This window comes from Phyllobates terribilis, unplaced genomic scaffold (assembly GCF_046119375.1).
Source record: "Phyllobates terribilis strain yellow unplaced genomic scaffold, ASM4611937v1 Scaffold_3__8_contigs__length_932513732, whole genome shotgun sequence".
Lineage (NCBI taxonomy): Eukaryota > Metazoa > Chordata > Amphibia > Anura > Dendrobatidae > Phyllobates > Phyllobates terribilis.
In genome coordinates this window covers 607,086,229-607,158,317 of record NW_027362763.1, presented here as the reverse complement: position 1 = coordinate 607,158,317, position 72,089 = coordinate 607,086,229, and positions in this window count along the sequence as shown.

Genomic DNA, 72,089 nt, shown 5'->3' with positions numbered 1-72,089 from the left:
ACAACTAGGGTTAGCGTCAGGACAACTAGGGTTAGCGTCAGGACAACTAGGGTTAGCGTCAGGACAACTAGGGTTAGCGTCAGAACAACTAGGGTTAGCGTCAGGACAACTAGGGTTAGCGTCACGACAACTAGGGTTAGCGTCAGGACCACTAGGGTTAGCGTCAGGACAACTAGGGTTAGCGTCACGACAACTAGGGTTAGCGTCACGACAACTAGGGTTAGCGTCAGGACAACTAGGGTTAGCGTCAGGACAACTAGGGTTAGCGTCAGGACAACTAGGGTTAGCATCAGGACAACTAGGGTTAGCGTCAGGACAACTAGGGTTAGCGTCAGGACAACTAGGGTTAGCGTCAGGACAACTAGGGTTAGCGTCAGAACAACTAGGGTTAGCGTCAGGACAACTAGGGTTAGCATCAGGACAACTAAGGTTAGCGTCAGAACAACTAGAGTTAGAGTCAGGACAACTAGGGTTAGCGTCAGGACAACTAGGGTTAGCGTCACAACTAGGGTTAGCGTCAGGACAACTAGGGTTAGCGTCACGACAACTAGGGTTAGCGTCAGGACAACTAGGGTTAGCGTCAGGACAACTAGGGTTAGCGTCACGACAACTAGGGTTAGCGTCAGGACAACTAGGGTTAGCGTCACGACAACTAGTGTTAGCGTCAGGACAACTAGGGTTAGCGTCACGACAACTAGGGTTAGCGTCAGGACAACTAGGGTTAGCATCAGGACAACTAGGGTTAGCGTCAGGACAACTAGGGTTAGCGTCACGACAACTAGGGTTAGCGTCAGGACAACTAGGGTTAGCGTCACGACAACTAGGGTTAGCGTCAGAACAACTAGGGTTAGCGTCAGGACAACTAGGGTTAGCGTCACGACAACTAGGGTTAGCGTCAGGACAACTAGGGTTAGCGTCAGGACAACTAGGGTTCGCGTCAGGACAACTAGGGTTCGCGTCAGGACAACTAGGGTTAGCGTCAGGACAACTAGGGTTAGCGTCAGGACAACTAGGGTTAGCGTCACGACAACTAGGGTTAGCGTCAGGACAACTAGGGTTAGCATCAGGACAACTAGGGTTAGCGTCGGGACAACTAGGGTTAGCGTCGGGACAACTAGGGTTAGCGTCAGGACAACTAGGGATAGCATCAGGACAACTAGGGTTAGCGTCAGGACAACTAGGGTTAGCGTCGGGACAACTAGGGTTAGCGTCAGGACAACTAGGGTTAGCGTCGGGACAACTAGGGTTAGCGTCAGGACAACTAGGGTTAGCGTCACGACAACTAGGGTTAGCGTCAGGACAACTAGGGTTAGCGTCACGACAACTAGGGTTAGCGTCACGACAACTAGGGTTAGCGTCAGGACAACTAGGGTTAGCGTCAGGACAACTAGGGTTAGCGTCAGGACAACTAGGGTTAGCGTCAGAACAACTAGGGTTAGCGTCAGGACAACTAGGGTTAGCATCAGGACAACTAGGGTTAGCGTCAGGACAACTAGAGTTAGAGTCAGGACAACGAGGGTTAGCGTCAGGACAACTAGGGTTAGCGTCAGGACAACTAGGGTTAGCGTCAGGACAACTAGGGTTAGCGTCAGGACAAGTAGGGTTAGCGTCAGGACAACTAGGGTTAGCGTCACGACAACTAGGGTTAGCGTCAGGACAACTAGGGTTAGCGTCAGGACAACTAGGTTTAGCGTCAGGACAACTAGGGTTAGCGTCAGGACAACTAGGGTTAGCGTCAGGACAACTAGGGTTAGCGTCAGGACAACTAGGGTTAGCGTCAGGACAACTAGGTTTAGCGTCAGGACAACTAGGGTTAGCGTCAGGACAACTAGGGTTAGCGTCAGGACAACTAGGGTGAGCGTCACGACAACTAGGGTTAGCGTCGGGACAACTAGGGTTAGCGTCAGGACAACTAGGGTTAGCGTCAGGACAACTAGGGTTAGCGTCACGACAACTAGGGTTAGCGTCAGGACAACTAGTGTTAGGGTCAGGACAACTAGGGTTAGCGTCAGGACAACTAGGGTTAGCGTCACGACAACTAGGGTTAGCGTCAGGACAACTAGGGTTAGCGTCAGGACAACTAGGGTTAGCGTCACGACAACTAGGGTTAGCGTCCCGACAACTAAGGTTAGCGTCAGGACAACTAGGGTTAGCGTCAGGACAACTAGGGTTAGCGTCAGGACAACTAGGGTTAGCGTCAGGACAAGTAGGGTTAGCGTCAGGACAACTAGGGTTAGCGTCACGACAACTAGGGTTAGCGTCAGGACAACTAGGGTTAGCGTCAGGACAACTAGGTTTAGCGTCAGGACAACTAGGGTTAGCGTCAGGACAACTAGGGTTAGCGTCAGGACAACTAGGGTGAGCGTCACGACAACTAGGGTTAGCAACGGGACAACTAGGGTTAGCGTCAGGACAACTAGGGTTAGCGTCAGGACAACTAGGGTTAGCGTCACGACAACTAGGGTTAGCGTCAGGACAACTAGGGTTAGGGTCAGGACAACTAGGGTTAGCGTCAGGACAACTAGGGTTAGCGTCACGACAACTAGGGTTAGCGTCAGGACAACTAGGGTTAGCGTCAGGACAACTAGGGTTAGCGTCACGACAACTAGGGTTAGCGTCAGGACAACTAGGGTTAGCGTCACGACAACTAGGGTTAGCGTCACGACAACTAGGGTTAGCGTCAGGACAACTAGGGTTAGCGTCCCGACAACTAGGGTTAGCGTCAGGACAACTAGGGTTAGCGTCAGGACAACTAGGGTTAGCGTCAGAACAACTAGGGTTAGCGTCAGGACAACTAGGGTTAGCATCAGGACAACTAGGGTTAGCGTCAGGATAACTAGAGTTAGAGTCAGGACAACTAGGGTTAGCGTCAGGACAACTAGGGTTAGCGTCAGGACAACTAGGGTTAGCGTCAGGACAACTAGGGTTAGCGTCAGGACAAGTAGGGTTAGCGTCAGGACAACTAGGTTTAGCGTCACGACAACTAGGGTTAGCGTCAGGACAACTAGGGTTAGCGTCAGGACAACTAGGGTTAGCGTCACGACAACTAGGGTTAGCGTCAGGACAACTAGGGTTAGGGTCAGGACAACTAGGGTTAGCGTCAGGACAACTAGGGTTAGCGTCACGACAACTAGGGTTAGCGTCAGGACAACTAGGGTTAGCGTCAGGACAACTAGGGTTAGCGTCACGACAACTAGGGTTATCGTCCCGACAACTAAGGTTAGCGTCAGGACAACTAGGGTTAGCGTCAGGACAACTAGGGTTAGCGTCAGAACAACTAGGGTTAGCGTCAGGACAACTAGGGTTAGCATCAGGACAACTAGGGTTAGCGTCAGGACAACTAGAGTTAGAGTCAGGACAACTAGGGTTAGCGTCAGGACAACTAGGGTTAGCATCAGGACAACTAGGGTTAGCGTCAGGACAACTAGGGTTAGCGTGAGGACGAGTAGGGTTAGCGTCAGTACAACTAGGGTTAGCGTCACGACAACTAGGGTTAGCGTCACGACAACTAGGGTTAGCATCAGGACAACTAGGGTTAGCGTCAGGACAACTAGGGTTAGCGTCACAACTAGGGTTAGCGTCAGGACAACTAGGGTTAGCGTCACGACAACTAGGGTTAGAGTCAGGACAACTAGGGTTAGCGTCAGGACAACTAGGGTTAGCGTCACGACAACTAGGGTTAGCGTCAGGACAACTAGGGTTAGCGTCAGGACAACTAGGGTTCGCGTCAGGACAACTAGGGTTAGCGTCAGGACAACTAGGTTTAGCGTCAGGACAACTAGGGTTAGCGTCAGGACAACTAGGGTTAGCGTCACGACAACTAGGGTTAGCGTCAGGACAACTAGGTTTAGCGTCAGGACAAGTAGGGTTAGCGTCAGCACAACTAGGGTTAGCGTCAGGACAACTAGGGTTAGCGTCACGACAACTAGGGTTAGCGTCAGGACCACTAGGGTTAGCGTCAGGACAACTAGGGTTAGCGTCACGACAACTAGGGTTAGCGTCACGACAACTAGGGTTAGCGTCAGGACAACTAGGGTTAGCGTCAGGACAACTAGGGTTAGCATCAGGACAACTAAGGTTAGCGTCAGAACAACTAGAGTTAGAGTCAGGACAACTAGGGTTAGCGTCAGGACAACTAGGGTTAGCGTCACAACTAGGGTTAGCGTCAGGACAACTAGGGTTAGCGTCACGACAACTAGGGTTAGCGTCAGGACAACTAGGGTTAGCGTCAGGACAACTAGGGTTAGCGTCACGACAACTAGGGTTAGCGTCAGGACAACTAGGGTTAGCGTCATGACAACTAGGGTTAGCGTCAGGACAACTAGGGTTAGCGTCACGACAACTAGGGTTAGCGTCAGGACAACTAGGGTTAGCATCAGGACAACTAGGGTTAGCGTCACGACAACTAGGGTTAGCGTCACGACAACTAGGGTTAGCGTCACGACAACTAGGGTTAGCGTCACGACAACTAGGGTTAGCGTCAGAACAACTAGGGTTAGCGTCAGGACAACTAGGGTTAGCGTCACGACAACTAGGGTTAGCGTCAGGACAACTAGGGTTAGCGTCAGGACAACTAGGGTTCGCGTCAGGACAACTAGGGTTAGCGTCAGGACAACTAGGTTTAGCGTCAGGACAACTAGGGTTAGCGTCAGGACAACTAGGGTTAGCGTCACGACAACTAGGGTTAGCGTCAGGACAACTAGGGTTAGCATCAGGACAACTAGGGTTAGCGTCGGGACAACTAGGGTTAGCGTCGGGACAACTAGGGTTAGCGTCAGGACAACTAGGGTTAGCGTCAGGACAACTAGGGTTAGCGTCAGGACAACTAGGGTTAGCGTCGGGACAACTAGGGTTAGCGTCGGGACAACTAGGGTTAGCGTCAGGACAACTAGGGTTAGCGTCAGGACAACTAGGGTTAGCGTCACGACAACTAGGGTTAGCGTCAGGACAACTAGGGTTAGCGTCACGACAACTAGGGTTAGCGTCACGACAACTAGGGTTAGCGTCAGGACAACTAGGGTTAGCGTCCCGACAACTAGGGTTAGCGTCAGGACAACTAGGGTTAGCGTCAGGACAACTAGGGTTAGCGTCAGAACAACTAGGGTTAGCGTCAGGACAACTAGGGTTAGCATCAGGACAACTAGGGTTAGCGTCAGGACAACTAGAGTTAGAGTCAGGACAACTAGGGTTAGCGTCAGGACAACTAGGGTTAGCGTCAGGACAACTAGGGTTAGCGTCAGGACAACTAGGGTTAGCGTCAGGACAACTAGGGTTAGCGTCAGGACAAGTAGGGTTAGCGTCAGGACAACTAGGGTTAGCGTCACGACAACTAGGGTTAGCGTCAGGACAACTAGGGTTAGCGTCAGGACAACTAGGTTTAGCGTCAGGACAACTAGGGTTAGCGTCAGGACAACTAGGGTTAGCGTCAGGACAACTAGGGTTAGCGTCAGGACAACTAGGGTGAGCGTCACGACAACTAGGGTTAGCGTCGGGACAACTAGGGTTAGCGTCAGGACAACTAGGGTTAGCGTCAGGACAACTAGGGTTAGCGTCAGGACAACTAGGGTTAGGGTCAGGACAACTAGGGTTAGCGTCAGGACAACTAGGGTTAGCGTCACGACAACTAGGGTTAGCGTCAGGACAACTAGGGTTAGCTTCAGGACAACTAGGGTTAGCGTCACGACAACTAGGGTTAGCGTCCCGACAACTAAGGTTAGCGTCAGGACAACTAGGGTTAGCGTCAGGACAACTAGGGTTAGCGTCAGAACAACTAGGGTTAGCGTCAGGACAACTAGGGTTAGCATCAGGACAACTAGGGTTAGCGTCAGGACAACTAGAGTTAGAGTCAGGACAACTAGGGTTAGCGTCAGCACAACTAGGGTTAGCATCAGGACAACTAGGGTTAGCGTCAGGACAACTAGGGTTAGCGTGAGGACAAGTAGGGTTAGCGTCAGTACAACTAGGGTTAGCGTCAGGACAACTAGGGTTAGCATCAGGACAACTAGGGTTAGCGTCAGGACAACTAGGGTTAGCGTCACAACTAGGGTTAGCGTCAGGACAACTAGGGTTAGCGTCACGACAACTAGGGTTAGCGTCAGGACAACTAGGGTTAGCGTCACGACAACTAGGGTTAGCGTCAGGACAACTAGGGTTAGCGTCATGACAACTAGGGTTAGCGTCAGGACAACTAGGGTTAGCGTCACGACAACTAGGGTTAGCGTCAGGACAACTAGGGTTAGCATCAGGACAACTAGGGTTAGCGTCAGGACAACTAGGGTTAGCGTCACGACAACTAGGGTTAGCGTCAGGACAACTAGGGTTAGCGTCACGACAACTAGGGTTAGCGTCAGAACAACTAGGGTTAGCGTCAGGACAACTAGGGTTAGCGTCACGACAACTAGGGTTAGCGTCAGGACAACTAGGGTTAGCGTCAGGACAACTAGGGTTCGCGTCAGGACAACTAGGGTTAGCGTCAGGACTACTAGGTTTAGCGTCAGGACAACTAGGGTTAGCGTCAGGACAACTAGGGTTAGCGTCACGACAACTAGGGTTAGCGTCAGGACAACTAGGGTTAGCATCAGGACAACTAGGGTTAGCGTCGGGACAACTAGGGTTAGCGTCGGGACAACTAGGGTTAGCGTCAGGACAACTAGGGTTAGCGTCAGGACAACTAGGGTTAGCGTCAGGACAACTAGGGTTAGCGTCGGGACAACTAGGGTTAGCGTAGGGACAACTAGGGTTAGCGTCAGGACAACTAGGGTTAGCGTCAGGACAACTAGGGTTAGCGTCAGGACAACTAGGGTTAGCGTCAGGACAACTAGGGTTAGCGTCACGACAACTAGGGTTAGCGTCAGGACAACTAGGGTTAGCGTCACGACAACTAGGGTTAGCGTCACGACAACTAGGGTTAGCGTTAGGACATCTAGGGTTAGCGTCCCGACAACTAGGGTTAGCGTCAGGACAACTAGGGTTAGCGTCAGGACAACTAGGGTTAGCGTCAGAACAACTAGGGTTAGCGTCAGGACAACTAGGGTTAGCATCAGGACAACTAGGGTTAGCGTCAGGACAACTAGAGTTAGAGTCAGGACAACTAGGGTTAGCGTCAGGACAACTAGGGTTAGCGTCAGGACAACTAGGGTTAGCGTCAGGACAAGTAGGGTTAGCGTCAGGACAACTAGGGTTAGCATCAGGACAACTAGGGTTAGCATCAGGACAACTAGGGTTAGCGTCGGGACAACTAGGGTTAGCGTCAGGACAACTAGGGTTAGCGTCAGGACAACTAGGGTTAGCGTCAGGACAACTAGGGTTAGCGTCGGGACAACTAGGGTTAGCGTAGGGACAACTAGGGTTAGCGTCAGGACAACTAGGGTTAGCGTCAGGACAACTAGGGTTAGCGTCAGGACAACTAGGGTTAGCGTCAGGACAACTAGGGTTAGCGTCACGACAACTAGGGTTAGCGTCAGGACAACTAGGGTTAGCGTCACGACAACTAGGGTTAGAGTTAGGACAACTAGGGTTAGCGTCCCGACAACTAGGGTTAGCGTCAGGACAACTAGGGTTAGCGTCAGGACAACTAGGGTTAGCGTCAGAACAACTAGGGTTAGCGTCAGGACAACTAGGGTTAGCATCAGGACAACTAGGGTTAGCGTCAGGACAACTAGGGTTAGCGTCAGGACAAGTAGGGTTAGCGTCAGGACAAGTAGGGTTAGCGTCACGACAACTAGGGTTAGCGTCAGGACAACTAGGGTTAGCGTCACGACAACTAGGGTTAGCGTCAGGACAACTAGGGTTAGCATCAGGACAACTAGGGTTAGCGTCAGGACAACTAGGGTTAGCGTCACAACTAGGGTTAGCGTCAGGACAACTAGGGTTAGCGTCACGACAACTAGGGTTAGCGTCAGGACAACTAGGGTTAGCGTCACGACAACTAGGGTTAGCGTCAGGACAACTAGGGTTAGCGTCACGACAACTAGGGTTAGCGTCAGGACAACTAGGGTTAGCATCAGGACAACTAGGGTTAGCGTCAGGACAACTAGGGTTAGCGTCACGACAACTAGGGTTAGCGTCAGGACAACTAGGGTTAGCGTCACGACAACTAGGGTTAGCGTCAGAACAACTAGGGTTAGCATCAGGACAACTAGGGTTAGCGTCACGACAACTAGGGTTAGCGTCAGGACAACTAGGGTTAGCGTCAGGACAACTAGGGTTCGCGTCAGGACAACTAGGGTTAGCGTCAGGACAACTAGGTTTAGCGTCAGGACAACTAGGGTTAGCGTCAGGACAACTAGGGTTAGCGTCACGACAACTAGGGTTAGCGTCAGGACAACTAGGGTTAGCATCAGGACAACTAGGGTTAGCGTCGGGACAACTAGGGTTAGCGTCGGGACAACTAGGGTTAGCGTCAGGACAACTAGGGTTAGCGTCAGGACAACTAGGGTTAGCATCAGGACAACTAGGGTTAGCATCAGGACAACTAGGGTTAGCGTCGGGACAACTAGGGTTAGCGTCAGGACAACTAGGGTTAGCGTCAGGACAACTAGGGTTAGCGTCACGACAACTAGGGTTAGCGTCAGGACAACTAGGGTTAGCGTCACGACAACTAGGGTTAGCGTCAGGACAACTAGGGTTAGCGTCACGACAACTAGGGTTAGCGTCAGGACAACTAGGGTTAGCGTCAGGACAACTAGGGTTAGCGTCAGGACAACTAGGGTTAGCGTCACGACAACTAGGGTTAGCGTCAGGACAACTAGGGTTAGCGTCAGGACAACTAGGGTTAGCGTCACGACAACTAGGGTTAGCGTCACGACAACTAGGGTTAGCGTCAGGACAACTAGGGTTAGCGTCAGGACAACTAGGGTTAGCGTCAGGACAACTAGGGTTAGCGTCAGGACAACTAGGGTTAGCGTCAGGACAACTAGGGTTAGCGTCAGGACAACTAGGGTTAGCGTCAGGACAACTAGGGTTAGCGTCAGAACAACTAGGGTTAGCGTCAGGACAACTAGGGTTAGCATCAGGACAACTAGGGTTAGCGTCAGAACAACTAGAGTTAGAGTCAGGACAACTAGGGTTAGCGTCAGGACAACTAGGGTTAGCGTCACGACAACTAGGGTTAGCGTCAGGACAACTAGGGTTAGCGTCAGGACAACTAGGGTTAGCGTCACGACAACTAGGGTTAGCGTCAGGACAACTAGGGTTAGCGTCACGACAACTAGGGTTAGCGTCAGGACAACTAGGGTTAGCGTCACGACAACTAGGGTTAGCGTCAGGACAACTAGGGTTAGCGTCAGGACAACTAGGGTTAGCGTCAGGACAACTAGGGTTAGCGTCACGACAACTAGGGTTAGCGTCAGGACAACTAGGGTTAGCGTCAGGACAACTAGGGTTAGCGTCACGACAACTAGGGTTAGCGTCAGGACAACTAGGGTTAGCGTCAGGACAACTAGGGTTAGCGTCACGACAACTAGGGTTAGCGTCAGGACAACTAGGGTTAGCGTCAGGACAACTAGGGTTCGCGTCAGGACAACTAGGGTTAGCGTTAGGAAAACTAGGTTTAGCGTCAGGACAACTAGGGTTAGCGTCAGGACAACTAGGGTTAGCGTCAGGACAGCTAGGGTTAGCGTCACGACAACTAGGGTTAGCGTCAGGACAACTAGGGTTAGCATCAGGACAACTAGGGTTAGCGTCGGGACAACTAGGGTTAGCGTCGGGACAACTAGGGTTAGCGTCAGGACAACTAGGGTTAGCGTCAGGACAACTAGGGTTAGCGTCAGGACAACTAGGGTTAGCGTCGGGACAACTAGGGTTAGCGTCAGGACAACTAGGGTTAGCGTTAGGACAACTAGGGTTAGCGTCAGGACAACTAGGGTTAGCGTCAGGACAACTAGGGTTAGCGTCACGACAACTAGGGTTAGCGTCAGGACAACAAGGGTTAGCGTCACGACAACTAGGGTTAGCGTCACGACAACTAGGGTTAGCGTCAGGACAACTAGGGTTAGCGTCCCGACAACTAGGGTTAGCGTCAGGACAACTAGGGTTAGCGTCAGGACAACTAGGGTTAGCGTCAGAACAACTAGGGTTAGCGTCAGGACAACTAGGGTTAGCATCAGGACAACTAGGGTTAGCGTCAGGACAACTAGAGTTAGAGTCAGGACAACTAGGGTTAGCGTCAGGACAACTAGGGTTAGCGTCAGGACAACTAGGGTTAGCGTCAGGACAACTAGGGTTAGCATCAGGACAAGTAGGGTTAGCGTCAGGACAACTAGGGTTAGCGTCACGACAACTAGGGTTAGCGTCAGGACAACTAGGTTTAGCATCAGGACAACTAGGGTTAGCGTCAGGACAACTAGGGTTAGCGTCAGGACAACTAGGGTTAGCGTCAGGACAACTAGGGTTAGCGTCACGACAACTAGGGTTAGCGTCACGACAACTAGGGTTAGCGTCACGAAAACTAGGGTTAGCGTCAGGACAACTAGGGTTAGCGTCAGGACAACTAGGGTTAGCGTCAGGACAACTAGGGTTAGCGTCCCGACAACTAGGGTTAGCGTCAGGACAACTAGGGTTAGCGTCAGGACAACTAGGGTTAGCGTCAGAACAACTAGGGTTAGCGTCAGGACAACTAGGGTTAGCATCAGGACAACTAGGGTTAGCGTCAGGACAACTAGAGTTAGAGTCAGGACAACTAGGGTTAGCGTCAGGACAACTAGGGTTAGCGTCAGGACAACTAGGGTTAGCGTCAGGACAACTAGGGTTAGCGTCGGGACAACTAGGGTTAGCGTCAGGACAACTAGGGTTAGCGTCGGGACAACTAGGGTTAGCGTCAGGACAACTAGGGTTAGCGTCAGGACAACTAGGGTTAGCGTCAGGACAACTAGGGTTAGCGTCACGACAACTAGGGTTAGCGTCACGACAACTAGGGTTAGCGTCACGACAACTAGGGTTAGCGTCACGACAACTAGGGTTAGCGTTAGGACAACTAGGGTTAGCGTCCCGACAACTAGGGTTAGCGTCAGGACAACTAGGGTTAGCGTCAGGACAACTAGGGTTAGCATCAGGACAACTAGGGTTAGCGTCAGGACAACTAGAGTTAGAGTCAGGACAACTAGGGTTAGCGTCAGGACAACTAGGGTTAGCGTCAGGACAACTAGGGTTAGCATCAGGACAAGTAGGGTTAGCGTCAGGACAACTAGGGTTAGCGTCACGACAACTAGGGTTAGCGTCAGGACAACTAGGTTTAGCGTCAGGACAACTAGGGTTAGCGTCAGGACAACTAGAATTTGCGTCAGGACAACTAGGGTTAGCGTCACGACAACTAGGGTTAGCGTCACGACAACTAGGGTTAGCGTCACGACAACTAGGGTTAGCGTCAGGACAACTAGGGTTAGCGTCAGGACAACTAGGGTTAGCGTCAGGACAACTAGGGTTAGCGTCCCGACAACTAGGGTTAGCGTCAGGACAACTAGGGTTAGCGTCAGGACAACTAGGGTTAGCGTCAGAACAACTAGGGTTAGCGTCAGGACAACTAGGGTTAGCGTCAGGACAACTAGGGTTAGCGTCAGGACAACTAGAGTTAGAGTCAGGACAACTAGGGTTAGCGTCAGGACAACTAGGGTTAGCGTCAGGACAACTAGGGTTAGCGTCAGGACAAGTAGGGTTAGCGTCAGGACAACTAGGGTTAGCGTCACGACAACTAGGGTTAGCGTCAGGACAACTAGGGTTAGCGTCAGGACAACTAGGGTTAGCGTCAGGACAACTAGGGTTAGCGTCAGGACAACTAGGGATAGCGTCAGGACAACTAGGGTTAGCGTCAGGACAACTAGGGTTTTCGTCAGGACAACTAGGGTTAGCGTCAGGACAACTAGGGTTAGCGTCAGGACAACTAGGGTTAGCGTCACGACAACTAGGGTTAGCGTCCCGACAACTAGGGTTAGCGTCAGGACAACTAGGGTTAGCATCAGGACAACTAGGGTTAGCGTCAGAACAACTAGGGTTAGCATCAGGACAACTAGGGTTAGCATCAGGACAACTAGGGTTAGCGTCAGGACAACTAGAGTTAGAGTCAGGACAACTAGGGTTAGCGTCAGGACAACTAGGGTTAGCATCAGGACAACTAGGGTTAGCGTCAGGACAACTAGGGTTAGCGTGAGGACAAGTAGGGTTAGCGTCAGTACAACTAGGGTTAGCGTCACGACAACTAGGGTTAGCGTCAGGACAACTAGGGTTAGCATCAGGACAACTAGGGTTAGCGTCAGGACAACTAGGGTTAGCGTCACAACTAGGGTTAGCGTCAGGACAACTAGGGTTAGCGTCACGACAACTAGGGTTAGCGTCAGGACAACTAGGGTTAGCGTCAGGACAACTAGAGTTAGCGTCACGACAACTACGGTTAGCGTCAGGACAACTAGGGTTAGCGTCACGACAACTAGGGTTAGCGTCAGGACAACTAGGGTTAGCGTCAGGACAACTAGGGTTAGCGTCAGGACAACTAGGGTTAGCGTCGGGACAACTAGGGTTAGCGTCGGGACAACTAGGGTTAGCGTCGGGACAACTAGGGTTAGCGTCAGGACAACTAGGGTTAGCGTCAGGACAACTAGGGTTAGCGTCACGACAACTAGGGTTAGCGTCACGACAACTAGGGTTAGCGTCACGACAACTAGGGTTAGCGTCAGGACAACTAGGGTTAGCGTCGGGACAACTAGGGTTAGCGTCGGGACAACTAGGGTTAGCGTCAGGACAACTAGGGTTAGCGTCAGGACAACTAGGGTTAGCGTCAGGACAAGTAGGGTTAGCGTCAGGACAACTAGGGTTAGCGTCAGGACAACTAGGGTTAGCATCAGGACAACTAGGGTTAGCGTCAGGACAACTAGAGTTAGAGTCAGGACAACTAGGGTTAGCGTCAGGACAACTAGGGTTAGCGTCAGGACAACTAGGGTTAGCGTGAGGACAAGTAGGGTTAGCGTCAGTACAACTAGGGTTAGCGTCACGACAACTAGGGTTAGCGTCAGGACAACTAGGGTTAGCATCAGGACAACTAGGGTTAGCGTCAGGACAACTAGGGTTAGCGTCACAACTAGGGTTAGCGTCAGGACAACTAGGGTTAGCGTCACGACAACTAGGGTTAGCGTCAGGACAACTAGGGTTAGCGTCAGGACAACTAGAGTTAGAGTCAGGACAACTAGGGTTAGCGTCAGGACAACTAGGGTTAGCATCAGGACAACTAGGGTTAGCGTCAGGACAACTAGGGTTAGCGTGAGGACAAGTAGGGTTAGCGTCAGTACAACTAGGGTTAGCGTCACGACAACTAGGGTTAGCGTCAGGACAACTAGGGTTAGCATCAGGACAACTAGGGTTAGCGTCAGGACAACTAGGGTTAGCGTCACAACTAGGGTTAGCGTCAGGACAACTAGGGTTAGCGTCACGACAACTAGGGTTAGCGTCAGGACAACTAGGGTTAGCGTCAGGACAACTAGAGTTAGCGTCACGACAACTACGGTTAGCGTCAGGACAACTAGGGTTAGCGTCACGACAACTAGGGTTAGCGTCAGGACAACTAGGGTTAGCGTCAGGACAACTAGGGTTAGCGTCAGGACAACTAGGGTTAGCGTCGGGACAACTAGGGTTAGCGTCGGGACAACTAGGGTTAGCGTCAGGACAACTAGGGTTAGCGTCAGGACAACTAGGGTTAGCGTCAGGACAACTAGGGTTAGCGTCACGACAACTAGGGTTAGCGTCACGACAACTAGGGTTAGCGTCACGACAACTAGGGTTAGCGTCAGGACAACTAGGGTTAGCGTCGGGACAACTAGGGTTAGCGTCGGGACAACTAGGGTTAGCGTCAGGACAACTAGGGTTAGCGTCAGGACAACTAGGGTTAGCGTCAGGACAAGTAGGGTTAGCGTCAGGACAACTAGGGTTAGCGTCAGGACAACTAGGGTTAGCATCAGGACAACTAGGGTTAGCGTCAGGACAACTAGAGTTAGAGTCAGGACAACTAGGGTTAGCGTCAGGACAACTAGGGTTAGCGTCAGGACAACTAGGGTTAGCGTGAGGACAAGTAGGGTTAGCGTCAGTACAACTAGGGTTAGCGTCACGACAACTAGGGTTAGCGTCAGGACAACTAGGGTTAGCATCAGGACAACTAGGGTTAGCGTCAGGACAACTAGGGTTAGCGTCACAACTAGGGTTAGCGTCAGGACAACTAGGGTTAGCGTCACGACAACTAGGGTTAGCGTCAGGACAACTAGGGTTAGCGTCAGGACAACTAGGGTTAGCGTCACGACAACTAGGGTTAGCGTCAGGACAACTAGGGTTAGCGTCACGACAACTAGGGTTAGCGTCAGGACAACTAGGGTTAGCGTCACGACAACTAGGGTTAGCGTCAGGACAACTAGGGTTAGGGTCAGGACAACTAGGGTTAGCGTCACGACAACTAGGGTTAGCGTCAGGACAACTAGGGTTAGCGTCAGGACAACTAGGGTTAGCGTCAGGACAACTAGGGTTAGCGTCACGACAACTAGGGTTAGCGTCCCGACAACTAGGGTTAGCGTCAGGACAACTAGGGTTAGCGTCAGGACAACTAGGGTCATCGTCAGAACAACTAGGGTTAGCGTCAGGACAACTAGGGTTAGCATCAGGACAACTAGGGTTAGCGTCAGGACAACTAGAGTTAGAGTCAGGACAACTAGGGTTAGCGTCAGGACAACTAGGGTTAGCGTCGGGACAACTAGGGTTAGCGTCAGGACAACTAGGGTTAGCGTCACGACAACTAGGGTTAGCGTCACGACAACTAGGGTTAGCGTCACGACAACTAGGGTTAGCGTCACGACAACTAGGGTTAGCGTTAGGACAACTAGGGTTAGCGTCCCGACAACTAGGGTTAGCGTCAGGACAACTAGGGTTAGCGTCAGGACAACTAGGGTTAGCGTCAGAACAACTAGGGTTAGCGTCAGTACAACTAGGGTTAGCATCAGGACAACTAGGGTTAGCGTCAGGACAACTAGAGTTAGAGTCAGGACAACTAGGGTTAGCGTCAGGACAACTAGGGTTAGCGTCAGGACAACTAGGGTTAGCGTCAGGACAAGTAGGGTTAGCGTCAGGACAACTAGGGTTAGCGTCACGACAACTAGGGTTAGCGTCAGGACAACTAGGTTTAGCGTCAGGACAACTAGGGTTAGCGTCAGGACAACTAGGGTTAGCGTCAGGACAACTAGGGTTAGCGTCACGACAACTAGGGTTAGCGTCACGACAACTAGGGTTAGCGTCACGACAACTAGGGTTAGCGTCACGACAACTAGGGTTAGCGTCAGGACAACTAGGGTTAGCGTCAGGACAACTAGGGTTAGCGTCAGGACAACTAGGGTTAGCGTCCCGACAACTAGGGTTAGCGTCAGGACAACTAGGGTTAGCGTCAGGACAACTAGGGTTAGCGTCAGAACAACTAGGGTTAGCGTCAGGACAACTAGGGTTAGCGTCAGGACAACTAGGGTTAGCGTCAGGACAACTAGAGTTAGAGTCAGGACAACTAGGGTTAGCGTCAGGACAACTAGGGTTAGCGTCAGGACAACTAGGGTTAGCGTCAGGACAAGTAGGGTTAGCGTCAGGACAACTAGGGTTAGCGTCACGACAACTAGGGTTAGCGTCAGGACAACTAGGGTTAGCGTCAGGACAACTAGGGTTAGCGTCAGGACAACTAGGGTTAGCGTCAGGACAACTAGGGATAGCGTCAGGACAACTAGGGTTAGCGTCAGGACAACTAGGGTTTTCGTCAGGACAACTAGGGTTAGCGTCAGGACAACTAGGGTTAGCGTCAGGACAACTAGGGTTAGCGTCACGACAACTAGGGTTAGCGTCCCGACAACTAGGGTTAGCGTCAGGACAACTAGGGTTAGCGTCAGGACAACTAGGGTTAGCGTCAGAACAACTAGGGTTAGCGTCAGGACAACTAGGGTTAGCATCAGGACAACTAGGGTTAGCGTCAGGACAACTAGAGTTAGAGTCAGGACAACTAGGGTTAGCGTCAGGACAACTAGGGTTAGCATCAGGACAACTAGGGTTAGCGTCAGGACAACTAGGGTTAGCGTGAGGACAAGTAGGGTTAGCGTCAGTACAACTAGGGTTAGCGTCACGACAACTAGGGTTAGCGTCAGGACAACTAGGGTTAGCATCAGGACAACTAGGGTTAGCGTCAGGACAACTAGGGTTAGCGTCACAACTAGGGTTAGCGTCGGGACAACTAGGGTTAGCGTCGGGACAACTAGGGTTAGCGTCAGGACAACTAGGGTTAGCGTCAGGACAACTAGGGTTAGCGTCAGGACAACTAGGGTTAGCGTCACGACAACTAGGGTTAGCGTCACGACAACTAGGGTTAGCGTCACGACAACTAGGGTTAGCGTCAGGACAACTAGGGTTAGCGTCGGGACAACTAGGGTTAGCGTCGGGACAACTAGGGTTAGCGTCAGGACAACTAGGGTTAGCGTCAGGACAACTAGGGTTAGCGTCAGGACAAGTAGGGTTAGCGTCAGGACAACTAGGGTTAGCGTCAGGACAACTAGGGTTAGCATCAGGACAACTAGGGTTAGCGTCAGGACAACTAGAGTTAGAGTCAGGACAACTAGGGTTAGCGTCAGGACAACTAGGGTTAGCGTCAGGACAACTAGGGTTAGCGTGAGGACAAGTAGGGTTAGCGTCAGTACAACTAGGGTTAGCGTCACGACAACTAGGGTTAGCGTCAGGACAACTAGGGTTAGCATCAGGACAACTAGGGTTAGCGTCAGGACAACTAGGGTTAGCGTCACAACTAGGGTTAGCGTCAGGACAACTAGGGTTAGCGTCACGACAACTAGGGTTAGCGTCAGGACAACTAGGGTTAGCGTCAGGACAACTAGGGTTAGCGTCACGACAACTAGGGTTAGCGTCAGGACAACTAGGGTTAGCGTCACGACAACTAGGGTTAGCGTCAGGACAACTAGGGTTAGCGTCACGACAACTAGGGTTAGCGTCAGGACAACTAGGGTTAGGGTCAGGACAACTAGGGTTAGCGTCACGACAACTAGGGTTAGCGTCAGGACAACTAGGGTTAGCGTCAGGACAACTAGGGTTAGCGTCAGGACAACTAGGGTTAGCGTCACGACAACTAGGGTTAGCGTCCCGACAACTAGGGTTAGCGTCAGGACAACTAGGGTTAGCGTCAGGACAACTAGGGTCATCGTCAGAACAACTAGGGTTAGCGTCAGGACAACTAGGGTTAGCATCAGGACAACTAGGGTTAGCGTCAGGACAACTAGAGTTAGAGTCAGGACAACTAGGGTTAGCGTCAGGACAACTAGGGTTAGCATCAGGACAACTAGGGTTAGCGTCAGGACAACTAGGGTTAGCGTGAGGACAAGTAGGGTTAGCGTCAGTACAACTAGGGTTAGCGTCACGACAACTAGGGTTAGCGTCAGGACAACTAGGGTTAGCATCAGGACAACTAGGGTTAGCGTCAGGACAACTAGGGTTAGCGTCACAACTAGGGTTAGCATCAGGACAACTAGGGTTAGCGTCACGACAACTAGGGTTAGCGTCAGGACAACTAGGGTTAGCGTCACGACAACTAGGGTTAGCGTCAGGACAACTAGGGTTAGCGTCACGACAACTAGGGTTAGCGTCAGGACAACTAGGGTTAGCGTCACGACAACTAGGGTTAGCGTCAGGACAACTAGGGTTAGCATCAGGACAACTAGGTTTAGCGTCAGGACAACTAGGGTTAGCGTCACGACAACTAGGGTTAGCGTCAGGACAACTAGGGTTAGCGTCGGGACAACTAGGGTTAGCGTCAGGACAACTAGGGTTAGCGTCAGGACAACTAGGGTTAGCGTCAGGACAACTAGGGTTAGCGTCACGACAACTAGGGTTAGCGTCAGGACAACTAGGGTTAGCGTCGGGACAACTAGGGTTAGCGTCGGGACAACTAGGTTTAGCGTCAGGACAACTAGGGTTAGCGTCAGGACAACTAGGGTTAGCGTCAGGACAACTAGGGATAGCGTCAGGACAACTAGGGTTAGCGTCAGGACAACTAGGGTTAGCGTCACGACAACTAGGGTTAGCGTCAGGACAACTAGGGTTAGCGTCAGGACAACTAGGGTTAGCGTCAGGACAACTAGGGTTAGCGTCGGGACAACTAGGGTTAGCGTCAGGACAACTAGGGTTAGCGTCAGGACAACTAGGGTTAGCGTCAGGACAACTAGGGTTAGCGTCAGAACAACTAGGGTTAGCGTCAGGACAACTAGGGTTAGCGTCAGGACAACTAGGGTTAGCGTCAGGACAACTAGGGTTAGCGTCAGGACAACTAGAGTTAGAGTCAGGACAACTAGGGTTAGCGTCAGGACAACTAGGGTTAGCGTCAGGACAAGTAGGGTTAGCGTCAGGACAACTAGGGTTAGCGTCAGGACAACTAGGGTTAGCGTCACGACAACTAGGGTTAGCGTCAGGACAACTAGGGTTAGCATCAGGACAACTAGGGTTAGCGTCAGGACAACTAGGGTTAGCGTCAGGACAACTAGGGATAGCGTCAGGACAACTAGGGTTAGCGTCAGGACAACTAGGGTTAGCATCAGGACAACTAGGGTTAGCGTCAGGACAACTAGGGTTAGCGTCACGACAACTAGGGTTAGCGTCAGGACAACTAGGGTTAGCGTCGGGACAACTAGGGTTAGCGTCAGGACAACTAGGGTTAGCGTCAGGACAACTAGGGTTAGCGTCAGGACAACTAGGGTTAGCGTCACGACAACTAGGGTCAGCGTCAGGACAACTAGGGTTAGCGTCAGGACAACTAGGGTTAGCGTCGGGACAACTAGGTTTAGCGTCGGGACAACTAGGGTTAGCATCAGGACAACTAGGGTTAGCGTCAGGACAACTAGGGATAGCGTCAGGACAACTAGGGTTAGCGTCAGGACAACTAGGGTTAGCGTCACGACAACTAGGGTTAGCGTCAGGACAACTAGGGTTAGCGTCAGGACAACTAGGGTTAGCGTCAGGACAACTAGGGTTAGCGTCGGGACAACTAGGGTTAGCGTCAGGACAACTAGGGTTAGCGTCAGGACAACTAGGGTTAGCGTCAGGACAACTAGGGTTAGCGTCAGGACAACTAGGGTTAGCATCAGGACAACTAGGGTTAGCGTCAGGACAACTAGGGTTAGCGTCAGGACAACTAGGGTTAGCGTCACGACAACTAGGGTTAGCGTCAGGACAACTAGGGTTATCGTCAGGACAACTAGGGTTAGCGTCAGGACAACTAGGGTTAGCGTCAGGACAACTAGGGTTAGCGTCACGACAACTAGGGTTAGCGTCAGGACAACTAGGGTTAGCGTCAGGACAACTAGGGTTAGCGTCAGGACAACTAGGGTTAGCGTCAGGACAACTAGGGTTAGCGTCGGGACAACTAGGGTTAGCGTCGGGACAACTAGGGTTAGCGTCAGGACAACTAGGGTTAGCGTCAGGACAACTAGGGTTAGCGTCACGACAACTAGGGTTAGCGTCAGGACACCTAGGGTTAGCGTCGGGACAACTAGGGTTAGCGTCGGGACAACTAGGGTTAGCGTCGGGACAACTAGGGTTAGCGTCAGGACAACTAGGGTTAGCGTCAGGACAACTAGGGTTAGCGTCAGGACAAGTAGGGTTAGCGTCAGGACAACTAGGGTTAGCGTCAGGACAACTAGGGTTAGCGTCGGGACAACTAGGGTTAGCGTCAGGACAACTAGGGTTAGCGTTCCGACAACTAGGGTTAGCGTCAGGACAACTAGGGTTAGCGTCAGGACAACTAGGGTTAGCGTCAGAACAACTAGGGTTAGCGTCAGGACAACTAGGGTTAGCATCAGGACAACTAGGGTTAGCGTCAGGACAACTAGAGTTAGAGTCAGGACAACTAGGGTTAGCGTCAGGACAACTAGGGTTAGCGTCAGGACAACTAGGGTTAGCGTCAGGACAAGTAGGGTTAGCGTCAGGACAACTAGGGTTAGCGTCACGACAACTAGGGTTAGCGTCAGGACAACTAGGGTTAGCGTCACGACAACTAGGGTTAGCGTCAGGACAACTAGGGTTAGCGTCAGGACAACTAGGGTTAGCGTCACGACAACTAGGGTTAGCGTCCCGACAACTAGGGTTAGCGTCAGGACAACTAGGGTTAGCGTCAGGACAACTAGGGTTAGCGTCAGAACAACTAGGGTTAGCGTCAGGACAACTAGGGTTAGCGTCAGGACAACTAGGGTTAGCGTCAGGACAACTAGAGTTAGAGTCAGGACAACTAGGGTTAGCGTCAGGACAACTAGGGTTAGCGTCAGGACAACTAGGGTTAGCGTGAGGACAAGTAGGGTTAGCGTCAGTACAACTAGGGTTAGCGTCACGACAACTAGGGTTAGCGTCAGGACAACTAGGGTTAGCATCAGGACAACTAGGGTTAGCGTCAGGACAACTAGGGTTAGCGTCACAACTAGGGTTAGCGTCAGGACAACTAGGGTTAGCGTCACGACAACTAGGGTTAGCGTCAGGACAACTAGGGTTAGCGTCAGGACAACTAGGGTTAGCGTCACGACAACTAGGGTTAGCGTCAGGACAACTAGGGTTAGCGTCACGACAACTAGGGTTAGCGTCAGGACAACTAGGGTTAGCGTCACGACAACTAGGGTTAGCGTCACGACAACTAGGGTTAGCGTCAGGACAACTAGGGTTAGCGTCGGGACAACTAGGGTTAGCGTCAGGACAACTAGGGTTAGCGTCAGGACAACTAGGGTTAGCGTCAGGACAACTAGGGTTAGCGTCACGACAACTAGGGTCAGCGTCAGGACAACTAGGGTTAGCGTCAGGACAACTAGGGTTAGCGTCGGGACAACTAGGTTTAGCGTCGGGACAACTAGGGTTAGCATCAGGACAACTAGGGTTAGCGTCAGGACAACTAGGGATAGCGTCAGGACAACTAGGGTTAGCGTCAGGACAACTAGGGTTAGCGTCACGACAACTAGGGTTAGCGTCAGGACAACTAGGGTTAGCGTCAGGACAACTAGGGTTAGCGTCAGGACAACTAGGGTTAGCGTCGGGACAACTAGGGTTAGCGTCAGGACAACTAGGGTTAGCGTCAGGACAACTAGGGTTAGCGTCAGGACAACTAGGGTTAGCGTCAGGACAACTAGGGTTAGCATCAGGACAACTAGGGTTAGCGTCAGGACAACTAGGGTTAGCGTCAGGACAACTAGGGTTAGCGTCACGACAACTAGGGTTAGCGTCAGGACAACTAGGGTTATCGTCAGGACAACTAGGGTTAGCGTCAGGACAACTAGGGTTAGCGTCAGGACAACTAGGGTTAGCGTCACGACAACTAGGGTTAGCGTCAGGACAACTAGGGTTAGCGTCAGGACAACTAGGGTTAGCGTCAGGACAACTAGGGTTAGCGTCAGGACAACTAGGGTTAGCGTCGGGACAACTAGGGTTAGCGTCGGGACAACTAGGGTTAGCGTCAGGACAACTAGGGTTAGCGTCAGGACAACTAGGGTTAGCGTCAGGACAACTAGGGTTAGCGTCACGACAACTAGGGTTAGCGTCAGGACACCTAGGGTTAGCGTCGGGACAACTAGGGTTAGCGTCGGGACAACTAGGGTTAGCGTCGGGACAACTAGGGTTAGCGTCAGGACAACTAGGGTTAGCGTCAGGACAACTAGGGTTAGCGTCAGGACAAGTAGGGTTAGCGTCAGGACAACTAGGGTTAGCGTCAGGACAACTAGGGTTAGCGTCGGGACAACTAGGGTTAGCGTCAGGACAACTAGGGTTAGCGTTCCGACAACTAGGGTTAGCGTCAGGACAACTAGGGTTAGCGTCAGGACAACTAGGGTTAGCGTCAGAACAACTAGGGTTATCGTCAGGACAACTAGGGTTAGCATCAGGACAACTAGGGTTAGCGTCAGGACAACTAGAGTTAGAGTCAGGACAACTAGGGTTAGCGTCAGGACAACTAGGGTTAGCGTCAGGACAACTAGGGTTAGCGTCAGGACAAGTAGGGTTAGCGTCAGGACAACTAGGGTTAGCGTCACGACAACTAGGGTTAGCGTCAGGACAACTAGGGTTAGCGTCACGACAACTAGGGTTAGCGTCAGGACAACTAGGGTTAGCGTCAGGACAACTAGGGTTAGCGTCACGACAACTAGGGTTAGCGTCCCGACAACTAGGGTTAGCGTCAGGACAACTAGGGTTAGCGTCAGGACAACTAGGGTTAGCGTCAGAACAACTAGGGTTAGCGTCAGGACAACTAGGGTTAGCGTCACGACAACTAGGGTTAGCGTCAGGACAACTAGGGTTAGCTTCAGGACAACTAGGGTTAGCGTCACGACAACTAGGGTTAGCGTCACAACAACTAGGGTTAGCGTCAGGACAACTAGGGTTAGCGTTAGAACAACTAGGGTTAGCGTCAGGACAACTAGGGTTCGCGTCAGGACAACTAGGGTTAGCGTCAGGACAACTAGGTTTAGCGTCAGGACAACTAGGTTTAGCGTCAGGACAACTAGGGTTAGCGTCAGGACAACTAGGGATAGCGTCAGGACAACTAGGGTTAGCGTCGGGACAACTAGGGTTAGCGTCACGACAACTAGGGTTAGCGTCAGGACAACTAGGGTTAGCGTCAGGACAACTAGGGTTAGCGTCAGGACAACTAGGGTTAGCATCACGACAACTAGGGTTAGCGTCAGGACAACTAGGGTTAGCGTCACGACAACTAGGGTTAGCGTCAGGACAACTAGGGTTAGCGTCACGACAACTAGGGTTAGCGTCAGGACAACTAGGGTTAGCTTCAGGACAACTAGGGTTAGCGTCACGACAACTAGGGTTAGCGTCACAACAACTAGGGTTAGCGTCAGGACAACTAGGGTTAGCGTTAGAACAACTAGGGTTAGCGTCAGGACAACTAGGGTTCGCGTCAGGACAACTAGGGTTAGCGTCAGGACAACTAGGTTTAGCGTCAGGACAACTAGGTTTAGCGTCAGGACAACTAGGGTTAGCGTCAGGACAACTAGGGATAGCGTCAGGACAACTAGGGTTAGCGTCAGGACAACTAGGGTTAGCGTCAGGACAACTAGGGTTAGCGTCAGGACAACTAGGGTTAGCGTCGGGACAACTAGTGTTAGCGTCGGGACAACTAGGGTTAGCGTCGGGACAACTAGGGTTAGCGTCGGGACAACTAGGGTTAGCGTCGGGACAACTAGGGTTAGCGTCACGACAACTAGGGTTAGCGTCAGGACAACTAGGATTAGCGTCAGGACAACTAGGGTTAGCGTCAGGACAACTAGGGTTACCGTCAGGACAACTAGGGTTAGCATCAGGACAACTAGGGTTAGCGTCGGGACAACTAGGGTTAGCGTCGGGACAACTAGGGTTAGCGTCGGGACAACTAGGGTTAGCGTCAGGACAACTAGGGTTAGCGTCGGGACAACTAGGGTTAGCGTCGGGACAACTAGGGTTAGCGTCAGGACAACTAGGGTTAGCGTCAGGACAACTAGGGTTAGCGTCACGACAACTAGGGTTAGCGTCACGACAACTAGGGTTAGCGTCAGGACAACTAGGGTTAGCGTCAGGACAACTAGTGTTACCGTCAGGACAACTAGGGTTAGCATCAGGACAACTAGGGTTAGCGTCAGGACAACTAGGGTTAGCGTCAGGACAACTAGGGTTAGCGTCGGGACAACTAGGGTTAGCGTCACGACAACTAGGGTTAGCGTCAGGACAACTAGGGTTAGCGTCAGGACAACTAGGGTTAGCGTCACGACAACTAGGGTTAGCGTCAGGACAACTAGGGTTAGCGTCAGGACAACTAGGGTTACCGTCAGGACAACTGGGGTTAGCATCAGGACAACTAGGGTTAGCGTCAGGACAACTAGGGTTAGCGTCAGGACAACTAGGGTTAGCGTCAGGACAACTAGGGTTAGCTTCAGTACAACTAGGGTTAGCGTCAGGACAACTAGGGTTAGCGTCAGGACAACTAGGGTTAGCGTCAGGACAACTAGGGTTAGCGTCGGGACAACTAGGGTTAGCGTCGGGACAACTAGGGTTAGCGTCGGGACAACTAGGGTTAGCGTCAGGACAACTAGGGTTAGCGTCAGGACAACTAGGGTTAGCGTCAGGACAACTAGGGTTAGCGTCAGGACAACTAGGGTTACCGTCAGGACAACTAGGGTTAGCATCAGGACAACTAGGGTTAGCGTCGGGACAACTAGGGTTAGCGTCGGGACAACTAGGGTTAGCGTCGGGACAACTAGGGTTAGCGTCAGGACAACTAGGGTTAGCGTCAGGACAACTAGGGTTAGCGTCGGGACAACTAGGGTTAGCGTCGGGACAACTAGGGTTAGCGTCACGACAACTAGGGTTAGCGTCAGGACAACTAGGGTTAGCGTCAGGACAACTAGGGTTAGCGTCACGACAACTAGGGTTAGCGTCACGACAACTAGGGTTAGCGTCAGGACAACTAGGGTTAGCGTCAGGACAACTAGGGTTACCGTCAGGACAACTAGGGTTAGCATCAGGACAACTAGGGTTAGCGTCAGGACAACTAGGGTTAGCGTCGGGACAACTAGGGTTAGCGTCACGACAACTAGGGTTAGCGTCAGGACAACTAGGGTTAGCGTCAGGACAACTAGGGTTAGCGTCACGACAACTAGGGTTAGCGTCACGACAACTAGGGTTAGCGTCAGGACAACTAGGGTTAGCGTCAGGACAACTAGGGTTACCGTCAGGACAACTAGGGTTAGCATCAGGACAACTAGGGTTAGCGTCAGGACAACTAGGGTTAGCGTCAGGACAACTAGGGTTAGCGTCAGGACAACTAGGGTTAGCTTCAGTACAACTAGGGTTAGCGTCAGGACAACTAGGGTTAGCGTCAGGACAACTAGGGTTAGCGTCAGGACAACTAGGGCTAGCGTCGGGACAACTAGGGTTAGCGTCGGGACAACTAGGGTTAGCGTCGGGACAACTAGGGTTAGCGTCAGGACAACTAGGGTTAGCGTCAGGACAACTAGGGTTAGCGTCAGGACAACTAGGGTTAGCGTCAGGACAACTAGGGTTAGCGTCGGGACAACTAGGGTTAGCGTCGGGACAACTAGGGTTAGCGTCAGGACAACTAGGGCTAGCGTCGGGACAACTAGGGATAGCGTCAGGACAACTAGGGTTAGCGTCAGGACAACTAGGGTTAGCATCAGGACAACTAGGGTTAGCGTCAGGACAACTAGGGTTAGCGTCACGACAACTAGGGTTAGCGTCAGGACAACTAGGGTTAGCGTCGGGACAACTAGGGTTAGCGTCAGGACAACTAGGGTTAGCGTCAGGACAACTAGGGTTAGCGTCAGGACAACTAGGGTTAGCGTCACGACAACTAGGGTCAGCGTCAGGACAACTAGGGTTAGCGTCAGGACAACTAGGGTTAGCGTCGGGACAACTAGGTTTAGCGTCGGGACAACTAGGGTTAGCATCAGGACAACTAGGGTTAGCGTCAGGACAACTAGGGATAGCGTCAGGACAACTAGGGTTAGCGTCAGGACAACTAGGGTTAGCGTCACGACAACTAGGGTTAGCGTCAGGACAACTAGGGTTAGCGTCAGGACAACTAGGGTTAGCGTCAGGACAACTAGGGTTAGCGTCGGGACAACTAGGGTTAGCGTCAGGACAACTAGGGTTAGCGTCAGGACAACTAGGGTTAGCGTCAGGACAACTAGGGTTAGCGTCAGGACAACTAGGGTTAGCATCAGGACAACTAGGGTTAGCGTCAGGACAACTAGGGTTAGCGTCAGGACAACTAGGGTTAGCGTCACGACAACTAGGGTTAGCGTCAGGACAACTAGGGTTATCGTCAGGACAACTAGGGTTAGCGTCAGGACAACTAGGGTTAGCGTCAGGACAACTAGGGTTAGCGTCACGACAACTAGGGTTAGCGTCAGGACAACTAGGGTTAGCGTCAGGACAACTAGGGTTAGCGTCAGGACAACTAGGGTTAGCGTCAGGACAACTAGGGTTAGCGTCGGGACAACTAGGGTTAGCGTCGGGACAACTAGGGTTAGCGTCAGGACAACTAGGGTTAGCGTCAGGACAACTAGGGTTAGCGTCACGACAACTAGGGTTAGCGTCAGGACACCTAGGGTTAGCGTCGGGACAACTAGGGTTAGCGTCGGGACAACTAGGGTTAGCGTCGGGACAACTAGGGTTAGCGTCAGGACAACTAGGGTTAGCGTCAGGACAACTAGGGTTAGCGTCAGGACAAGTAGGGTTAGCGTCAGGACAACTAGGGTTAGCGTCAGGACAACTAGGGTTAGCGTCGGGACAACTAGGGTTAGCGTCAGGACAACTAGGGTTAGCGTTCCGACAACTAGGGTTAGCGTCAGGACAACTAGGGTTAGCGTCAGGACAACTAGGGTTAGCGTCAGAACAACTAGGGTTAGCGTCAGGACAACTAGGGTTAGCATCAGGACAACTAGGGTTAGCGTCAGGACAACTAGAGTTAGAGTCAGGACAACTAGGGTTAGCGTCAGGACAACTAGGGTTAGCGTCAGGACAACTAGGGTTAGCGTCAGGACAAGTAGGGTTAGCGTCAGGACAACTAGGGTTAGCGTCACGACAACTAGGGTTAGCGTCAGGACAACTAGGGTTAGCGTCACGACATCTAGGGTTAGCGTCAGGACAACTAGGGTTAGCGTCAGGACAACTAGGGTTAGCGTCACGACAACTAGGGTTAGCGTCCCGACAACTAGGGTTAGCGTCAGGACAACTAGGGTTAGCGTCAGGACAACTAGGGTTAGCGTCAGAACAACTAGGGTTAGCGTCAGGACAACTAGGGTTAGCGTCAGGACAACTAGGGTTAGCGTCAGGACAACTAGAGTTAGAGTCAGGACAACTAGGGTTAGCGTCAGGACAACTAGGGTTAGCGTCGGGACAACTAGGGTTAGCGTCAGGACAACTAGGGTTAGCGTCAGGACAACTAGGGTTAGCGTCAGGACAACTAGGGTTAGCGTCAGGACAACTAGGGTTAGCATCAGGACAACTAGGGTTAGCGTCAGGACAACTAGGGTTAGCGTCAGGACAACTAGGGTTAGCGTCACGACAACTAGGGTTAGCGTCAGGACAACTAGGGTTATCGTCAGGACAACTAGGGTTAGCGTCAGGACAACTAGGGTTAGCGTCAGGACAACTAGGGTTAGCGTCACGACAACTAGGGTTAGCGTCAGGACAACTAGGGTTAGCGTCAGGACAACTAGGGTTAGCGTCAGGACAACTAGGGTTAGCGTCAGGACAACTAGGGTTAGCGTCGGGACAACTAGGGTTAGCGTCGGGACAACTAGGGTTAGCGTCAGGACAACTAGGGTTAGCGTCAGGACAACTAGGGTTAGCGTCACGACAACTAGGGTTAGCGTCAGGACACCTAGGGTTAGCGTCGGGACAACTAGGGTTAGCGTCGGGACAACTAGGGTTAGCGTCGGGACAACTAGGGTTAGCGTCAGGACAACTAGGGTTAGCGTCAGGACAACTAGGGTTAGCGTCAGGACAAGTAGGGTTAGCGTCAGGACAACTAGGGTTAGCGTCAGGACAACTAGGGTTAGCGTCGGGACAACTAGGGTTAGCGTCAGGACAACTAGGGTTAGCGTTCCGACAACTAGGGTTAGCGTCAGGACAACTAGGGTTAGCGTCAGGACAACTAGGGTTAGCGTCAGAACAACTAGGGTTAGCGTCAGGACAACTAGGGTTAGCATCAGGACAACTAGGGTTAGCGTCAGGACAACTAGAGTTAGAGTCAGGACAACTAGGGTTAGCGTCAGGACAACTAGGGTTAGCGTCAGGACAACTAGGGTTAGCGTCAGGACAAGTAGGGTTAGCGTCAGGACAACTAGGGTTAGCGTCACGACAACTAGGGTTAGCGTCAGGACAACTAGGGTTAGCGTCACGACATCTAGGGTTAGCGTCAGGACAACTAGGGTTAGCGTCAGGACAACTAGGGTTAGCGTCACGACAACTAGGGTTAGCGTCCCGACAACTAGGGTTAGCGTCAGGACAACTAGGGTTAGCGTCAGGACAACTAGGGTTAGCGTCAGAACAACTAGGGTTAGCGTCAGGACAACTAGGGTTAGCGTCAGGACAACTAGGGTTAGCGTCAGGACAACTAGAGTTAGAGTCAGGACAACTAGGGTTAGCGTCAGGACAACTAGGGTTAGCGTCAGGACAACTAGGGTTAGCGTGAGGACAAGTAGGGTTAGCGTCAGTACAACTAGGGTTAGCGTCACGACAACTAGGGTTAGCGTCAGGACAACTAGGGTTAGCATCAGGACAACTAGGGTTAGCGTCAGGACAACTAGGGTTAGCGTCACAACTAGGGTTAGCGTCAGGACAACTAGGGTTAGCGTCACGACAACTAGGGTTAGCGTCAGGACAACTAGGGTTAGCGTCAGGACAACTAGGGTTAGCGTCACGACAACTAGGGTTAGCGTCAGGACAACTAGGGTTAGCGTCACGACAACTAGGGTTAGCGTCAGGACAACTAGGGTTAGCGTCACGACAACTAGGGTTAGCGTCACGACAACTAGGGTTAGCGTCAGGACAACTAGGGTTAGCGTCGGGACAACTAGGGTTAGCGTCAGGACAACTAGGGTTAGCGTCAGGACAACTAGGGTTAGCGTCAGGACAACTAGGGTTAGCGTCACGACAACTAGGGTCAGCGTCAGGACAACTAGGGTTAGCGTCAGGACAACTAGGGTTAGCGTCGGGACAACTAGGTTTAGCGTCGGGACAACTAGGGTTAGCATCAGGACAACTAGGGTTAGCGTCAGGACAACTAGGGATAGCGTCAGGACAACTAGGGTTAGCGTCAGGACAACTAGGGTTAGCGTCACGACAACTAGGGTTAGCGTCAGGACAACTAGGGTTAGCGTCAGGACAACTAGGGTTAGCGTCAGGACAACTAGGGTTAGCGTCGGGACAACTAGGGTTAGCGTCAGGACAACTAGGGTTAGCGTCAGGACAACTAGGGTTAGCGTCAGGACAACTAGGGTTAGCGTCAGGACAACTAGGGTTAGCGTCAGGACAACTAGGGTTAGCGTCAGGACAACTAGGGTTAGCGTCAGGACAACTAGGGTTAGCGTCACGACAACTAGGGTTAGCGTCAGGACAACTAGGGTTATCGTCAGGACAACTAGGGTTAGCGTCAGGACAACTAGGGTTAGCGTCAGGACAACTAGGGTTAGCGTCACGACAACTAGGGTTAGCGTCAGGACAACTAGGGTTAGCGTCAGGACAACTAGGGTTAGCGTCAGGACAACTAGGGTTAGCGTCAGGACAACTAGGGTTAGCGTCGGGACAACTAGGGTTAGCGTCGGGACAACTAGGGTTAGCGTCAGGACAACTAGGGTTAGCGTCAGGACAACTAGGGTTAGCGTCAGGACAACTAGGGTTAGCGTCACGACAACTAGGGTTAGCGTCAGGACACCTAGGGTTAGCGTCGGGACAACTAGGGTTAGCGTCGGGACAACTAGGGTTAGCGTCGGGACAACTAGGGTTAGCGTCAGGACAACTAGGGTTAGCGTCAGGACAACTAGGGTTAGCGTCAGGACAAGTAGGGTTAGCGTCAGGACAACTAGGGTTAGCGTCAGGACAACTAGGGTTAGCGTCGGGACAACTAGGGTTAGCGTCAGGACAACTAGGGTTAGCGTTCCGACAACTAGGGTTAGCGTCAGGACAACTAGGGTTAGCGTCAGGACAACTAGGGTTAGCGTCAGAACAACTAGGGTTATCGTCAGGACAACTAGGGTTAGCATCAGGACAACTAGGGTTAGCGTCAGGACAACTAGAGTTAGAGTCAGGACAACTAGGGTTAGCGTCAGGACAACTAGGGTTAGCGTCAGGACAAGTAGGGTTAGCGTCAGGACAACTAGGGTTAGCGTCACGACAACTAGGGTTAGCGTCAGGACAACTAGGGTTAGCGTCACGACAACTAGGGTTAGCGTCAGGACAACTAGGGTTAGCGTCAGGACAACTAGGGTTAGCGTCACGACAACTAGGGTTAGCGTCCCGACAACTAGGGTTAGCGTCAGGACAACTAGGGTTAGCGTCAGGACAACTAGGGTTAGCGTCAGAACAACTAGGGTTAGCGTCAGGACAACTAGGGTTAGCGTCAGGACAACTAGGGTTAGCGTCAGGACAACTAGAGTTAGAGTCAGGACAACTAGGGTTAGCGTCAGGACAACTAGGGTTAGCGTCAGGACAACTAGGGTTAGCGTGAGGACAAGTAGGGTTAGCGTCAGTACAACTAGGGTTAGCGTCACGACAACTAGGGTTAGCGTCAGGACAACTAGGGTTAGCATCAGGACAACTAGGGTTAGCGTCAGGACAACTAGGGTTAGCGTCACAACTAGGGTTAGCGTCAGGACAACTAGGGTTAGCGTCACGACAACTAGGGTTAGCGTCAGGACAACTAGGGTTAGCGTCAGGACAACTAGGGTTAGCGTCACGACAACTAGGGTTAGCGTCAGGACAACTAGGGTTAGCGTCACGACAACTAGGGTTAGCGTCAGGACAACTAGGGTTAGCGTCACGACAACTAGGGTTAGCGTCAGGACAACTAGGGTTAGCATCAGGACAACTAGGGTTAGCGTCAGGACAACTAGGGTTAGCGTCACGACAACTAGGGTTAGCGTCAGGACAACTAGGGTTAGCGTCGGGACAACTAGGGTTAGCGTCGGGACAACTAGGGTTAGCGTCAGGACAACTAGGGTTAGCGTCAGGACAACTAGGGTTAGCGTCAGAACAACTAGGGTTAGCGTCAGGACAACTAGGGTTAGCGTCAGGACAACTAGGGTTAGCGTCAGGACAACTAGGGTTAGCGTCAGGACAACTAGGGTTAGCGTGAGGACAAGTAGGGTTAGCGTCAGTACAACTAGGGTTAGCGTCACGACAACTAGGGTTAGCGTCAGGACAACTAGGGTTAGCATCAGGACAACTAGGGTTAGCATCAGGACAACTAGGGTTAGCGTCAGGACAACTAGGGTTAGCGTCAGGACAACTAGGGTTAGCGTCAGGACAACTAGGGTTAGCGTCAGGACAACTAGGGTTAGCGTCAGGACAACTAGGGTTAGCGTCAGGACAACTAGGGTTAGCGTCAGGACAACTAGGGTTAGCGTCAGGACAACTAGGGTTAGCGTCACGACAACTAGGGTTAGCGTCAGGACAACTAGGGTTATCGTCAGGACAACTAGGGTTAGCGTCAGGACAACTAGGGTTAGCGTCAGGACAACTAGGGGTAGCGTCACGACAACTAGGGTTAGCGTCAGGACAACTAGGGTTAGCATCAGGACAACTAGGGTTAGCGTCAGGACAACTAGGGTTAGCGTCAGGACAACTAGGGTTAGCGTCGGGACAACTAGGGTTAGCGTCGGGACAACTAGGGTTAGCGTCAGGACAACTAGGGTTAGCGTCAGGACAACTAGGGTTAGCGTCACGACAACTAGGGTTAGCGTCACGACAACTAGGGTTAGCGTCAGGACAACTAGGGTTAGCGTCGGGACAACTAGGGTTAGCGTCGGGACAACTAGGGTTAGCGTCGGGACAACTAGGGTTAGCGTCAGGACAACTAGGGTTAGCGTCAGGACAACTAGGGTTAGCGTCAGGACAAGTAGGGTTAGCGTCAGGACAACTAGGGTTAGCGTCAGGACAACTAGGGTTAGCGTCGGGACAACTAGGGTTAGCGTCAGGACAACTAGGGTTAGCGTCCCGACAACTAGGGTTAGCGTCAGGACAACTAGGGTTAGCGTCAGGACAACTAGGGTTAGCGTCAGAACAACTAGGGTTAGCGTCAGGACAACTAGGGTTAGCATCAGGACAACTAGGGTTAGCGTCAGGACAACTAGAGTTAGAGTCAGGACAACTAGGGTTAGCGTCAGGACAACTAGGGTTAGCGTCAGGACAACTAGGGTTAGCGTCAGGACAAGTAGGGTTAGCGTCAGGACAACTAGGGTTAGCGTCACGACAACTAGGGTTAGCGTCAGGACAACTAGGGTTAGCGTCACGACAACTAGGGTTAGCGTCAGGACAACTAGGGTTAGCGTCAGGACAACTAGGGTTAGCGTCACGACAACTAGGGTTAGCGTCCCGACAACTAGGGTTAGCGTCAGGACAACTAGGGTTAGCATCAGGACAACTAGGGTTAGCGTCAGAACAACTAGGGTTAGCGTCAGGACAACTAGGGTTAGCATCAGGACAACTAGGGTTAGCGTCAGGACAACTAGAGTTAGAGTCAGGACAACTAGGGTTAGCGTCAGGACAACTAGGGTTAGCGTCAGGACAACTAGGGTTAGCGTGAGGACAAGTAGGGTTAGCGTCAGTACAACTAGGGTTAGCGTCACGACAACTAGGGTTAGCGTCAGGACAACTAGGGTTAGCATCAGGACAACTAGGGTTAGCGTCAGGACAACTAGGGTTAGCGTCACAACTAGGGTTAGCGTCAGGACAACTAGGGTTAGCGTCACGACAACTAGGGTTAGCGTCAGGACAACTAGGGTTAGCGTCAGGACAACTAGGGTTAGCGTCACGACAACTAGGGTTAGCGTCAGGACAACTAGGGTTAGCGTCACGACAACTAGGGTTAGCGTCAGGACAACTAGGGTTAGCGTCACGACAACTAGGGTTAGCGTCAGGACAACTAGGGTTAGCGTCACGACAACTAGGGTTAGCGTCAGGACAACTAGGGTTAGCATCAGGACAACTAGGGTTAGCGTCAGGACAACTAGGGTTAGCGTCAGGACAACTAGGGTTAGCGTCAGAACAACTAGGGTTAGCGTCAGGACAACTAGGGTTAGCATCAGGACAACTAGGGTTAGCGTCAGGACAACTAGGGTTAGCGTCACGACAACTAGGGTTAGCGTCAGGACAACTAGGTTTAGCATCAGGACAACTAGGGTTAGCGTCAGGACAACTAGGGTTAGCGTCAGGACAACTAGGGTTAGCATCAGGACAACTAAGGTTAGCGTCAGAACAACTAGAGTTAGAGTCAGGACAACTAGGGTTAGCGTCAGGACAACTAGGGTTAGCGTCACAACTAGGGTTAGCGTCAGGACAACTAGGGTTAGCGTCACGACAACTAGGGTTAGCGTCAGGACAACTAGGGTTAGCGTCAGGACAACTAGGGTTAGCGTCACGACAACTAGGGTTAGCGTCAGGACAACTAGGGTTAGCGTCATGACAACTAGGGTTAGCGTCAGGACAACTAGGGTTAGCGTCACGACAACTAGGTTTAGCGTCAGGACAACTAGGGTTAGCATCAGGACAACTAGGGTTAGCGTCACGACAACTAGGGTTAGCGTCACGACAACTAGGGTTAGCGTCACGACAACTAGGGTTAGCATCAGGACAACTAAGGTTAGCGTCAGAACAACTAGAGTTAGAGTCAGGACAACTAGGGTTAGCGTCAGGACAACTAGGGTTAGCGTCACAACTAGGGTTAGCGTCAGGACAACTAGGGTTAGCGTCACGACAACTAGGGTTAGCGTCAGGACAACTAGGGTTAGCGTCAGGACAACTAGGGTTAGCGTCACAACAACTAGGGTTAGCGTCAGGACAACTAGGGTTAGCGTCACGACAACTAGGGTTAGCGTCACGACAACTAGGGTTAGCGTCACGACAACTAGGGTTAGCGTCAGGACAACTAGGGTTAGCATCAGGACAACTAGGGTTAGCGTCAGGACAACTAGGGTTAGCGTCACGACAACTAGGGTTAGCGTCAGGACAACTAGGGTTAGCGTCACGACAACTAGGGTTAGCGTCAGAACAACTAGGGTTAGCGTCAGGACAACTAGGGTTAGCGTCACGACAACTAGGGTTAGCGTCAGGACAACTAGGGTTAGCGTCAGGACAACTAGGGTTCGCGTCAGGACAACTAGGGTTAGCGTCAGGACAACTAGGTTTAGCGTCAGGACAACTAGGGTTAGCGTCAGGACAACTAGGGTTAGCGTCACGACAACTAGGGTTAGCGTCAGGACAACTAGGGTTAGCATCAGGACAACTAGGGTTAGCGTCGGGACAACTAGGGTTAGCGTCGGGACAACTAGGGTTAGCGTCAGGACAACTAGGGTTAGTGTCAGGACAACTAGGGTTAGCATCAGGACAACTAGGGTTAGCATCAGGACAACTAGGGTTAGCGTCGGGACAACTAGGGTTAGCGTCAGGACAACTAGGGTTAGCGTCAGGACAACTAGGGTTAGCGTCAGGACAACTAGGGTTAGCGTCGGGACAACTAGGGTTAGCGTCAGGACAACTAGGGTTAGCGTCAGGACAACTAGGGTTAGCGTCAGGACAACTAGGGTTAGCGTCAGGACAACTAGGGTTAGCGTCACGACAACTAGGGTTAGCGTCACGACAACTAGGGTTAGCGTCACGACAACTAGGGTTAGCGTCACGACAACTAGGGTTAGCGTTAGGACAACTAGGGTTAGCGTCCCGACAACTAGGGTTAGCGTCAGGACAACTAGGGTTAGCGTCAGGACAACTAGGGTTAGCGTCAGGACAACTAGGGTTAGCGTCACGACAACTAGGGTTAGCGTCAGGACAACTAGGGTTAGCGTCGGGACAACTAGGGTTAGCGTCGGGACAACTAGGGTTAGCGTCAGGACAACTAGGGTTAGCGTCAGGACAACTAGGGTTAGCGTCAGAACAACTAGGGTTAGCGTCAGGACAACTAGGGTTAGCGTCAGGACAACTAGGGTTAGCGTCAGGACAACTAGGGTTAGCGTCAGGACAACTAGGGTTAGCGTGAGGACAAGTAGGGTTAGCGTCAGTACAACTAGGGTTAGCGTCACGACAACTAGGGTTAGCGTCAGGACAACTAGGGTTAGCGTCAGGACAACTAGGGTTAGCGTCAGGACAACTAGGGTTAGCGTCAGGACAACTAGGGTTAGCGTCAGGAAAACTAGGGTTAGCGTCAGGACAACTAGGGTTAGCGTCAGGACAACTAGGGTTAGCGTCAGGACAACTAGGGTTAGCGTCAGGACAACTAGGGTTAGCGTCAGGACAACTAGGGTTAGCGTCAGGACAACTAGGGTTAGCGTCACGACAACTAGGGTTAGCGTCAGGACAACTAGGGTTATCGTCAGGACAACTAGGGTTAGCGTCAGGACAACTAGGGTTAGCGTCAGGACAACTAGGGGTAGCGTCACGACAACTAGGGTTAGCGTCAGGACAACTAGGGTTAGCATCAGGACAACTAGGGTTAGCGTCAGGACAACTAGGGTTAGCGTCAGGACAACTAGGGTTAGCGTCGGGACAACTAGGGTTAGCGTCAGGACAACTAGGGTTAGCGTCAGGACAACTAGGGTTAGCGTCACGACAACTAGGGTTAGCGTCACGACAACTAGGGTTAGCGTCAGGACAACTAGGGTTAGCGTCGGGACAACTAGGGTTAGCGTCGGGACAGCTAGGGTTAGCGTCGGGACAACTAGGGTTAGCGTCAGGACAACTAGGGTTAGCGTCAGGACAACTAGGGTTAGCGTCAGGACAAGTAGGGTTAGCGTCAGGACAACTAGGGTTAGCGTCAGGACAACTAGGGTTAGCGTCGGGACAACTAGGGTTAGCGTCAGGACAACTAGGGTTAGCGTCCCGACAACTAGGGTTAGCGTCAGGACAACTAGGGTTAGCGTCAGGACAACTAGGGTTAGCGTCAGAACAACTAGGGTTAGCGTCAGGACAACTAGGGTTAGCATCAGGACAACTAGGGTTAGCGTCAGGACAACTAGAGTTAGAGTCAGGACAACTAGGGTTAGCGTCAGGACAACTAGGGTTAGCGTCAGGACAACTAGGGTTAGCGTCAGGACAAGTAGGGTTAGCGTCAGGACAACTAGGGTTAGCGTCACGACAACTAGGGTTAGCGTCAGGACAACTAGGGTTAGCGTCACGACAACTAGGGTTAGCGTCAGGACAACTAGGGTTAGCGTCAGGACAACTAGGGTTAGCGTCACGACAACTAGGGTTAGCGTCCTGACAACTAGGGTTAGCGTCAGGACAACTAGGGTTAGCATCAGGACAACTAGGGTTAGCGTCAGAACAACTAGGGTTAGCGTCAGGACAACTAGGGTTAGCATCAGGACAACTAGGGTTAGCGTCAGGACAACTAGAGTTAGAGTCAGGACAACTAGGGTTAGCATCAGGACAACTAGGGTTAGCGTCAGGACAACTAGGGTTAGCGTGAGGACAAGTAGGGTTAGCGTCAGTACAACTAGGGTTAGCGTCACGACAACTAGGGTTAGCGTCAGGACAACTAGGGTTAGCATCAGGACAACTAGGGTTAGCGTCAGGACAACTAGGGTTAGCGTCACAACTAGGGTTAGCGTCACGACAACTAGGGTTAGCGTCAGGACAACTAGGGTTAGCGTCAGGACAACTAGGGTTAGCGTCACGACAACTAGGGTTAGCGTCAGGACAACTAGGGTTAGCGTCACGACAACTAGGGTTAGCGTCAGGACAACTAGGGTTAGCGTCACGACAACTAGGGTTAGCGTCAGGACAACTAGGGTTAGCATCAGGACAACTAGGGTTAGCGTCAGGACAACTAGGGTTAGCGTCACGACAACTAGGGTTAGCGTCAGGACAACTAGGGTTAGCGTCGGGACAACTAGGGTTAGCGTCGGGACAACTAGGGTTAGCGTCAGGACAACTAGGGTTAGCGTCAGGACAACTAGGGTTAGCGTCAGAACAACTAGGGTTAGCGTCAGGACAACTAGGGTTAGCATCAGGACAACTAGGGTTAGCGTCAGGACAACTAGAGTTAGAGTCAGGACAACTAGGGTTAGCGTCAGGACAACTAGGGTTAGCGTCAGGACAACTAGGGTTAGCGTGAGGACAAGTAGGGTTAGCGTCAGTACAACTAGGGTTAGCGTCACGACAACTAGGGTTAGCGTCAGGACAACTAGGGTTAGCATCAGGACAACTAGGGTTAGCGTCAGGACAACTAGGGTTAGCGTCAGGACAACTAGGGTTAGCGTCAGAACAACTAGGGTTAGCGTCAGGACAACTAGGGTTAGCATCAGGACAACTAGGGTTAGCGTCAGGACAACTAGGGTTAGCGTCACGACAACTAGGGTTAGCGTCAGGACAACTAGGTTTAGCATCAGGACAACTAGGGTTAGCGTCAGGACAACTAGGGTTAGCGTCAGGACAACTAGGGTTAGCATCAGGACAACTAAGGTTAGCGTCAGAACAACTAGAGTTAGAGTCAGGACAACTAGGGTTAGCGTCAGGACAACTAGGGTTAGCGTCACAACTAGGGTTAGCGTCAGGACAACTAGGGTTAGCGTCAGGACAACTAGGGTTAGCGTCAGGACAACTAGGGTTAGCGTCAGGACAACTAGGGTTAGCGTCACGACAACTAGGGTTAGCGTCAGGACAACTAGGGATAGCGTCATGACAACTAGGGTTAGCGTCAGGACAACTAGGGTTAGCGTCACGACAACTAGGTTTAGCGTCAGGACAACTAGGGTTAGCATCAGGACAACTAGGGTTAGCGTCACGACAACTAGGGTTAGCGTCACGACAACTAGGGTTAGCGTCACGACAACTAGGGTTAGCATCAGGACAACTAAGGTTAGCGTCAGAACAACTAGAGTTAGAGTCAGGACAACTAGGGTTAGCGTCAGGACAACTAGGGTTAGCGTCACAACTAGGGTTAGCGTCAGGACAACTAGGGTTAGCGTCACGACAACTAGGGTTAGCGTCAGGACAACTAGGGTTAGCGTCAGGACAACTAGGGTTAGCGTCACAACAACTAGGGTTAGCGTCAGGACAACTAGGGTTAGCGTCACGACAACTAGGGTTAGCGTCACGACAACTAGGGTTAGCGTCACGACAACTAGGGTTAGCGTCAGGACAACTAGGGTTAGCATCAGGACAACTAGGGTTAGCGTCAGGACAACTAGGGTTAGCGTCACGACAACTAGGGTTAGCGTCAGGACAACTAGGGTTAGCGTCACGACAACTAGGGTTAGCGTCAGAACAACTAGGGTTAGCGTCAGGACAACTAGGGTTAGCGTCACGACAACTAGGGTTAGCGTCAGGACAACTAGGGTTAGCGTCAGGACAACTAGGGTTCGCGTCAGGACAACTAGGGTTAGCGTCAGGACAACTAGGTTTAGCGTCAGGACAACTAGGGTTAGCGTCAGGACAACTAGGGTTAGCGTCACGACAACTAGGGTTAGCGTCAGGACAACTAGGGTTAGCATCAGGACAACTAGGGTTAGCGTCGGGACAACTAGGGTTAGCGTCGGGACAACTAGGGTTAGCGTCAGGACAACTAGGGTTAGTGTCAGGACAACTAGGGTTAGCATCAGGACAACTAGGGTTAGCATCAGGACAACTAGGGTTAGCGTCGGGACAACTAGGGTTAGCGTCAGGACAACTAGGGTTAGCGTCAGGACAACTAGGGTTAGCGTCAGGACAACTAGGGTTAGCGTCGGGACAACTAGGGTTAGCGTCAGGACAACTAGGGTTAGCGTCAGGACAACTAGGGTTAGCGTCAGGACAACTAGGGTTAGCGTCACGACAACTAGGGTTAGCGTCACGACAACTAGGGTTAGCGTCACGACAACTAGGGTTAGCGTCACGACAACTAGGGTTAGCGTCACGACAACTAGGGTTAGCGTTAGGACAACTAGGGTTAGCGTCACGACAACTAGGGTTAGCGTCACGACAACTAGGGTTAGCGTCACGACAACTAGGGTTAGCGTCACGACAACTAGGGTTAGCGTCACGACAACTAGGGTTAGCGTTAGGACAACTAGGGTTAGCGTCCCGACAACTAGGGTTAGCGTCAGGACAACTAGGGTTAGCGTCAGGACAACTAGGGTTAGCGTCAGAACAACTAGGGTTAGCGTCAGGACAACTAGGGTTAGCATCAGGACAACTAGGGTTAGCGTCAGGACAACTAGAGTTAGAGTCAGGACAACTAGGGTTAGCGTCAGGACAACTAGGGTTAGCGTCAGGACAACTAGGGTTAGCGTCAGGACAAGTAGGGTTAGCGTCAGGACAACTAGGGTTAGCGTCACGACAACTAGGGTTAGCGTCAGGACAACTAGGTTTAGCGTCAGGACAACTAGGGTTAGCGTCAGGACAACTAGGGTTAGCGTCAGGACAACTAGGGTTAGCGTCACGACAACTAGGGTTAGCGTCACGACAACTAGGGTTAGCGTCACGACAACTAGGGTTAGCGTCACGACAACTAGGGTTAGCGTCAGGACAACTAGGGTTAGCGTCAGGACAACTAGGGTTAGCGTCAGGACAACTAGGGTTAGCGTCCCGACAACTAGGGTTAGCGTCAGGACAACTAGGGTTAGCGTCAGGACAACTAGGGTTAGCGTCAGAACAACTAGGGTTAGCGTCAGGACAACTAGGGTTAGCGTCAGGACAACTAGGGTTAGCGTCAGGACAACTAGAGTTAGAGTCAGGACAACTAGGGTTAGCGTCAGGACAACTAGGGTTAGCGTCAGGACAACTAGGGTTAGCGTCAGGACAAGTAGGGTTAGCGTCAGGACAACTAGGGTTAGCGTCACGACAACTAGGGTTAGCGTCAGGACAACTAGGGTTAGCGTCAGGACAACTAGGGTTAGCGTCAGGACAACTAGGGTTAGCGTCAGGACAACTAGGGATAGCGTCAGGACAACTAGGGTTAGCGTCAGGACAACTAGGGTTTTCGTCAGGACAACTAGGGTTAGCGTCAGGACAACTAGGGTTAGCGTCAGGACAACTAGGGTTAGCGTCACGACAACTAGGGTTAGCGTCCCGACAACTAGGGTTAGCGTCAGGACAACTAGGGTTAGCGTCAGGACAACTAGGGTTAGCGTCAGAACAACTAGGGTTAGCGTCAGGACAACTAGGGTTAGCATCAGGACAACTAGGGTTAGCGTCAGGACAACTAGAGTTAGAGTCAGGACAACTAGGGTTAGCGTCAGGACAACTAGGGTTAGCATCAGGACAACTAGGGTTAGCGTCAGGACAACTAGGGTTAGCGTGAGGACAAGTAGGGTTAGCGTCAGTACAACTAGGGTTAGCGTCACGACAACTAGGGTTAGCGTCAGGACAACTAGGGTTAGCATCAGGACAACTAGGGTTAGCGTCAGGACAACTAGGGTTAGCGTCACGACAACTAGGGTTAGCGTCAGGACAACTAGGGTTAGCGTCAGGACAACTAGGGTTAGCGTCACGACAACTACGGTTAGCGTCAGGACAACTAGGGTTAGCGTCACGACAACTAGGGTTAGCGTCAGGACAACTAGGGTTAGCGTCAGGACAACTAGGGTTAGCGTCAGGACAACTAGGGTTAGCGTCGGGACAACTAGGGTTAGCGTCGGGACAACTAGGGTTAGCGTCAGGACAACTAGGGTTAGCGTCAGGACAACTAGGGTTAGCGTCAGGACAACTAGGGTTAGCGTCACGACAACTAGGGTTAGCGTCACGACAACTAGGGTTAGCGTCAGGACAACTAGGGTTAGCGTCGGGACAACTAGGGTTAGCGTCGGGACAACTAGGGTTAGCGTCAGGACAACTAGGGTTAGCGTCAGGACAACTAGGGTTAGCGTCAGGACAAGTAGGGTTAGCGTCAGGACAACTAGGGTTAGCGTCAGGACAACTAGGGTTAGCATCAGGACAACTAGGGTTAGCGTCAGGACAACTAGAGTTAGAGTCAGGACAACTAGGGTTAGCGTCAGGACAACTAGGGTTAGCGTCAGGACAACTAGGGTTAGCGTGAGGACAAGTAGGGTTAGCGTCAGTACAACTAGGGTTAGCGTCACGACAACTAGGGTTAGCATCAGGACAACTAGGGTTAGCATCAGGACAACTAGGGTTAGCGTCAGGACAACTAGGGTTAGCGTCACAACTAGGGTTAGCGTCAGGACAACTAGGGTTAGCGTCACGACAACTAGGGTTAGCGTCAGGACAACTAGGGTTAGCGTCAGGACAACTAGGGTTAGCGTCACGACAACTAGGGTTAGCGTCAGGACAACTAGGGTTAGCGTCACGACAACTAGGGTTAGCGTCAGGACAACTAGGGTTAGCGTCACGACAACTAGGGTTAGCGTCAGGACAACTAGGGTTAGGGTCAGGACAACTAGGGTTAGCGTCACGACAACTAGGGTTAGCGTCAGGACAACTAGGGTTAGCGTCAGGACAACTAGGGTTAGCGTCAGGACAACTAGGGTTAGCGTCACGACAACTAGGGTTAGCGTCCCGACAACTAGGGTTAGCGTCAGGACAACTAGGGTTAGCGTCAGGACAACTAGGGTCATCGTCAGAACAACTAGGGTTAGCGTCAGGACAACTAGGGTTAGCATCAGGACAACTAGGGTTAGCGTCAGGACAACTAGAGTTAGAGTCAGGACAACTAGGGTTAGCGTCAGGACAACTAGGGTTAGCGTCGGGACAACTAGGGTTAGCGTCAGGACAACTAGGGTTAGCGTCACGACAACTAGGGTTAGCGTCACGACAACTAGGGTTAGCGTCACGACAACTAGGGTTAGCGTCACGACAACTAGGGTTAGCGTCACGACAACTAGGGTTAGCGTTAGGACAACTAGGGTTAGCGTCCCGACAACTAGGGTTAGCGTCAGGACAACTAGGATTAGCGTCAGGACAACTAGGGTTAGCGTCAGAACAACTAGGGTTAGCGTCAGGACAACTAGGGTTAGCATCAGGACAACTAGGGTTAGCGTCAGGACAACTAGGGTTAGCGTCAGGACAACTAGGGTTAGCGTCGGGACAACTAGGGTTAGCGTCGGGACAACTAGGGTTAGCGTCAGGACAACTAGGGTTAGCGTCAGGACAACTAGGGTTAGCGTCAGGACAACTAGGGTTAGCGTCACGACAACTAGGGTTAGCGTCACGACAACTAGGGTTAGCGTCAGGACAACTAGGGTTAGCGTCGGGACAACTAGGGTTAGCGTCGGGACAACTAGGGTTAGCGTCAGGACAACTAGGGTTAGCGTCAGGACAACTAGGGTTAGCGTCAGGACAAGTAGGGTTAGCGTCAGGACAACTAGGGTTAGCGTCAGGACAACTAGGGTTAGCATCAGGACAACTAAGGTTAGCGTCAGGACAACTAGAGTTAGAGTCAGGACAACTAGGGTTAGCGTCAGGACAACTAGGGTTAGCGTCAGGACAACTAGGGTTAGCGTGAGGACAAGTAGGGTTAGCGTCAGTACAACTAGGGTTAGCGTCACGACAACTAGGGTTAGCGTCAGGACAACTAGGGTTAGCATCAGGACAACTAGGGTTAGCGTCAGGACAACTAGGGTTAGCGTCACAACTAGGGTTAGCGTCAGGACAACTAGGGTTAGCGTCACGACAACTAGGGTTAGCGTCAGGACAACTAGGGTTAGCGTCAGGACAACTAGGGTTAGCGTCACGACAACTAGGGTTAGCGTCAGGACAACTAGGGTTAGCGTCACGACAACTAGGGTTAGCGTCAGGACAACTAGGGTTAGCGTCACGACAACTAGGGTTAGCGTCAGGACAACTAGGGTTAGGGTCAGGACAACTAGGGTTAGCGTCACGACAACTAGGGTTAGCGTCAGGACAACTAGGGTTAGCGTCAGGACAACTAGGGTTAGCGTCAGGACAACTAGGGTTAGCGTCACGACCACTAGGGTTAGCGTCCCGACAACTAGGGTTAGCGTCAGGACAACTAGGGTTAGCGTCAGGACAACTAGGGTCATCGTCAGAACAACTAGGGTTAGCGTCAGGACAACTAGGGTTAGCATCAGGACAACTAGGGTTAGCGTCAGGACAACTAGAGTTAGAGTCAGGACAACTAGGGTTAGCGTCAGGACAACTAGGGTTAGCATCAGGACAACTAGGGTTAGCGTCAGGACAACTAGGGTTAGCGTGAGGACAAGTAGGGTTAGCGTCAGTACAACTAGGGTTAGCGTCACGACAACTAGGGTTAGCGTCAGGACAACTAGGGTTAGCATCAGGACAACTAGGGTTAGCGTCAGGACAACTAGGGTTAGCGTCACAACTAGGGTTAGCATCAGGACAACTAGGGTTAGCGTCACGACAACTAGGGTTAGCGTCAGGACAACTAGGGTTAGCGTCACGACAACTAGGGTTAGCGTCAGGACAACTAGGGTTAGCGTCACGACAACTAGGGTTAGCGTCAGGACAACTAGGGTTAGCGTCACGACAACTAGGGTTAGCGTCAGGACAACTAGGGTTAGCATCAGGACAACTAGGGTTAGCGTCAGGACAACTAGGGTTAGCGTCACGACAACTAGGGTTAGCGTCAGGACAACTAGGGTTAGCGTCGGGACAACTAGGGTTAGCGTCAGGACAACTAGGGTTAGCGTCAGGACAACTAGGGTTAGCGTCAGGACAACTAGGGTTAGCGTCACGACAACTAGGGTTAGCGTCAGGACAACTAGGGATAGCGTCAGGACAACTAGGGTTAGCGTCGGGACAACTAGGTTTAGCGTCAGGACAACTAGGGTTAGCGTCAGGACAACTAGGGTTAGCGTCAGGACAACTAGGGATAGCGTCAGGACAACTAGGGTTAGCGTCAGGACAACTAGGGTTAGCGTCACGACAACTAGGGTTAGCGTCAGGACAACTAGGGTTAGCGTCAGGACAACTAGGGTTAGCGTCAGGACAACTAGGGTTAGCGTCGGGACAACTAGGGTTAGCGTCGGGACAACTAGGGTTAGCGTCAGGACAACTAGGGTTAGCGTCAGGACAACTAGGGTTAGCGTCAGAACAACTAGGGTTAGCGTCAGGACAACTAGGGTTAGCGTCAGGACAACTAGGGTTAGCGTCAGGACAACTAGGGTTAGCGTCAGGACAACTAGAGTTAGAGTCAGGACAACTAGGGTTAGCGTCAGGACAACTAGGGTTAGCGTCAGGACAAGTAGGGTTAGCGTCAGGACAACTAGGGTTAGCGTCAGGACAACTAGGGTTAGCGTCACGACAACTAGGGTTAGCGTCAGGACAACTAGGGTTAGCATCAGGACAACTAGGGTTAGCGTCAGGACAACTAGGGTTAGCGTCAGGACAACTAGGGATAGCGTCAGGACAACTAGGGTTAGCATCAGGACAACTAGGGTTAGCGTCAGGACAACTAGGGTTAGCGTCACGACAACTAGGGTTAGCGTCAGGACAACTAGGGTTAGCGTCGGGACAACTAGGGTTAGCGTCAGGACAACTAGGGTTAGCGTCAGGACAACTAGGGTTAGCGTCAGGACAACTAGGGTTAGCGTCACGACAACTAGGGTCAGCGTCAGGACAACTAGGGTTAGCGTCAGGACAACTAGGGTTAGCGTCGGGACAACTAGGTTTAGCGTCGGGACAACTAGGGTTAGCATCAGGACAACTAGGGTTAGCGTCAGGACAACTAGGGATAGCGTCAGGACAACTAGGGTTAGCGTCAGGACAACTAGGGTTAGCGTCACGACAACTAGGGTTAGCGTCAGGACAACTAGGGTTAGCGTCAGGACAACTAGGGTTAGCGTCAGGACAACTAGGGTTAGCGTCGGGACAACTAGGGTTAGCGTCAGGACAACTAGGGTTAGCGTCAGGACAACTAGGGTTAGCGTCAGGACAACTAGGGTTAGCGTCAGGACAACTAGGGTTAGCGTCAGGACAACTAGGGTTAGCGTCAGGACAACTAGGGTTAGCGTCAGGACAACTAGGGTTAGCGTCAGGACAACTAGGGTTAGCGTCACGACAACTAGGGTTAGCGTCAGGACAACTAGGGTTATCGTCAGGACAACTAGGGTTAGCGTCAGGACAACTAGGGTTAGCGTCAGGACAACTAGGGTTAGCGTCACGACAACTAGGGTTAGCGTCAGGACAACTAGGGTTAGCATCAGGACAACTAGGGTTAGCGTCAGGACAACTAGGGTTAGCGTCAGGACAACTAGGGTTAGCGTCGGGACAACTAGGGTTAGCGTCGGGACAACTAGGGTTAGCGTCAGGACAACTAGGGTTAGCGTCAGGACAACTAGGGTTAGCGTCAGGACAACTAGGGTTAGCGTCACGACAACTAGGGTTAGCGTCAGGACAACTAGGGTTAGCGTCGGGACAACTAGGGTTAGCGTCGGGACAACTAGGGTTAGCGTCGGGACAACTAGGGTTAGCGTCAGGACAACTAGGGTTAGCGTCAGGACAACTAGGGTTAGCGTCAGGACAAGTAGGGTTAGCGTCAGGACAACTAGGGTTAGCGTCAGGACAACTAGGGTTAGCGTCGGGACAACTAGGGTTAGCGTCAGGACAACTAGGGTTAGCGTCCCGACAACTAGGGTTAGCGTCAGGACAACTAGGGTTAGCGTCAGGACAACTAGGGTTAGCGTCAGAACAACTAGGGTTAGCGTCAGGACAACTAGGGTTAGCATCAGGACAACTAGGGTTAGCGTCAGGACAACTAGAGTTAGAGTCAGGACAACTAGGGTTAGCGTCAGGACAACTAGGGTTAGCGTCAGGACAACTAGGGTTAGCGTCAGGACAAGTAGGGTTAGCGTCAGGACAACTAGGGTTAGCGTCACGACAACCAGGGTTAGCGTCAGGACAACTAGGGTTAGCGTCACGACAACTAGGGTTAGCGTCAGGACAACTAGGGTTAGCGTCAGGACAACTAGGGTTAGCGTCACGACAACTAGGGTTAGCGTCCCGACAACTAGGGTTAGCGTCAGGACAACTAGGGTTAGCGTCAGGACAACTAGGGTTAGCGTCAGAACAACTAGGGTTAGCGTCAGGACAACTAGGGTTAGCGTCAGGACAACTAGGGTTAGCGTCAGGACAACTAGAGTTAGAGTCAGGACAACTAGGGTTAGCGTCAGGACAACTAGGGTTAGCGTCAGGACAACTAGGGTTAGCGTGAGGACAAGTAGGGTTAGCGTCAGTACAACTAGGGTTAGCGTCACGACAACTAGGGTTAGCGTCAGGACAACTAGGGTTAGCATCAGGACAACTAGGGTTAGCGTCAGGACAACTAGGGTTAGCGTCACAACTAGGGTTAGCGTCAGGACAACTAGGGTTAGCGTCACGACAACTAGGGTTAGCGTCAGGACAACTAGGGTTAGCGTCAGGACAACTAGGGTTAGCGTCAGGACAACTAGGGTTAGCGTCAGGACAACTAGGGTTAGCGTCACGACAACTAGGGTTAGCGTCAGGACAACTAGGGTTAGCGTCACGACAACTAGGGTTAGCGTCAGGACAACTAGGGTTAGCATCAGGACAACTAGGGTTAGCGTCAGGACAACTAGGGTTAGCGTCACGACAACTAGGGTTAGCGTCAGGACAACTAGGGTTAGCGTCGGGACAACTAGGGTTAGCGTCGGGACAACTAGGGTTAGCGTCAGGACAACTAGGGTTAGCGTCAGGACAACTAGGGTTAGCGTCAGAACAACTAGGGTTAGCGTCAGGACAACTAGGGTTAGCGTCAGGACAACTAGGGTTAGCGTCAGGACAACTAGGGTTAGCGTCAGGACAACTAGGGTTAGCGTGAGGACAAGTAGGGTTAGCGTCAGTACAACTAGGGTTAGCGTCACGACAACTAGGGTTAGCGTCAGGACAACTAGGGTTAGCATCAGGACAACTAGGGTTAGCATCAGGACAACTAGGGTTAGCGTCAGGACAACTAGGGTTAGCGTCAGGACAACTAGGGTTAGCGTCAGGACAACTAGGGTTAGCGTCAGGACAACTAGGGTTAGCGTCAGGACAACTAGGGTTAGCGTCAGGACAACTAGGGTTAGCGTCAGGACAACTAGGGTTAGCGTCAGGACAACTAGGGTTAGCTTCCCGACAACTAGGGTTAGCGTCAGGACAACTAGGGTTAGCGTCAGGACAACTAGGGTTAGCGTCAGAACAACTAGGGTTAGCGTCAGGACAACTAGGGTTAGCATCAGGACAACTAGGGTTAGCGTCAGGACAACTAGAGTTAGAGTCAGGACAACTAGGGTTAGCGTCAGGACAACTAGGGTTAGCGTCAGGACAACTAGGGTTAGCGTCAGGACAAGTAGGGTTAGCGTCAGGACAACTAGGGTTAGCGTCACGACAACTAGGGTTAGCGTCAGGACAACTAGGGTTAGCGTCACGACAACTAGGGTTAGCGTCAGGACAACTAGGGTTAGCGTCAGGACAACTAGGGTTAGCGTCACGACAACTAGGGTTAGCGTCCCGACAACTAGGGTTAGCGTCAGGACAACTAGCGTTAGCATCAGGACAACTAGGGTTAGCGTCAGAACAACTAGGGTTAGCGTCAGGACAACTAGGGTTAGCATCAGGACAACTAGGGTTAGCGTCAGGACAACTAGAGTTAGAGTCAGGACAACTAGGGTTAGCGTCAGGACAAATAGGGTTAGCGTCAGGACAACTAGGGTTAGCGTGAGGACAAGTAGGGTTAGCGTCAGTACAACTAGGGTTAGCGTCACGACAACTAGGGTTAGCGTCAGGACAACTAGGGTTAGCATCAGGACAACTAGGGTTAGCGTCAGGACAACTAGGGTTAGCGTCACAACTAGGGTTAGCGTCAGGACAACTAGGGTTAGCGTCACGACAACTAGGGTTAGCGTCAGGACAACTAGGGTTAGCGTCAGGACAACTAGGGTTAGCGTCACGACAACTAGGGTTAGCGTCAGGACAACTAGGGTTAGCGTCACGACAACTAGGGTTAGCGTCAGGACAACTAGGGTTAGCGTCAGGACAACTAGGGTTAGCGTCAGGACAACTAGGGTTAGCATCAGGACAACTAGGGTTAGCGTCAGGACAACTAGGGTTAGCGTCACGACAACTAGGGTTAGCGTCAGGACAACTAGGGTTAGCGTCGGGACAACTAGGGTTAGCGTCAGGACAACTAGGGTTAGCGTCAGGACAACTAGGGTTAGCGTCAGAACAACTAGGGTTAGCGTCAGGACAACTAGGGTTAGCATCAGGACAACTAGGGTTAGCGTCAGGACAACTAGAGTTAGAGTCAGGACAACTAGGGTTAGCGTCAGGACAACTAGGGTTAGCGTCAGGACAACTAGGGTTAGCGTGAGGACAAGTAGGGTTAGCGTCAGTACAACTAGGGTTAGCGTCACGACAACTAGGGTTAGCGTCAGGACAACTAGGGTTAGCATCAGGACAACTAGGGTTAGCGTCAGGACAACTAGGGTTAGCGTCAGGACAACTAGGGTTAGCGTCAGAACAACTAGGGTTAGCGTCAGGACAACTAGGGTTAGCATCAGGACAACTAGGGTTAGCGTCAGGACAACTAGAGTTAGAGTCAGGACAACTAGGGTTAGCGTCAGGACAACTAGGGTTAGCGTCAGGACAACTAGGATTAGCGTCAGGACAAGTAGGGTTAGCGTCAGGACAACTAGGGTTAGCGTCACGACAACTAGGGTTAGCGTCAGGACAACTAGGTTTAGCATCAGGACAACTAGGGTTAGCGTCAGGACAACTAGGGTTAGCGTCAGGACAACTAGGGTTAGCGTCAGGACAACTAGGGTTAGCGTCAGGACAACTAGGGTTAGCATCAGGACAACTAGGGTTAGCGTCAGGACAACTAGGGTTAGCGTCAGGACAACTAGGGTTAGCGTCACGACAACTAGGGTTAGCGTCAGGACAACTAGGGTTATCGTCAGGACAACTAGGGTTAGCGTCAGGACAACTAGGGTTAGCGTCAGGACAACTAGGGTTAGCGTCACGACAACTAGGGTTAGCGTCAGGACAACTAGGGTTAGCATCAGGACAACTAGGGTTAGCGTCAGGACAACTAGGGTTAGCGTCAGGACAACTAGGGTTAGCGTCGGGACAACTAGGGTTAGCGTCGGGACAACTAGGGTTAGCGTCAGGACAACTAGGGTTAGCGTCAGGACAACTAGGGTTAGCGTCACGACAACTAGGGTTAGCGTCACGACAACTAGGGTTAGCGTCAGGACAACTAGGGTTAGCGTCGGGACAACTAGGGTTAGCGTCGGGACAACTAGGGTTAGCGTCGGGACAACTAGGGTTAGCGTCAGGACAACTAGGGTTAGCGTCAGGACAACTAGGGTTAGCGTCAGGACAAGTAGGGTTAGCGTCAGGACAACTAGGGTTAGCGTCAGGACAACTAGGGTTAGCGTCGGGACAACTAGGGTTAGCGTCAGGACAACTAGGGTTAGCGTCGGGACAACTAGGGTTAGCATCAGGACAACTAGGGTTAGCGTCAGGACAACTAGGGTTAGCGTCAGAACAACTAGGGTTAGCGTCAGGACAACTAGGGTTAGCATCAGGACAACTAGGGTTAGCGTCAGGACAACTAGAGTTAGAGTCAGGACAACTAGGGTAAGCGTCAGGACAACTAGGGTTAGCGTCAGGACAACTAGGGTTAGCGTGAGGACAAGTAGGGTTAGCGTCAGTACAACTAGGTTTAGCGTCACGACAACTAGGGTTAGCGTCAGGACAACTAGGGTTAGCATCAGGACAACTAGGGTTAGCGTCAGGATAACTAGGGTTAGCGTCAGGACAACTAGGGTTAGCGTCAGAACAACTAGGGTTAGCGTCAGGACAACTAGGGTTAGCATCAGGACAACTAGGGTTAGCGTCAGCACAACTAGAGTTAGAGTCAGGACAACTAGGGTTAGCGTCAGGACAACTAGGGTTAGCGTCAGCACAACTAGGATTAGCGTCAGGACAAGTAGGGTTAGCGTCAGGACAACTAGGGTTAGCGTCACGACAACTAGGGTTAGCGTCAGGACAACTAGGTTTAGCATCAGGACAACTAGGGTTAGCGTCAGGACAACTAGGGTTAGCGTCAGGACAACTAGGGTTAGCGTCAGGACAACTAGGGTTAGCGTCAGGACAACTAGGGTTAGCGTCAGGACAACTAGGGTTAGCATCAGGACAACTAGGGTTAGCGTCAGGACAACTAGGGTTAGCGTCAGGACAACTAGGGTTAGCGTCACGACAACTAGGGTTAGCGTCAGGACAACTAGGGTTATCGTCAGGACAACTAGGGTTAGCGTCAGGACAACTAGGGTTAGCGTCAGGACAACTAGGGTTAGCGTCACGACAACTAGGGTTAGCGTCAGGACAACTAGGGTTAGCATCAGGACAACTAGGGTTAGCGTCAGGACAACTAGGGTTAGCGTCAGGACAACTAGGGTTAGCGTCGGGACAACTAGGGTTAGCGTCGGGACAACTAGGGTTAGCGTCAGGACAACTAGGGTTAGCGTCAGGACAACTAGGGTTAGCGTCACGACAACTAGGGTTAGCGTCACGACAACTAGGGTTAGCGTCAGGACAACTAGGGTTAGCGTCGGGACAACTAGGGTTAGCGTCGGGACAACTAGGGTTAGCGTCGGGACAACTAGGGTTAGCGTCAGGACAACTAGGGTTAGCGTCAGGACAACTAGGGTTAGCGTCAGGACAAGTAGGGTTAGCGTCAGGACAACTAGGGTTAGCGTCGGGACAACTAGGGTTAGCGTCGGGACAACTAGGGTTAGCGTCAGGACAACTAGGGTTAGCGTCCCGACAACTAGGGTTAGCGTCAGGACAACTAGGGTTAGCGTCAGGACAACTAGGGTTAGCGTCAGAACAACTAGGGTTAGCGTCAGGACAACTAGGGTTAGCATCAGGACAACTAGGGTTAGCGTCAGGACAACTAGAGTTAGAGTCAGGACAACTAGGGTTAGCGTCAGGACAACTAGGGTTAGCGTCAGGACAACTAGGGTTAGCGTCAGGACAAGTAGGGTTAGCGTCAGGACAACTAGGGTTAGCGTCACGACAACTAGGGTTAGCGTCAGGACAACTAGGGTTAGCGTCACGACAACTAGGGTTAGCGTCAGGACAACTAGGGTTAGCGTCAGGACAACTAGGGTTAGCGTCACGACAACTAGGGTTAGCGTCCCGACAACTAGGGTTAGCGTCAGGACAACTAGGGTTAGCATCAGGACAACTAGGGTTAGCGTCAGAACAACTAGGGTTAGCGTCAGGACAACTAGGGTTAGCATCAGGACAACTAGGGTTAGCGTCAGGACAACTAGAGTTAGAGTCAGGACAACTAGGGTTAGCGTCAGGACAACTAGGGTTAGCGTCAGGACAACTAGGGTTAGCGTGAGGACAAGTAGGGTTAGCGTCAGTACAACTAGGGTTAGCGTCACGACAACTAGGGTTAGCGTCAGGACAACTAGGGTTAGCATCAGGACAACTAGGGTTAGCGTCAGGACAACTAGGGTTAGCGTCACAACTAGGGTTAGCGTCAGGACAACTAGGGTTAGCGTCACGACAACTAGGGTTAGCGTCAGGACAACTAGGGTTAGCATCAGGACAACTAGGGTTAGCGTCACGACAACTAGGGTTAGCGTCAGGACAACTAGGGTTAGCGTCAGAACAACTAGGGTTAGCGTCAGGACAACTAGGGTTAGCGTCAGGACAACTAGGGTTAGCGTCAGGACAACTAGAGTTAGAGTCAGGACAACTAGGGTTAGCGTCAGGACAACTAGGGTTAGCGTCAGGACAACTAGGATTAGCGTCAGGACAAGTAGGGTTAGCGTCAGGACAACTAGGGTTAGCGTCACGACAACTAGGGTTAGCGTCAGGACAACTAGGTTTAGCGTCAGGACAACTAGGGTTAGCGTCAGGACAACTAGGGTTAGCGTCAGGACAACTAGGGTTAGCGTCAGGACAACTAGGGTTAGCGTCACGACAACTAGGGTTAGCGTCACGACAACTAGGGTTAGCGTCAGGACAACTAGGGTTAGCGTCAGGACAACTAGGGTTAGCGTCAGGACAACTAGGGTTAGCGTCCCGACAACTAGGGTTAGCGTCAGGACAACTAGGGTTAGCGTCCCGACAACTAGGGTTAGCGTCAGGACAACTAGGGTTAGCGTCAGGACAACTAGGGTTAGCGTCAGAACAACTAGGGTTAGCATCAGGACAACTAGGGTTAGCATCAGGACAACTAGGGTTAGCGTCAGGACAACTAGAGTTAGCGTCAGGACAACTAGGGTTAGCGTCAGGACAACTAGGGTTAGCGTCAGGACAACTAGGGTTAGCGTCAGGACAAGTAGGGTTAGCGTCAGGACAACTAGGGTTAGCGTCACGACAACTAGGGTTAGCGTCAGGACAACTAGGGTTAGCATCAGGACAACTAGGGTTAGCGTCAGGACAACTAGGGTTAGCGTCAGGACAACTAGGGATAGCGTCAGGACAACTAGGGTTAGCGTCAGGACAACTAGGGTTTTCGTCAGGACAACTAGGGTTAGCGTCAGGACAACTAGGGTTAGCGTCAGGACAACTAGGGTTAGCGTCACGACAACTAGGGTTAGCGTCCCGACAACTAGGGTTAGCGTCAGGACAACTAGGGTTAGCGTCAGGACAACTAGGGTTAGCGTCAGAACAACTAGGGTTAGCGTCAGGACAACTAGGGTTAGCATCAGGACAACTAGGGTTAGCGTCAGGACAACTAGAGTTAGAGTCAGGACAACTAGGGTTAGCGTCAGAACAACTAGGGTTAGCATCAGGACAACTAGGGTTAGCGTCAGGACAACTAGGGTTAGCGTGAGGACAAGTAGGGTTAGCGTCAGTACAACTAGGGTTAGCGTCACGACAACTAGGGTTAGCGTCAGGACAACTAGGGTTAGCATCAGGACAACTAGGGTTAGCGTCAGGACAACTAGGGTTAGCGTCACAACTAGGGTTAGCGTCAGGACAACTAGGGTTAGCATCAGGACAACTAGGGTTAGCGTCAGGACAACTAGGGTTAGCGTCACAACTAGGGTTAGCGTCAGGACAACTAGGGTTAGCGTCACGACAACTAGGGTTAGCGTCAGGACAACTAGGGTTAGCGTCAGGACAACTAGGGTTAGCGTCACGACAACTAGGGTTAGCGTCAGGACAACTAGGGTTAGCGTCACGACAACTAGGGTTAGCGTCAGGACAACTAGGGTTAGCGTCACGACAACTAGGGTTAGCGTCAGGACAACTAGGGTTAGCATCAGGACAACTAGGGTTAGCGTCAGGACAACTAGGGTTAGCGTCACGACAACTAGGGTTAGCGTCAGGACAACTAGGGTTAGCGTCGGGACAACTAGGGTTAGCGTCGGGACAACTAGGGTTAGCGTCAGGACAACTAGGGTTAGCGTCAGGACAACTAGGGTTAGCGTCAGAACAACTAGGGTTAGCGTCAGGACAACTAGGGTTAGCATCAGGACAACTAGGGTTAGCGTCAGGACAACTAGAGTTAGAGTCAGGACAACTAGGGTTAGCGTCAGGACAACTAGGGTTAGCGTCAGGACAACTAGGGTTAGCGTGAGGACAAGTAGGGTTAGCGTCAGTACAACTAGGGTTAGCGTCACGACAACTAGGGTTAGCGTCAGGACAACTAGGGTTAGCATCAGGACAACTAGGGTTAGCGTCAGGACAACTAGGGTTAGCGTCAGGACAACTAGGGTTAGCGTCAGAACAACTAGGGTTAGCGTCAGGACAACTAGGGTTAGCATCAGGACAACTAGGGTTAGCGTCAGGACAACTAGAGTTAGAGTCAGGACAACTAGGGTTAGCGTCAGGACAACTAGGGTTAGCGTCAGGACAACTAGGATTAGCGTCAGGACAAGTAGGGTTAGCGTCAGGACAACTAGGGTTAGCGTCACGACAACTAGGGTTAGCGTCAGGACAACTAGGTTTAGCATCAGGACAACTAGGGTTAGCGTCAGGACAACTAGGGTTAGCGTCAGGACAACTAGGGTTAGCGTCAGGACAACTAGGGTTAGCGTCAGGACAACTAGGGTTAGCGTCACGACAACTAGGGTTAGCGTCACGACAACTAGGGTTAGCGTCAGGACAACTAGGGTTAGCGTCAGGACAACTAGGGTTAGCGTCAGGACAACTAGGGTTAGCATCCCGACAACTAGGGTTAGCGTCAGGACAACTAGGGTTAGCGTCCCGACAACTAGGGTTAGCGTCAGGACAACTAGGGTTAGCGTCAGGACAACTAGGGTTAGCGTCAGAACAACTAGGGTTAGCATCAGGACAACTAGGGTTAGCATCAGGACAACTAGGGTTAGCGTCAGGACAACTAGAGTTAGCGTCAGGACAACTAGGGTTAGCGTCAGGACAACTAGGGTTAGCGTCAGGACAACTAGGGTTAGCGTCAGGACAAGTAGGGTTAGCGTCAGGACAACTAGGGTTAGCGTCACGACAACTAGGGTTAGCGTCAGGACAACTAGGGTTAGCATCAGGACAACTAGGGTTAGCGTCAGGACAACTAGGGTTAGCGTCAGGACAACTAGGGATAGCGTCAGGACAACTAGGGTTAGCGTCAGGACAACTAGGGTTTTCGTCAGGACAACTAGGGTTAGCGTCAGGACAACTAGGGTTAGCGTCAGGACAACTAGGGTTAGCGTCACGACAACTAGGGTTAGCGTCCCGACAACTAGGGTTAGCGTCAGGACAACTAGGGTTAGCGTCAGGACAACTAGGGTTAGCGTCAGAACAACTAGGGTTAGCGTCAGGACAACTAGGGTTAGCATCAGGACAACTAGGGTTAGCGTCAGGACAACTAGAGTTAGAGTCAGGACAACTAGGGTTAGCGTCAGAACAACTAGGGTTAGCATCAGGACAACTAGGGTTAGCGTCAGGACAACTAGGGTTAGCGTGAGGACAAGTAGGGTTAGCGTCAGTACAACTAGGGTTAGCGTCACGACAACTAGGGTTAGCGTCAGGACAACTAGGGTTAGCATCAGGACAACTAGGGTTAGCGTCAGGACAACTAGGGTTAGCGTCACAACTAGGGTTAGCGTCAGGACAACTAGGGTTAGCGTCACGACAACTAGGGTTAGCGTCAGGACAACTAGGGTTAGCGTCAGGACAACTAGGGTTAGCGTCACGACAACTACGGTTAGCGTCAGGACAACTAGGGTTAGCGTCACGACAACTAGGGTTAGCGTCAGGACAACTAGGGTTAGCGTCAGGACAACTAGGGTTAGCGTCAGGACAACTAGGGTTAGCGTCGGGACAACTAGGGTTAGCGTCGGGACATCTAGGGTTAGCGTCAGGACAACTAGGGTTAGCGTCAGGACAACTAGGGTTAGCGTCAGGACAACTAGGGTTAGCGTCGGGACAACTAGGGTTAGCGTCGGGACAACTAGGGTTAGCGTCAGGACAACTAGGGTTAGCGTCAGGACAACTAGGGTTAGCGTCAGGACAAGTAGGGTTAGCGTCAGGACAACTAGGGTTAGCGTCAGGACAACTAGGGTTAGCATCAGGACAACTAGGGTTAGCGTCAGGACAACTAGAGTTAGAGTCAGGACAACTAGGGTTAGCGTCAGGACAACTAGGGTTAGCGTCAGGACAACTAGGGTTAGCGTGAGGACAAGTAGGGTTAGCGTCAGTACAACTAGGGTTAGCGTCACGACAACTAGGGTTAGCGTCAGGACAACTAGGGTTAGCATCAGGACAACTAGGGTTAGCGTCAGGACAACTAGGGTTAGCGTCACAACTAGGGTTAGCGTCAGGACAACTAGGGTTAGCGTCAAGACAACTAGGGTTAGCGTCAGGACAACTAGGGTTAGCGTCAGGACAACTAGGGTTAGCGTCACGACAACTAGGGTTAGCGTCAGGACAACTAGGGTTAGCGTCACGACAACTAGGGTTAGCGTCAGGACAACTAGGGTTAGCGTCACGACAACTAGGGTTAGCGTCAGGACAACTAGGGTTAGGGTCAGGACAACTAGGGTTAGCGTCAGGACAACTAGGGTTAGCGTCAGGACAACTAGGGTTAGCGTCACGACAACTAGGGTTAGCGTCAGGACAACTAGGGTTAGCGTCACGACAACTAGGGTTAGCGTCAGGACAACTAGGGTTAGCGTCAGGACAACTAGGGTTAGCGTCAGGACAACTAGAGTTAGAGTCAGGACAACTAGGGTTAGCGTCAGGACAACTAGGGTTAGCATCAGGACAACTAGGGTTAGCGTCAGGACAACTAGGGTTAGCGTGAGGACAAGTAGGGTTAGCGTCAGTACAACTAGGGTTAGCGTCACGACAACTAGGGTTAGCGTCAGGACAACTAGGGTTAGCATCAGGACAACTAGGGTTAGCGTCAGGACAACTAGGGTTAGCGTCACAACTAGGGTTAGCATCAGGACAACTAGGGTTAGCGTCACGACAACTAGGGTTAGCGTCAGGACAACTAGGGTTAGCGTCACGACAACTAGGGTTAGCGTCAGGACAACTAGGGTTAGCGTCACGACAACTAGGGTTAGCGTCAGGACAACTAGGGTTAGCGTCACGACAACTAGGGTTAGCGTCAGGACAACTAGGGTTAGCATCAGGACAACTAGGGTTAGCGTCAGGACAACTAGGGTTAGCGTCACGACAACTAGGGTTAGCGTCAGGACAACTAGGGTTAGCGTCGGGACAACTAGGGTTAGCGTCAGGACAACTAGGGTTAGCGTCGGGACAACTAGGGTTAGCGTCAGGACAACTAGGGTTAGCGTCCCGACAACTAGGGTTAGCGTCAGGACAACTAGGGTTAGCGTCAGGACAACTAGGGTTAGCGTCAGAACAACTAGGGTTAGCGTCAGGACAACTAGGGTTAGCATCAGGACAACTAGGGTTAGCGTCAGGACAACTAGAGTTAGAGTCAGGACAACTAGGGTTAGCATCAGGACAACTAGGGTTAGCGTCAGGACAAGTAGGGTTAGCGTCAGGACAAGTAGGGTTAGCGTCAGGACAACTAGGGTTAGCGTCACGACAACTAGGGTTAGCGTCAGGACAACTAGGGTTAGCATCAGGACAACTAGGGTTAGCGTCAGGACAACTAGGGTTAGCGTCAGGACAACTAGGGATAGCGTCAGGACAACTAGGGTTAGCGTCAGGACAACTAGGGTTAGCATCAGGACAACTAGGGTTAGCGTCAGGACAACTAGGGTTAGCGTCACGACAACTAGGGTTAGCGTCAGGACAACTAGGGTTAGCGTCGGGACAACTAGGGTTAGCGTCAGGACAACTAGGGTTAGCGTCAGGACAACTAGGGTTAGCGTCAGGACAACTAGGGTTAGCGTCACGACAACTAGGGTCAGCGTCAGGACAACTAGGGTTAGCGTCAGGACAACTAGGGTTAGCGTCGGGACAACTAGGTTTAGCGTCAGGACAACTAGGGTTAGCATCAGGACAACTAGGGTTAGCGTCAGGACAACTAGGGATAGCGTCAGGACAACTAGGGTTAGCGTCAGGACAACTAGGGTTAGCGTCACGACAACTAGGGTTAGCGTCAGGACAACTAGGGTTAGCGTCAGGACAACTAGGGTTAGCGTCAGGACAACTAGGGTTAGCGTCGGGACAACTAGGGTTAGCATCAGGACAACTAGGGTTAGCGTCAGGACAACTAGGGTTAGCGTCCCGACAACTAGGGTTAGCGTCAGGACAACTAGGGTTAGCGTCAGGACAACTAGGGTTAGCGTCAGGACAACTAGGGTTAGCGTCAGGACAACTAGGGTTAGCGTCAGGACAACTAGGGTTAGCGTCACGACAACTAGGGTTAGCGTCAGGACAACTAGGGTTATCGTCAGGACAACTAGGGTTAGCGTCAGGACAACTAGGGTTAGCGTCAGGACAACTAGGGTTAGCGTCACGACAACTAGGGTTAGCGTCAGGACAACTAGGGTTAGCGTCAGGACAACTAGGGTTAGCGTCAGGACAACTAGAGTTAGAGTCAGGACAACTAGGGTTAGCGTCAGGACAACTAGGGTTAGCATCAGGACAACTAGGGTTAGCGTCAGGACAACTAGGGTTAGCGTGAGGACAAGTAGGGTTAGCGTCAGTACAACTAGGGTTAGCGTCACGACAACTAGGGTTAGCGTCAGGACAACTAGGGTTAGCATCAGGACAACTAGGGTTAGCGTCAGGACAACTAGGGTTAGCGTCACAACTAGGGTTAGCATCAGGACAACTAGGGTTAGCGTCACGACAACTAGGGTTAGCGTCAGGACAACTAGGGTTAGCGTCACGACAACTAGGGTTAGCGTCAGGACAACTAGGGTTAGCGTCACGACAACTAGGGTTAGCGTCAGGACAACTAGGGTTAGCGTCACGACAACTAGGGTTAGCGTCAGGACAACTAGGGTTAGCATCAGGACAACTAGGGTTAGCGTCAGGACAACTAGGGTTAGCGTCACGACAACTAGGGTTAGCGTCAGGACAACTAGGGTTAGCGTCGGGACAACTAGGGTTAGCGTCAGGACAACTAGGGTTAGCGTCGGGACAACTAGGGTTAGCGTCAGGACAACTAGGGTTAGCGTCCCGACAACTAGGGTTAGCGTCAGGACAACTAGGGTTAGCGTCAGGACAACTAGGGTTAGCGTCAGAACAACTAGGGTTAGCGTCAGGACAACTAGGGTTAGCATCAGGACAACTAGGGTTAGCGTCAGGACAACTAGAGTTAGAGTCAGGACAACTAGGGTTAGCGTCAGGACAACTAGGGTTAGCGTCAGGACAAGTAGGGTTAGCGTCAGGACAAGTAGGGTTAGCGTCAGGACAACTAGGGTTAGCGTCACGACAACTAGGGTTAGCGTCAGGACAACTAGGGTTAGCATCAGGACAACTAGGGTTAGCGTCAGGACAACTAGGGTTAGCGTCAGGACAACTAGGGATAGCGTCAGGACAACTAGGGTTAGCGTCAGGACAACTAGGGTTAGCATCAGGACAACTAGGGTTAGCGTCAGGACAACTAGGGTTAGCGTCACGACAACTAGGGTTAGCGTCAGGACAACTAGGGTTAGCGTCGGGACAACTAGGGTTAGCGTCAGGACAACTAGGGTTAGCGTCAGGACAACTAGGGTTAGCGTCAGGACAACTAGGGTTAGCGTCACGACAACTAGGGTCAGCGTCAGGACAACTAGGGTTAGCGTCAGGACAACTAGGGTTAGCGTCGGGACAACTAGGTTTAGCGTCAGGACAACTAGGGTTAGCATCAGGACAACTAGGGTTAGCGTCAGGACAACTAGGGATAGCGTCAGGACAACTAGGGTTAGCGTCAGGACAACTAGGGTTAGCGTCACGACAACTAGGGTTAGCGTCGGGACAACTAGGGTTAGCGTCGGGACAACTAGGGTTAGCGTCAGGACAACTAGGGTTAGCGTCAGGACAACTAGGGTTAGCGTCAGGACAAGTAGGGTTAGCGTCAGGACAACTAGGGTTAGCGTCAGGACAACTAGGGTTAGCATCAGGACAACTAGGGTTAGCGTCAGGACAACTAGAGTTAGAGTCAGGACAACTAGGGTTAGCGTCAGGACAACTAGGGTTAGCGTCAGGACAACTAGGGTTAGCGTGAGGACAAGTAGGGTTAGCGTCAGTACAACTAGGGTTAGCGTCACGACAACTAGGGTTAGCGTCAGGACAACTAGGGTTAGCATCAGGACAACTAGGGTTAGCGTCAGGACAACTAGGGTTAGCGTCACAACTAGGGTTAGCGTCAGGACAACTAGGGTTAGCGTCAAGACAACTAGGGTTAGCGTCAGGACAACTAGGGTTAGCGTCAGGACAACTAGGGTTAGCGTCACGACAACTAGGGTTAGCGTCAGGACAACTAGGGTTAGCGTCACGACAACTAGGGTTAGCGTCAGGACAACTAGGGTTAGCGTCACGACAACTAGGGTTAGCGTCAGGACAACTAGGGTTAGGGTCAGGACAACTAGGGTTAGCGTCAGGACAACTAGGGTTAGCGTCAGGACAACTAGGGTTAGCGTCACGACAACTAGGGTTAGCGTCAGGACAACTAGGGTTAGCGTCACGACAACTAGGGTTAGCGTCAGGACAACTAGGGTTAGCGTCAGGACAACTAGGGTTAGCGTCAGGACAACTAGAGTTAGAGTCAGGACAACTAGGGTTAGCGTCAGGACAACTAGGGTTAGCATCAGGACAACTAGGGTTAGCGTCAGGACAACTAGGGTTAGCGTGAGGACAAGTAGGGTTAGCGTCAGTACAACTAGGGTTAGCGTCACGACAACTAGGGTTAGCGTCAGGACAACTAGGGTTAGCATCAGGACAACTAGGGTTAGCGTCAGGACAACTAGGGTTAGCGTCACAACTAGGGTTAGCATCAGGACAACTAGGGTTAGCGTCACGACAACTAGGGTTAGCGTCAGGACAACTAGGGTTAGCGTCACGACAACTAGGGTTAGCGTCAGGACAACTAGGGTTAGCGTCACGACAACTAGGGTTAGCGTCAGGACAACTAGGGTTAGCGTCACGACAACTAGGGTTAGCGTCAGGACAACTAGGGTTAGCATCAGGACAACTAGGGTTAGCGTCAGGACAACTAGGGTTAGCGTCACGACAACTAGGGTTAGCGTCAGGACAACTAGGGTTAGCGTCGGGACAACTAGGGTTAGCGTCAGGACAACTAGGGTTAGCGTCGGGACAACTAGGGTTAGCGTCAGGACAACTAGGGTTAGCGTCCCGACAACTAGGGTTAGCGTCAGGACAACTAGGGTTAGCGTCAGGACAACTAGGGTTAGCGTCAGAACAACTAGGGTTAGCGTCAGGACAACTAGGGTTAGCATCAGGACAACTAGGGTTAGCGTCAGGACAACTAGAGTTAGAGTCAGGACAACTAGGGTTAGCATCAGGACAACTAGGGTTAGCGTCAGGACAAGTAGGGTTAGCGTCAGGACAAGTAGGGTTAGCGTCAGGACAACTAGGGTTAGCGTCACGACAACTAGGGTTAGCGTCAGGACAACTAGGGTTAGCATCAGGACAACTAGGGTTAGCGTCAGGACAACTAGGGTTAGCGTCAGGACAACTAGGGATAGCGTCAGGACAACTAGGGTTAGCGTCAGGACAACTAGGGTTAGCATCAGGACAACTAGGGTTAGCGTCAGGACAACTAGGGTTAGCGTCACGACAACTAGGGTTAGCGTCAGGACAACTAGGGTTAGCGTCGGGACAACTAGGGTTAGCGTCAGGACAACTAGGGTTAGCGTCAGGACAACTAGGGTTAGCGTCAGGACAACTAGGGTTAGCGTCACGACAACTAGGGTCAGCGTCAGGACAACTAGGGTTAGCGTCAGGACAACTAGGGTTAGCGTCGGGACAACTAGGTTTAGCGTCAGGACAACTAGGGTTAGCATCAGGACAACTAGGGTTAGCGTCAGGACAACTAGGGATAGCGTCAGGACAACTAGGGTTAGCGTCAGGACAACTAGGGTTAGCGTCACGACAACTAGGGTTAGCGTCAGGACAACTAGGGTTAGCGTCAGGACAACTAGGGTTAGCGTCAGGACAACTAGGGTTAGCGTCGGGACAACTAGGGTTAGCATCAGGACAACTAGGGTTAGCGTCAGGACAACTAGGGTTAGCGTCCCGACAACTAGGGTTAGCGTCAGGACAACTAGGGTTAGCGTCAGGACAACTAGGGTTAGCGTCAGGACAACTAGGGTTAGCGTCAGGACAACTAGGGTTAGCGTCAGGACAACTAGGGTTAGCGTCACGACAACTAGGGTTAGCGTCAGGACAACTAGGGTTATCGTCAGGACAACTAGGGTTAGCGTCAGGACAACTAGGGTTAGCGTCAGGACAACTAGGGTTAGCGTCACGACAACTAGGGTTAGCGTCAGGACAACTAGGGTTAGCGTCAGGACAACTAGGGTTAGCGTCAGGACAACTAGAGTTAGAGTCAGGACAACTAGGGTTAGCGTCAGGACAACTAGGGTTAGCATCAGGACAACTAGGGTTAGCGTCAGGACAACTAGGGTTAGCGTGAGGACAAGTAGGGTTAGCGTCAGTACAACTAGGGTTAGCGTCACGACAACTAGGGTTAGCGTCAGGACAACTAGGGTTAGCATCAGGACAACTAGGGTTAGCGTCAGGACAACTAGGGTTAGCGTCACAACTAGGGTTAGCATCAGGACAACTAGGGTTAGCGTCACGACAACTAGGGTTAGCGTCAGGACAACTAGGGTTAGCGTCACGACAACTAGGGTTAGCGTCAGGACAACTAGGGTTAGCGTCACGACAACTAGGGTTAGCGTCAGGACAACTAGGGTTAGCGTCACGACAACTAGGGTTAGCGTCAGGACAACTAGGGTTAGCATCAGGACAACTAGGGTTAGCGTCAGGACAACTAGGGTTAGCGTCACGACAACTAGGGTTAGCGTCAGGACAACTAGGGTTAGCGTCGGGACAACTAGGGTTAGCGTCAGGACAACTAGGGTTAGCGTCGGGACAACTAGGGTTAGCGTCAGGACAACTAGGGTTAGCGTCCCGACAACTAGGGTTAGCGTCAGGACAACTAGGGTTAGCGTCAGGACAACTAGGGTTAGCGTCAGAACAACTAGGGTTAGCGTCAGGACAACTAGGGTTAGCATCAGGACAACTAGGGTTAGCGTCAGGACAACTAGAGTTAGAGTCAGGACAACTAGGGTTAGCGTCAGGACAACTAGGGTTAGCGTCAGGACAAGTAGGGTTAGCGTCAGGACAAGTAGGGTTAGCGTCAGGACAACTAGGGTTAGCGTCACGACAACTAGGGTTAGCGTCAGGACAACTAGGGTTAGCATCAGGACAACTAGGGTTAGCGTCAGGACAACTAGGGTTAGCGTCAGGACAACTAGGGATAGCGTCAGGACAACTAGGGTTAGCGTCAGGACAACTAGGGTTAGCATCAGGACAACTAGGGTTAGCGTCAGGACAACTAGGGTTAGCGTCACGACAACTAGGGTTAGCGTCAGGACAACTAGGGTTAGCGTCGGGACAACTAGGGTTAGCGTCAGGACAACTAGGGTTAGCGTCAGGACAACTAGGGTTAGCGTCAGGACAACTAGGGTTAGCGTCACGACAACTAGGGTCAGCGTCAGGACAACTAGGGTTAGCGTCAGGACAACTAGGGTTAGCGTCGGGACAACTAGGTTTAGCGTCAGGACAACTAGGGTTAGCATCAGGACAACTAGGGTTAGCGTCAGGACAACTAGGGATAGCGTCAGGACAACTAGGGTTAGCGTCAGGACAACTAGGGTTAGCGTCACGACAACTAGGGTTAGCGTCAGGACAACTAGGGTTAGCGTCAGGACAACTAGGGTTAGCGTCAGGACAACTAGGGTTAGCGTCGGGACAACTAGGGTTAGCATCAGGACAACTAGGGTTAGCGTCAGGACAACTAGGGTTAGCGTCCCGACAACTAGGGTTAGCGTCAGGACAACTAGGGTTAGCGTCAGGACAACTAGGGTTAGCGTCAGGACAACTAGGGTTAGCGTCAGGACAACTAGGGTTAGCGTCAGGACAACTAGGGTTAGCGTCACGACAACTAGGGTTAGCGTCAGGACAACTAGGGTTATCGTCAGGACAACTAGGGTTAGCGTCAGGACAACTAGGGTTAGCGTCAGGACAACTAGGGTTAGCGTCACGACAACTAGGGTTAGCGTCAGGACAACTAGGGTTAGCGTCAGGACAACTAGGGTTAGCGTCAGGACAACTAGGGTTAGCGTCAGGACAACTAGGGTTAGCGTCGGGACAACTAGGGTTAGCGTCGGGACAACTAGGGTTAGCGTCAGGACAACTAGGGTTAGCGTCAGGACAACTAGGGTTAGCGTCACGACAACTAGGGTTAGCGTCACGACAACTAGTGTTAGCGTCAGGACAACTAGGGTTAGCGTCGGGACAACTAGGGTTAGCGTCGGGACAACTAGGGTTAGCGTCAGGACAACTAGGGTTAGCGTCAGGACAACTAGGGTTAGCGTCAGGACAACTAGGGTTAGCGTCAGGACAACTAGGGTTAGCGTCAGGACAACTAGGGTTAGCGTCAGGACAACTAGGGTTAGCGTCGGGACAACTAGGGTTAGCGTCAGGACAACTAGGGTTAGCGTCCCGACAACTAGGGTTAGCGTCGGGACAACTAGGGTTAGCGTCAGGACAACTAGGGTTAGCGTCAGAACAACTAGGGTTAGCGTCAGGACAACTAGGGTTAGCGTCAGGACAACTAGGGTTAGCGTCAGGACAACTAGGGTTAGCGTCAGGACAACTAGGGTTAGCGTCAGGACAACTAGGGTTAGCGTCGGGACAACTAGGGTTAGCGTCAGGACAACTAGGGTTAGCGTCCCGACAACTAGGGTTAGCGTCAGGACAACTAGGGTTAGCGTCAGGACAACTAGGGTTAGCGTCAGGACAACTAGGGTTAGCGTCCCGACAACTAGGGTTAGCGTCAGGACAACTAGGGTTAGCGTCAGGACAACTAGGGTTAGCGTCACGACAACTAGGGTTAGCGTCAGGACAACTAGGGTTATCGTCAGGACAACTAGGGTTAGCGTCAGGACAACTAGGGTTAGCGTCAGGACAAGTAGGGTTAGCGTCAGGACAACTAGGGTTAGCGTCACGACAACTAGGGTTAGCGTCAGGACAACTAGGGTTAGCATCAGGACAACTAGGGTTAGCGTCAGGACAACTAGGGTTAGCGTCAGGACAACTAGGGTTAGCGTCGGGACAACTAGGGTTAGCGTCGGGACAACTAGGGTTAGCGTCAGGACAACTAGGGTTAGCGTCAGGACAACTAGGGTTAGCGTCACGACAACTAGGGTTAGCGTCACGACAACTAGGGTTAGCGTCAGGACAACTAGGGTTAGCGTCGGGACAACTAGGGTTAGCGTCGGGACAACTAGGGTTAGCGTCAGGACAACTAGGGTTAGCGTCAGGACAACTAGGGTTAGCGTCAGGACAACTAGGGTTAGCGTCAGGACAACTAGGGTTAGCGTCAGGACAACTAGGGTTAGCGTCAGGACAACTAGGGTTAGCGTCGGGACAACTAGGGTTAGCGTCAGGACAACTAGGGTTAGCGTCCCGACAACTAGGGTTAGCGTCAGGACAACTAGGGTTAGCGTCAGGACAACTAGGGTTAGCGTCAGAACAACTAGGGTTAGCGTCAGGACAACTAGGGTTAGCATCAGGACAACTAGGGTTAGCGTCAGGACAACTAGAGTTAGAGTCAGGACAACTAGGGTTAGCGTCAGGACAACTAGGGTTAGCGTCAGGACAACTAGGGTTAGCGTCAGGACAAGTAGGGTTAGCGTCAGGACAACTAGGGTTAGCGTCACGACAACTAGGGTTAGCGTCAGGACAACTAGGGTTAGCGTCACGACAACTAGGGTTAGCGTCAGGACAACTAGGGTTAGCGTCAGGACAACTAGGGTTAGCGTCACGACAACTAGGGTTAGCGTCCCGACAACTAGGGTTAGCGTCAGGACAACTAGGGTTAGCGTCAGGACAACTAGGGTTAGCGTCAGAACAACTAGGGTTAGCGTCAGGACAACTAGGGTTAGCATCAGGACAACTAGGGTTAGCGTCAGGACAACTAGAGTTAGAGTCAGGACAACTAGGGTTAGCGTCAGGACAACTAGGGTTAGCGTCAGGACAACTAGCGTTAGCGTGAGGACAAGTAGGGTTAGCGTCAGTACAACTAGGGTTAGCGTCACGACAACTAGGGTTAGCGTCAGGACAACTAGGGTTAGCATCAGGACAACTAGGGTTAGCGTCAGGACAACTAGGGTTAGCGTCACAACTAGGGTTAGCGTCAGGACAACTAGGGTTAGCGTCACGACAACTAGGGTTAGCGTCAGGACAACTAGGGTTAGCGTGAGGACAAGTAGGGTTAGCGTCAGTACAACTAGGGTTAGCGTCACGACAACTAGGGTTAGCGTCAGGACAACTAGGGTTAGCATCAGGACAACTAGGGTTAGCGTCAGGACAACTAGGGTTAGCGTCACAACTAGGGTTAGCGTCAGGACAACTAGGGTTAGCGTCACGACAACTAGGGTTAGCGTCAGGACAACTAGGGTTAGCGTCAGGACAACTAGGGTTAGCGTCACGACAACTAGGGTTAGCGTCAGGACAACTAGGGTTAGCGTCACGACAACTAGGGTTAGCGTCAGGACAACTAGGGTTAGCGTCACGACAACTAGGGTTAGCGTCAGGACAACTAGGGTTAGCATCAGGACAACTAGGGTTAGCGTCAGGACAACTAGGGTTAGCGTCACGACAACTAGGGTTAGCGTCAGGACAACTAGGGTTAGCGTCGGGACAACTAGGGTTAGCGTCGGGACAACTAGGGTTAGCGTCAGGACAACTAGGGTTAGCGTCAGAACAACTAGGGTTAGCGTCAGGACAACTAGGGTTAGCGTCAGGACAACTAGGGTTAGCGACACAACTAGGGTTAGCGTCAGGACAACTAGGGTTAGCGTCACGACAACTAGGGTTAGCGTCAGGACAACTAGGGTTAGCGTCAGGACAACTAGGGTTAGCGTCACGACAACTAGGGTTAGCGTCAGGACAACTAGGGTTAGCGTCACGACAACTAGGGTTAGCGTCAGGACAACAAGGGTTAGCGTCAGGACAACTAGGGTTAGCGTCAGGACAACTAGGGTTAGGGTCAGGACAACTAGGGTTAGCGTCAGGACAACTAGGGTTAGCGTCAGGACAACTAGGGTTAGCGTCAGGACAACTAGGGTTAGCGTCACGACAACTAGGGTTAGCGTCCCGACAACTAGGGTTAGCGTCAGGACAACTAGGGTTAGCGTCAGGACAACTAGGGTTAGCGTCAGAACAACTAGGGTTAGCGTCAGGACAACTAGGGTTAGCATCAGGACAACTAGGGTTAGCGTCAGGACAACTAGAGTTAGAGTCAGGACAACTAGGGTTAGCGTCAGGACAACTAGGGTTAGCATCAGGACAACTAGGGTTAGCGTCAGGACAACTAGGGTTAGCGTGAGGACAAGTAGGGTTAGCGTCAGTACAACTAGGGTTAGCGTCACGACAACTAGGGTTAGCGTCAGGACAACTAGGGTTAGCGTCACGACAACTAGGGTTAGCGTCAGGACAACTAGGGTTAGCGTCACGACAACTAGGGTTAGCGTCAGGACAACTAGGGTTAGCGTCACGACAACTAGGGTTAGCGTCAGGACAACTAGGGTTAGCATCAGGACAACTAGGGTTAGCGTCAGGACAACTAGGGTTAGTGTCACGACAACTAGGGTTAGCGTCAGGACAACTAGGGTTAGCGTCGGGACAACTAGGGTTAGCGTCAGGACAACTAGGGTTAGCGTCAGGACAACTAGGGTTAGTGTCACGACAACTAGGGTTAGCGTCAGGACAACTAGGGTTAGCGTCGGGACAACTAGGGTTAGCGTCAGGACAACTAGGGTTAGCGTCAGGACAACTAGGGTTAGCGTCAGGACAACTAGGGTTAGCGTCAGGACAACTAGGGTTAGCGTCACGACAACTAGGGTTAGCGTCAGGACAACTAGGGTTAGCGTCAGGACAACTAGGGTTAGCGTCGGGACAACTAGGTTTAGCGTCAGGACAACTAGGGTTAGCGTCAGGACAACTAGGGTTAGCGTCAGGACAACTAGGGATAGCGTCAGGACAACTAGGGATAGCGTCAGGACAACTAGAGTTAGAGTCAGGACAACTAGGGTTAGCGTCAGGACAACTACGGTTAGCATCAGGACAACTAGGGTTAGCGTCAGGACAACTAGGGTTAGCGTGAGGACAAGTAGGGTTAGCGTCAGTACAACTAGGGTTAGCGTCACGACAACTAGGGTTAGCGTCAGGACAACTAGGGTTAGCATCAGGACAACTAGGTTTAGCGTCAGGACAACTAGGGTTAGCGTCACAACTATGGTTAGCGTCAGGACAACTAGGGTTAGCGTCACGACAACTAGGGTTAGCGTCAGGACAACTAGGGTTAGCGTCACGACAACTAGGGTTAGCGTCAGGACAACTAGGGTTAGCGTCACGACAACTAGGGTTAGCGTCAGGACAACTAGGGTTAGCGTCACGACAACTAGGGTTAGCGTCAGGACAACTAGGGTTAGCATCAGGACAACTAGGGTTAGCGTCAGGACAACTAGGGTTAGCGTCACGACAACTAGGGTTAGCGTCAGGACAACTAGGGTTAGCGTCGGGACAACTAGGGTTAGCGTCAGGACAACTAGGGTTAGCGTCAGGACAACTAGGGTTAGCGTCACGACAACTAGGGTTAGCGTCACGACAACTAGGGTTAGCGTCAGGACAACTAGGGTTAGCGTCAGGACAACTAGGGTTAGCATCGGGACAACTAGGTTTAGCGTCAGGACAACTAGAGTTAGCGTCAGGACAACTAGGGTTAGCGTCAGGACAACTAGGGATAGCGTCAGGACAACTAGGGTTAGCGTCAGGACAACTAGGGTTAGCGTCACGACAACTAGGGTTAGCGTCAGGACAACTAGGGTTAGCGTCAGGACAACTAGGGTTAGCGTCAGGACAACTAGGGTTAGCGTCGGGACAACTAGGGTTAGCGTCGGGACAACTAGGGTTAGCGTCAGGACAACTAGGGTTAGCGTCCCGACAACTAGGGTTAGCGTCAGGACAACTAGGGTTAGCGTCAGGACAACTAGGGTTAGCGTCAGAACAACTAGGGTTAGCGTCAGGACAACTACGGTTAGCATCAGGACAACTAGGGTTAGCGTCAGGACAACTAGAGTTAGAGTCAGGACAACTAGGGTTAGCGTCAGGACAACTAGGGTTAGCGTCAGGACAAGTAGGGTTAGCGTCAGGACAAGTAGGGTTAGCGTCAGGACAACTAGGGTTAGCGTCACGACAACTAGGGTTAGCGTCAGGACAACTAGGGTTAGCATCAGGACAACTAGGGTTAGCGTCAGGACAAGTAGGGTTAGCGTCAGGACAACTAGGGTTAGCGTCGGGACAACTAGGGTTAGCGTCAGGACAACTAGGGTTAGCGTCCCGACAACTAGGGTTAGCGTCAGGACAACTAGGGTTAGCGTCAGGACAACTAGGGTTAGCGTCAGAACAACTAGGGTTAGCGTCAGGACAACTAGGGTTAGCATCAGGACAACTAGGGTTAGCGTCAGGACAACTAGAGTTAGAGTCAGGACAACTAGGGTTAGCGTCAGGACAACTAGGGTTAGCGTCAGCACAACTAGAGTTAGCGTCAGGACAAGTAGGGTTAGCGTCAGGACAACTAGGGTTAGCGTCACGACAACTAGGGTTAGCGTCACGACAACTAGGGTTAGCGTCACGACAACTAGGGTTAGCGTCAGGACAACTAGGGTTAGCGTCAGGACAACTAGGGTTAGCGTCACGACAACTAGGGTTAGCGTCCCGACAACTAGGGTTAGCGTCAGGACAACTAGGGTTAGCGTCAGGACAACTAGGGTTAGCGTCAGAACAACTAGGGTTAGCGTCAGGACAACTAGGGTTAGCATCAGGACAACTAAGGTTAGCGTCAGGACAACTAGAGTTAGAGTCAGGACAACTAGGGTTAGCGTCAGGACAACTAGGGTTAGCGTCAGGACAAGTAGGGTTAGCGTCAGGACAACTAGGGTTAGCGTCAGGACAACTAGGGTTAGCGTCAGGACAACTAGGGTTAGCGTCAGGACAACTAGGGATAGCGTCAGGACAACTAGGGTTAGCGTCAGGACAACTAGGGTTAGCGTCGGGACAACTAGGGTTAGCGTCAGGACAACTAGGGTTAGCGTCGGGACAACTAGGGTTAGCGTCGGGACAACTAGGGTTAGCGTCAGGACAACTAGGGTTAGCGTCAGGACAACTAGGGTTAGCGTCGGGACAACTAGGGTTAGCGTCAAGACAACTAGGTTTAGCGTCAGGACAACTAGGGTTAGCGTCACGACAACTAGGGTTAGCGTCAGGACAACTAGGGTTAGCGTCAGGACAACTAGGGTTAGCGTCACGACAACTAGGGTTAGCGTCAGGACAACTAGGGTTAGGGTCAGGACAACTAGGGTTAGCGTCAGGACAACTAGGGTTAGATTCAGGACAACTAGGGTTAGCGTCACGACAACTAGGGATAGCGTCAGGACAACTAGGGTTAGCGTCAGGACAACTAGGGTTAGCGTCAGGACAACTAGGGTTAGCGTCACGACAACTAGGGTTAGCGTCCCGACAACTAGGGTTAGCATCAGGACAACTAGGGTTAGCGTCACGACAACTAGGGTTAGCGTCAGGACAACTAGGGTTAGTGTCAGGACAACTAGGGTTAGCGTCAGGACAACTAGGGTTAGCGTCGGGACAACTAGGTTTAGCGTCAGGACAACTAGGGTTAGCGTCAGGACAACTAGGGTTAGCGTCAGGACAACTAGGGATAGCGTCAGGACAACTAGGGTTAGCGTCAGGACAACTAGGGTTAGGTCACGACAACTAGGGTTAGCGTCAGGACAACTAGGGTTAGCGTCAGGACAACTAGGGTTAGCGTCGGGACAACTAGGGTTAGCGTCAGGACAACTAGGGTTAGCGTCAGGACAACTAGGGTTAGCGTCCCGACAACTAGGGTTAGCGTCAGGACAACTAGGGTTAGCGTCAGAACAACTAGGGTTAGCGTCAGGACAACTAGGGTTAGCATCAGGACAACTAGGGTTAGCGTCAGGACAACTAGGGTTAGCGTCAGGACAACTAGGGTTAGCGTCACGACAACTAGGGTTAGCGTCAGGACAACTAGGGTTAGCGTCACGACAACTAGGGTTAGCGTCAGGACAACTAGGGTTAGGGTCAGGACAACTAGGGTTAGCGTCAGGACAACTAGGGTTAGCGTCAGGACAACTAGGGTTAGCGTCAGGACAACTAGGGTTAGCGTCACGACAACTAGGGTTAGCGTCCCGACAACTAGGGTTAGCGTCAGGACAACTAGGGTTAGCGTCAGGACAACTAGGGTTAGCGTCAGAACAACTAGGGTTAGCGTCAGGACAACTAGGGTTAGCATCAGGACAACTAGGGTTAGCGTCAGGACAACTAGAGTTAGAGTCAGGACAACTAGGGTTAGCGTCAGGACAACTAGGGTTAGCATCAGGACAACTAGGGTTAGCGTCAGGACAACTAGGGTTAGCGTGAGGACAAGTAGGGTTAGCGTCAGTACAACTAGGGTTAGCGTCACGACAACTAGGGTTAGCGTCAGGACAACTAGGGTTAGCATCAGGACAACTAGGGTTAGCGTCAGGACAACTAGGGTTAGCGTCACAACTAGGGTTAGCGTCAGGACAACTAGGGTTAGCGTCACGACAACTAGGGTTAGCGTCAGGACAACTAGGGTTAGCGTCAGGACAACTAGGGTTAGCGTCACGACAACTAGGGTTAGCGTCAGGACAACTAGGGTTAGCGTCACGACAACTAGGGTTAGCGTCAGGACAACTAGGGTTAGCGTCACGACAACTAGGGTTAGCGTCAGGACAACTAGGGTTAGCATCAGGACAACTAGGGTTAGCGTCAGGACAACTAGGGTTAGCGTCACGACAACTAGGGTTAGCGTCAGGACAAATAGGGTTAGCGTCGGGACAACTAGGGTTAGCGTCAGGACAACTAGGGTTAGCGTCAGGACAACTAGGGTTAGCGTCAGGACAACTAGGGTTAGCGTCAGGACAACTAGGGTTAGCGTCACGACAACTAGGGTTAGCGTCAGGACAACTAGGGTTAGCGTCAGGACAACTAGGGTTAGCGTCACGACAACTAGGGTTAGCGTCCCGACAACTAGGGTTAGCGTCAGGACAACTAGAGTTAGCGTCAGGACAACTAGGGTTAGCGTCAGAACAACTAGGGTTAGCGTCAGGACAACTAGGGTTAGCATCAGGACAACTAGGGTTAGCGTCAGGACAACTAGAGTTAGAGTCAGGACAACTAGGGTTAGCGTCAGGACAACTAGGGTTAGCGTCAGGACAAGTAGGGTTAGCGTCAGGACAACTAGGGTTAGCGTCAGGACAACTAGGGTTAGCGTCAGGACAACTAGGGTTAGCGTCAGGACAACTAGGGATAGCGTCAGGACAACTAGGGTTAGCGTCAGGACAACTAGGGTTAGCGTCGGGACAACTAGGGTTAGCGTCAGGACAACTAGGGTTAGCGTCAGGACAACTAGGGTTAGCGTCGGGACAACTAGGGTTAGCGTCAGGACAACTAGGGTTAGCGTCGGGACAACTAGGGTTAGCGTCGGGACAACTAGGGTTAGCGTCAAGACAACTAGGTTTAGCGTCAGGACAACTAGGGTTAGCGTCACGACAACTAGGGTTAGCGTCAGGACAACTAGGGTTAGCGTCAGGACAACTAGGGTTAGCGTCACGACAACTAGGGTTAGCGTCAGGACAACTAGGGTTAGG